The sequence below is a fragment of the Akebia trifoliata genome, chromosome 9, assembly GCF_017979445.1.
Source record: "Akebia trifoliata isolate Shusen 1 chromosome 9, ASM1797944v1, whole genome shotgun sequence".
NCBI lineage: Eukaryota > Viridiplantae > Streptophyta > Magnoliopsida > Ranunculales > Lardizabalaceae > Akebia > Akebia trifoliata.
Window position 1 is genome coordinate 16,504,075 of NC_141383.1, and position 72,089 is coordinate 16,576,163.

A 72,089-nucleotide genomic window follows, 5' to 3' on the forward strand; every position below is an offset into this window, starting at 1 on the left:
TTAATTAATTGTTAAAAAAAATTAGTATTTTTAAATATAAAAAAAAGGGTTAATCGCTGGACACTAGCGGTTTACATCTTCCAGACCAGGTAATGGGTTGAGAGCTAAGGTTGCAACGAATCAGTTCGGTACCGGATCTACCCCAAGCCACTGTGATCCAAAAAATTTTCTCATGATCCATATCTGATCGAATCAATGAATCTTGGAACCTAATCTAATCCGATTTCAATTTCATTCAACCTAGTCCGATTTGATCTTAACTCCATTTAAAAAACAAAAAACAAACAAATTGGACTCACAAGAAAATCTAAGTTTGAGAGAAATACCTAGCTTTTTTTTTCCTTTTTGATGGGAAAAGGAAGAGGGAAAAGGGGAAGAATACCTTGGATTCAGGGGTGGAGATAAAAATTGAGAATGGCAAAACCTTTTCTTCCCATTGTTTCATCTCTTTGGGAAGAAATAATTAGAGTTTAGTGGATATAGAGAAAGAATCAAGTTTGATTTGATAAACTAGTAGGGGCTTTAATGAGTACATGTATTTCCAAGATTAGAACTTTAGGATTTTGCTTTAATAGATAAAGAGCCATTATTGTAAAAAGGGAGCTTCTCTTGATATCTTTATGGAGAAAAAATAAAGAGAAGGAAATAAATGAGATATATATATATATATATATATATATATATATATATATATATATAATATAATATATATCTATATATATATATATATATATATATATATATATATATATATATAGGGAGCAGTTCGGAAGCCCTAAAGTTTGTCAAGTTTGGTGCCAAACATTTTTTGTAAATCACTTTTGATAGGGTTAGAAGTTTTGAATAGGCTGATTTTTTGTGAGAATGATCTCTACGGTGAAGAGATCATCATCACAAAAAATCAGCTCATTTTGAAACTTCTAACCCTAGTTTACAGGTTGAAGAATTGTGGACCGTCCAATTTTTGCAAATCACTTTTGATGAGGTTTATTAGTTTTGGAATGAGCTGATTTTTCATCATCACAAAAATCAGCTCATTCCAAAGCTTCTAACCCATATATTTGAAAAATGTTTGGCACCAAACTTGGCAACCTTTAGGGCTGCTGAACCGTTCCTATATATATGAGCATACCTGGAATGATAGAATGAGTTGGAGGCTTGATCGTTGATGAGTTTGAGGAAAATGGGTTTTGGGAAAGGTTCTCTTGAAGGTGATGGATTAAGGGAATATTTTTTTCTTCCTTTTTCTTTGTTAATGGAAAGATATAAGAACCCATTAAAACTATTGCAAATACATGATTTTCGAATTTGGAGTTGCTATCATTCTTGTTTTTAGAAAAATGTGTGAATAAGCACCTGAAATATGATTTTAGGAAAAATAGGTTTTGTAGTGACTCTCATACGGATTAGAATACCGATCCACCTAAGATCTAGGTAAGTGTTCAATTAAAGAGAGGGGATGATGTTAGACACCCTTCTCTCTCCACCAAAAATAATAATTTTTAGGAAATACAAAAGAAAAAAAGAAAAAGTCAAATAAACAACAATTTGTACCCTTAAATGTAAGGGGTTTAATATCAGTTTAGATCGAAAGGATCATCTCATTGAAAGGGACAATCCCCTCACAAGTCTCGCCTTAGGGACATTATTTTGAAAAGTGTTGGCTTATGATTGTGGGGCCCACTCTCATGAGTTGAGAAGGGCCTAATTACCGATAGCTTCAAAACAAGTTGAGTGGTGCGTGAGTCAATTGTATTTGAGGGTTTAAAATGATTTTTTTTAAACCTACACTTTTGATCAAACCAAAGCTCGATTTATTGGAGGTAGGGGATGATGAACATCACACCTTAGGGTTCTCTAAACAAAATTAAAGAGGTGTCGGAGAGGGTTAAAAGAGGGAGATGGAGAGGGGAGGGGGTGTAATATCTATGTTTCTAACCCACCTTGAGGCTTAAACCTTCTTTCTTCTTTTTCTTGAGTCCTTAATAGAGTTATATGAGTTTTTTTTTTTTTTTTTTAAATAATGACAAATTGATAAGAGAAAGGATGAAAGTTGAGTAGAGAGAGATCGGGAAATTTTTAGAATTTCTAATGGGCTTGAAAGCATTAGAGATAGAGAGAGATGACTTGAAGGGGGGTGTTCAAGCATTTTTTTTTTAAAATGGAGAGAAGGGTTTTTTTATAGGTTTTGAGGACGGCATTTGTGATTTGAAATGTCTAAGTAAAAGAGCGAGGGAGAATTGCATAAGGTTTAAGCATAGGGTATTTGTCATTTTGAAGTTAGGGAGGGGTAATTTGGTAAAAAATAATGGATGGAGTTACTTTTGACCCTAATGAGTTGGATCTTTCAACTTAAATGAGTTGAGTATCAGGTGAGGTTAGGGGGTGTGAGTGTTGGTTAGAAGAATGATTATGTAAAGGGGGTGATTATTGATATTTTGGGAGTGTGGAAGGGATGATGACAAGTATCAAAGAGGTATGAGGTGTGTGTGTTAGGTAAGTTAATTGAGGAAAATGGGTGTGGGGATGACTTATGGTGAAAGGTTTAGAGAGAGTGATGGGGGTAGGTTATGACATGGGTGTAGGTTGGCTAGCTTTTTGATAATGGTGATTGGATTGGGTAGATGGATTTAGGGAGGTGGGTTGTGGTGGTGACAAGTGTCCTTTTTATTTTATTTTTTATAATCATTGATTTTTGTGGTGATTGATTGTGATCATGAGTATGATCTTGGGCTTGAGTAGGGGATTTGGGCATAAGATTCGATTGCACTATGATCGATTTTTGATCTATTGGGCTTAGGAGTTAGGTTGGACTCAATTATGTTAGGGTATGTGTAGGATTTGTGGTTTAGATGGGGCTTAGAAATGGGCTCGAAACTTGATAGAAGATTTGGAGTTAGAGGAGTGAAGGGTTGAGAAGATGATGGGGTTGAGAAAGTGGTATGGTTTAGATGATAAATTAGTCTTACGGTGGGCCATTGGGCTATTTGACTTTTGATTTAAACATTTTTTATTTTTATTTTTAATATTTGGGCCGTTAAGCCTGTTGACGATTTTTTTTGTTGACAAAAATGCATTTTTATGGATTATTTTCAAGTGGGAGCCATTCAAATTGGGGTGTCTACAACTATGTTTCATAATAAAGACATCGAATCAGGTTTTGATCGGATCGAGTTTAGACTAATCCAAAACTGATCTGAAATCTTTTCAGATTTTAAAATTATAATCTGAATCTTACCCATAAATCCAAATTTCATACCCAATCCAATTTTTTCAGATCAAATTGGATAGTGGATAAAAACTAGATCATTGCCAACCTTATGCAGGCATTGTAGCACAACACTTTATTTACTAACTTATTAAGATTTCAAATCTTACTAAGGGTAGTTGAACTCAAATGGAATACTAAATTGGCAGTCAAACACCACAGATTTCTAGATTTTATGGAAATACTATTAAAAAAAAAATCTTTTTTTTTTTTACTTGATCCAAGGTTTTGAAAATGAACGGCTATCAAACTCTCAAATTTAAAATTAAAATTTTATGATAAGAAATAATTATTTTAAAATTGAATTTTTTAAAAATTCATAGAATATTATCCTTTACGTCCTTGTAGCATTGGATCATATCTTTGAATGCCATAAAGTGAGCTTAACGACAAGATTTGACATCTTCCTAATTTATAAGACTAGCCTTACTCTTTTAGTACTCGTTGCAAAGGAACCTTCAAAATGCTGGACATTCCAAAGATTTCACAAAACGTGAGAGACATGTTAATTTATTTACAGTAATTTCTATAATAAAAAAAAAAATAATTAATTAAAAATTCAATCCTTTTATTTTTAGTAATTCTCCTTTTTTTTTCTTAATTTTTTTAATTTGGAATTCGTGGAAGAGCGCTGATTTTCTAACTAAAAAGTCTTCACTCAATTGACGTGGCTCGGACACATATGCATAGATCTTTTTTCTAGGGATACACTACATCCCTGTTTCTTCGTGTTAGTCTTTTATAACCTGACTTCCTGACTGTTTGGGTGTTTCACCGAAGCAAATTCTTGAACTCAAACTCTTTGTTGTGGGCTTAGGCAAGGCACATGTCCTTATCTCAAGGTGTGACGGAAATGAGCTCCACACTAGTTCTTAGGCTTCCACTTGATGCATCAAAGGCATCTCTCCCTTTTCCTTGACTTATTCACTTAACGTTAAATTGTTTTTCCCTTATGGAAAGATTTCAACTAAAAAGAATGATGCATATGATTGTGTAGAGAAACTATTTTTCTTAATTAAATTAATTCTTTAGAAAAAAGATTATAAGAAAATAAATTTCTTCAAAAAATATTTGTTCATGATTGATGCAACTATAAAAATATCACAAAGAGAGTTTCTAGTTTTGGGCAGGGACGATTTTTGAGAGAATGGCATTATAAATTTTTTTCCTTCCTGACAATAACTGAAGAATAACCATGAGTGGAACCCCTGGAGTAAATTCATAGACCTTCTCATAAAAGATCATCATTTCAAGTGATATCTAGCTCTGGAGAAAGAACAATTTTCTTAAAATGACGTATGAAAAAAAAAAAAAAAAATCATTTCCAGTTAAACATTCCGTTACTTTTATTTTTATCTCTGAAAATATCTGGTAACTTTACTAAAAAAAAATAGATAATTTTCTTTAAATTTCAAAAAACAAAACGAAAAAAGAAAAAAAAAAGGAGTTTCATAGTCTCATGGAAGACTTCAGTCTAGGGGTATGTTATCTAATAAAAAACACGGGGCTATCTTAAATATTCACGAAAACCAAGAGGGTGTCAATTTCCACTTTCAATCTGCAGTATGTGCATTTTGGGTACCCAAGTGTTTCCTGCACACAATTCAATAAGACAACTATAAAACAACTTAATGGAAACACAGTCTTAGCCAAATCAAACTTATAGAAACACAAGGTAGTCAATCAGAAGCGTCAGAAGAACTCCCATCGTTCAGGGATGTTGTCAACGAACAGGTACTAAAAGGTTGCTTGTTTAAGTCTAATTTCAGCACTTATTGCTGAAGTGATAATTTTCAGCAGTTACGCTTAAAATAGCGTGTTTGTTAATTTCACATTTTAGCAAAAAAGCTCTGAAAATTGAGTGAAAATTATAAGCTAGACTGGCTGGCACCGATTTGAGTCTTATTCCAACTAATTGAAAAAACACACATATTCCTTGTCCGAGACTTCAGCTACAATTTTCTAGACATGAATAATAAGACATTCTACATGAAGTTCATGAATATGATTTACAAGCAATCTCCTGACAAAACAAAGCAATCAATAAAGGATAAAAAAGAAAGAAAGAGGAGAGGAGTTTGCAAAGCTAAGAGCTTGAAGTTTAGGCCTAAACCAGTTAGGTAAACCAATATAATCACCAAAATAAAGCTACAAAAGACCAGGCACCACACCAGCAAGTAAATCAAGTAACCTTCTTGGCCAGGTCCGACATAGGGTCCTGAAGAGTTCCGAACATCCAGTCCATCAATATTGTGTAGTGGCCATAGTTATGACGGTATGTTGTGTGGTGAATTGTGTGGTAACCGGCACCCATGACTGGCCACAGTTTTCCATCTATGCAGTCATGAATGTTTGCCGTCCATATGGCCTCCATGAATAAGAGAATGATATGAGTTGTGAAGTGGGTTGGCACCAGGAAGAGTGCTATCACATGAGGCACCGCCTGTAGTATCCCATCCAGTGGATGGAATGCCAGACCTAACATTAACAAATAAATAAATACTAAATTATTACAATTAGATTTTATCAGTTTGACATTCAAAACCAGTGAGCAAATGCCGAACTATTCTTTCGCTTTTAACTGAAAAATGTCATTTTTCACATAGAATGATGCTTAAACATGACACATAAATATTTTTAGTCATTTTACATCTTAAGAGTAAATGTGCTGTGTCAGATACAATTACTTCTCAAAATTTCTTGAAACCCATCAAACAGAACATGACCAAAGAAATCATCAATCAATTTCTGCATAAGCAATCTTCTGCGAAATATATGCATCAAGGGAAAAAAAAGATTCTATCGCCACACCAACTTTTGCTAATGCCACCCTAATCCCTATGTAAATCACCAAGAATTAGCACACATCATGGGGAGGCATTAGCAAAAGTTGGTGTTGCAATAGAAGTTCTCTAAAAAGAAAAGAAAAAATGCTTTCATTATTTGTCAACATCAGACTTTGGTAAATGACCTGCCGAAATGTTGGAATCAAAGCACATGAGAAATGAAATCCACCCATTATTTCTAAGTATTGTTGAGGATTACCTTCTCCCAGATACTTCGTGGTACTATTCAACTGAGATTCTTCTCATCTAAGAAACCTAATTTAATCTTTGATGTTTTGATACCGAACTGAACATACCTGGGTCCCCTAGCTGTGTTTTGCAGGGATGGTTAATGATGGAAAATGTGCTGAGGGGTCACTTCTGTTCTTGGTTTTCTTTATTTTATTTAATTGAAATGAAGTTCTATTAAAAAAATATAAACAAACAGTACTGTCAACAGGAATTAATTCAATATGATTGTCTGTCTTCGACATACACCATTGTCTTCTGGTTGCTAAGAGAATAAATTTCTCTAGAATATGCAACATACTGCCAATGTAAATCATTGAAGGGGGTCTTCAATGTTTTAAAAGAGGTAAGAAAAATACCAACTAGTGTGAGCAGGAGCTGGCACATAATCTAAGGCTGTAATTTACATGTTTCTCACCCATGCGGCACTCATGCACGCTTGCTATGCTACCCGAGTCAGCCTTCCCAACTCAAGTTGTCCTTCTTGGGAGCTCATAGCTGACTATAACACCCTAAAGCATGCATGGGACAACTACGCAGTGGAGCTTAGTGCTGTATGGTGCCATGGTCCCACCCTATTGGGTGTCTAAAATAGACACAAATTTGGCCAAGTGGAGTACAAGCAAGACCAGTGCAAGACAATTGAAGAAAAGAGGATTATCAACAGAGAATCAGAAAAAAAGGAAGACAAAATACATGTGCTGACAGATACCGAATGGTCATTCGCTATCTTGACAGAACCACTTTTAGAGGACAATCAGGAATTGTAGAACACAAATACAAACATGTGGTCCTAAATTCAGATCAGGTAATGTCAAAAGATGAAAGAAAAAAGTTCCAATGATCATCATAATCACCTATGCCTTACCAAAGAAATTATGTTTTCCATTGCAAGTGTTGCATTTTTCCATGAATATTATAAAAAATTGCAATAAAAAAATATTTTCATGATTCAGCACCAATCCCACTAATCTGAGGCAAGTCATCGTTTACACTAACATGCAACGCAAAATTGGTTCATTTTAACCTCACAAGAACTATCTGTCATAACTGAATTCAATATTAAACAGAAATTACCGGCAAATGGAGAAAGTGTATTTTGCTTGTTGTAGATGTGGTGTGTTGCATGAAGATACTTGTACAAAGGCTTTATATCATGCAACTCTCTATGCATCCAGTAAATCCCAAACTCAACAAATGCAACATAAACTGCCAAATAAGCAAGGTATGCAGGCCAACCAACATCACTTATCCTAGAAAAACACCTTGTCCAGCCATTTTCAACCATGTACTCTGAAAGTGTCGGAAGAACACAGTACCAAGGCATTGCCTTCATTGCAACAATTATTTGCAAAAGCATGGCCTTCGTTGAAGGTATAGCATCTGTAACAAGCATTCAAACAGATACCTGAAATCGTTAACTTGGAGAGGCATCAGTGCAAGCTTTAACCCCTTTATTCACTCTTCTTTATTTCAGTTCGATGAAAATTCACCTTTAAAAACACCAATCCCAGACACACTCATACAAACATGAGAGGACATTTCATAATAAAGAAATAAAAATAAATAAAGATAATCCCCAATAAAGTAAGAAAATTCCGAAATATCCACTTTAATTTGGACAGAAATAACATCAAAATGTTTCTTATGCATCATGTCAAAGGATTTAGAGCATGGGACTGCCTTTCAAGTCATTCAGCTAACAAGTTTCACACTTCAAATCCGAGTTATTTGGAGTTGTTTAAGCAGACCAGGAAGAATAGCTTATTAAACTAGCAGAGATGACAGACCACGTTCAGACTCCCAAGTCTACACAGTCAAACTAGACATATGGTCCATACATATTGGACAAATTCCACATATACCATGAGACCATACACTGGAAAACGACACTACTTTAACATGGAAAAGTCTTGCCTATAACAACAACTAAGTCTTTTCCCAAAGATTTGGGGTTTGGCTAAAAGAAAATTGTTTCTCCATCCCACCTTGTCCAGAGCCAAGAAAATCAAAATAGAGCGATCTTGCCTATTTTTCGGGACAAGTAACAAAAAAAAAACATCAAAAGAGAAGAAGGATATATGCAGTTTGGGACAAGAGATCCATGCATTAAAAAAAAAAAAAAAGAATCTTTGTATGCCTCCCTTTGTTCGAAAGTAAGCCATCTTATTTACATGCCTAGGATAGTGAGAAAAACAATAGTTGAGTTGTTGTGAAGAAAATTTTGATAAAACTACAAGCAAGGTTCAATTTCAGTGTTCTGACATTTTAAAAAAAACGAAGCTAACGTATCTATGCAAGCCAAAACATTACATTTAAATTAATAAAAACTAGTTTCTTTTCTCAAATAAATATCGAAAAAATGCTTAAAGAGATCAAGTAAAAGTTAGAATTAAATCACAACTTCCCACACTGACACACCATAAATGTCCCGAAATATTCTGAAACAACAGAGTAATCCATAATATTGCATTTTATGCATATGAGTCTGAGTGTGGATACTAGGTTGGAGAGACTGATGCACGGTTTTCTATGGCAAGGCTTGGGAAAGAAGGAAAAAAAAATCTATTTTTTTGAAGTGGACTCAAGTGTGAATCCCAAAATGAAATGTGGGGTTTGGGGTGAGGAGTACTCCAAATATGAAGAAGTGGTCCTTGGGAAATGACTCAAGAACTATGATATAGGGATATTTTTTTCTTTTGATTGGTAAAAGCAGATTTCATTAAAAGTGATCGAGGTGACCAACAAAGATTATAGAATGAAGCCAACTAAATCAAGAAAGACTACAAATCTACTCCCATCTACCCATAAAATCCTCAAAAAAGCCACCATTGAACTCATCAAAGGATTTAGACCAATGATATCGAAAGAGTCTTCATTTCCTTTAAAACTCTGAGATTCCTTTCTTTCCAAATACTCCAACAAATGGCGAAGGGAGCAAGGGACCAAAAATGTGCTTGGACAGGGAGAAGCCCACACTCAAACTTAGCCAGGCCGAGAAGGGACATTTGACCAAAGAGGAGACAAACCCTTATACTAAACAAGTCGAAGAACAGCATCCAAAGTTCATGAGCCATGGTGCAATGCACAAGCAAGTCTCACTGATTCTCCATCCCTCTTGCATATACAACAAAAGTTTGGAGTGCATAGCCCCCAACAAATAAACCCATCCAAGGTGAGAATTCTACTTAGAGTTGTTGTCCAGATGAAGAAAGCAATTTTTAACGATAATTTTGGTCCCCAAATTGCTACTGTCGGGACATCCAGCCCAACATCCTCAAGTAGGGACCTATAGAATGATCTCACCAAAAAGAAACCATCCTTAGAATCTCTCCAAACTCTGGAGTCCATTGAACCATTTGCAGGAGTGAAAGCCACCAGCAAAGTGCACAAATTAGACAACTCCTCTACTTCCTAATAATTAAATGCCCTTCTAAAACCATAGTCCCAACGCAAATCCTGCTCGGTGCACACTAAAAAGAGCTGTCCTTTAAAGTTGACTCTTCACACCAAATGTCTTCCCAGAAGCGCAGCCTCCTCCCATCACCAATTTTAAAGCGAGCCCTTCGCCTGAAAAAGAGGCAAGACCTTCAAGATTCCACGCTACACTCCACAACTGTGGGGTCCCTCCTTAACTCACTCTCCCAACCGTGGGTATCTTCCCTAGACTTTGATAGCCCGTAGAGCAAAGCATTAATGAGAAAATACGGTTATTTTCTAAAATGTTGGGAGAGCAATTTAGTTCATTCTACCAGCAGTCCTATTGGTTGGAGAGAGATTCCAACACGAGGGCATACTTCAAAGAAATTGGTTGATGGGAGGGATTGAGTTCTTTTTGGGAAAACTTATGGTGTGAGGGAAATTCCATAAGCGTGACCTTTTCTGATTTGGTTCTGTCGTCTAATAAGAAAGTTTGTAAAGGCTTCCTACTTGTGGGAGTAGGAGGCTATTATGATAGGGTTCGTAGGGGTTATAGATCGGATGAGACCTCCTATCCAAATGGATAATTGAGGGGCCAGGTCAAGTTTTGGGGTTCAATAAAGATCCAATACAATAAGATTCAGAATTGCTTGGGGATAACCATTTTCAAATTGAATACCAATCAGGACAAGATCCAACTGTTGATAACTATGTTTGGAGCAAGGTTTTGGGATCCGATTAAGATTCATTCAGATAAGGACCAAACCCGATAAGGTATCAAATCAAATTGGACTTGTAAACACTCTCTTTGGATGATCTCCAATATTTTCCACTGACGCCCACATCTTAAGGAGGTACATAAAGAACACCCAAACTGCAAACAACAAGAGTACAAAAAATAAAGCACACACAAACCTTTTAATGTTTTCATCTTCATTAAATCCAAAAGCTTTACTCTTCCTACAATTGTTCAGTCAATTTAACACTACCTTGGGTACTCAACTTGAATGTTGCATAATAAAACAAATGAGTTATATCGTATCAAAAGTAAAGATTCAACCATATTCTAGAGTTCAAAATAAATAAAACTAATATTAAAAGTTTTAAATAAAAACCACGTGAATCAAGAGGCTTACTTCGTTGTCATCATCATCATCATCAAGCCTTATCCACAAAATCTGGGTTAACGATTACACATGGTGGAATCACTTCATAAGAACTATAAGGGTGAATTATTCCAAGAGTAGAGAGCTCATGAACAGTAACAAATTTTCAAAAAGGTATGGAACGATGAAGGTGCCAGCTAGCTAACTTACTTAAAGTTTGTAAGTGTTGACACCACGACCATGGTTCAAAACCTGCCTTCACGTACTAATTACTAACCGTTAACTTGCATACTTGTAAAAAGAATAGGTATGAAGCCATGGATGAAAAAGAAAAATGTCATTGTTTACAAACTTCATTAGAGATGGCAGCTGAAATTTACATTATGGAATGTATTTGTGATAAGCAGGACCATAGGAATAGGCAGATGGTAAGGACAAGGCTTCCAACAATAAAAGTTGTACGCATGCCACGGTTGGAAGACATTTCAGTCATTAGCGCTTGGAAATAGTATAGATCATGAGCCTAGTACACTTTATAGTTTTTGGCCATTGAACATGGTACCATCCTCTGCCCTTGGAGATATTACATCCTCCCCTCTTGAAGAGAATAGTCTTGGATAGAAATACTTCCATAGAGTTTGATCATCTAAAGTAATTGGTTATCTTTCATTCTCTATTCCACAGGTAGCAAGATTGTTCTTTGACTCATACTATGACAAGGAGACCTTACAACTAAGCATGAGGGCAGCTTACAATAATAAAAATTAAACAAGACCCTCCCACACCATATGATCATTTTTATCTCATTCTGATTTTTATATTATTGCTTAAGCATTACTAGTTAGCTTGGCATCAAAGAGCTTCATTTGTTCTATTTTGCAATGTATCAAAGAAGGATCTAGGTGATAGAAAAGAAGCTATATCACAGAAAAGTCAGTCAATATTGTATTTTTCCCATATTCATTGCTAGTTGCTACTATCATAGAAAGTCATACATCCTAGAGGCAATGAAATGATCGAGGGCTACCTTTGTCCACTGCCAAATGTTTACAATGCTAGGATTCAAACACATTCTTTATTAGGCCTCAAATGTACTCATTGACAAACCTTCATACATACTCATAAAAACTTCTAGAACTGTTGTATGTGGGAATTTCATATCCAAACAAGACTGCAGGCGTCTGAAGAAGGACAATCTTTCAATTAGGGCCAAACGACAAACACCCATCATATTCAAAAACAAGCTTAAGGTAAAAGGCCCGAATAGAACTTGGAGGAAGTAAGAGTGATGTGGCCTCCTTCAAATGTTTTAAAAAGAACCATTTGATTTGAATTTCTTTTGAAGGCATTCATAATTTTCATTCTTATAGATACTCCTAGAATTGAAGGTACCAACTTAGCTTAGTTGGTAAGGCTTGATGAGCGTTGATCCCAAGCCCTAGGTTCGAATCTTGTTAAACCCACCTTCACCTCTATTGACCACTAACTCCCGGCTTGCCTAGCAAAAAAACACAAGATACTTCTATAATCATCAACTCAAACTTCCTCAAGGTATTATTGAATAATACTTGATCCTCGTATAATTACTTCTGTAAGACCTAAAACATCAAACTTCATTTTTCTACGGCAATATCCAAGGTTGAGATGCCCAAGAAATAGAAGATACCAAAGCTAACCTTGTTCAATCCCAGCCTTTGAGCACAAGGAGTTTCTCTTTGGACCCTCAATGTGTTCAAAATGCAAAATAGCTCATTGCCGAACTGAGCACCCATGGGCCTAAAGACTCTCTCCCCATACCACTCAACCTTACTGGAGAGCCTAAAGGGTTTCACTTCATAGTTCAAACCCTCCGCATCTGAGTGGGCAGGCTTAAAGTGTACACTCTCAGACCCACAAAGTTCTCATCAGATAGAAGGAAGGCAGAGACCTAAAGAACTTCACTTCAAACCCATCTACACAAGAGCCTAAATAATATCCCCTCAAAACCCTCAATGTCCTTGAAGGACTGAACTGGCTAAACTTGGACACCCTATCTTAAATGAAAGAATAGCGACTAGACTTTTTTCCAACATCCTAGTGTATATATTTGGTCACAAATTATCGGCATTCCAAACCATGTCCCCATACATCTTCTCAAGCAATCAACAATACAATACATCCATCAACACGAGATAGGGCAAAGTTTCAACCTCCCACATCTCATACCTAAAACAGAATTTTTCTTCAGGAAATTGAACAATACAGGGCTTGTTGTAATAAGATCATTTCATAGTCCCTTTAATGTTAACTCAAATATTCACCTAGTATTCCCAATGGTGTTCGATGACTTGTACATATTCTACGAGACATACAACTGATGATACCATGGACATGGGTTCAATTCTCACCATCACTGAATTACTGATCTCGCTAAAACAGACTTACCTATCCCATTAAAAAAATTGTCTTTTTTTTATTTTAACATCAGTCAATAGTGATTTTTCGCAAAATAACACTCAAACAAAAAATTAAGGAAAAAGGTGGGAATCACAAACTTGGATCAAACAAAACAAGTTCCCAAAAATTTGCTTTTTTTTTTTTTTTTTTTTTTAATTATAAATATTCCAGAAAACTTACGACAAATCCAAGATTCGAGAAAACAAGCAAACAAACAAACAAACCCAAAAATGAAATACATCCAACACAAACTAACACCAACACAAAAAGATGAACAAAAAACCAATCAAAATCATCAAGAAAGTGAAGAATCGATACCTTTAGGAAGATAAACGTTTCTTTTCAAATAATAGATGTAGAAACACCATAGAAATCCAGATATGAAATAAATTAGGGTTCCTCCTGTGTAGTTTCGAATCCAAGTTTGGAGACAGTGAGGGAGTCGAATCCATAGATTCTCCGGGTAAAGGTTTTCGAGCACAACACGGTTGTAAAAGCTCGTTTCGTCAACAAATAGTTGCAGGTAATCTTCCATTTTAGGAAATGTGTGTCAGATTCCGGCCGGTTTCGGCTGGAGAGTATCGCCGGAGATTCGAAACGAGTTGAAAGTGGCGGACAAGTAGTCCAAAGACAGCAAAGAAAATACAAAGAAAATAGACTTTTGAGACATTCATGGAATTAAAAAGAGTGAGAGATTCTAATTAAAGGCTGGAGACAGAGGAACGTGTATACGAGAGAGATGATCCTGTACTTCCGGTGGAAGGTTGAAAATCTGCTTCCATTATTCATGTGCCACATTCCATGTCAAAAAAAAAATAGAGAGATTTTCTCGGCAAACCTATTTGTTGCATTTTTATAAGAGTTGAGATCGCAAGCACCCAGGGTGGAAACAAATTCTCTTTACCAAATGGTTATTGCACAGTATCAATGGATGATTGAAAGGTATTCTAGAGAAAAAAAAATTTACATTTCAACCTCTTTTGATCATGACTTAGGTCTGATTAAAAAAATATCATAATTTTTTTTTTTTTATTTACGTAGAACCATGTCTTTAAAAATGAAGGAGTACTAAACTTTTAATATTTTAAGTGGTGCTCTCTCATCCATGAAACCATGCTAGAAGGTTGTTATAGGAGTCATGTGCTACAGAGGAACCGCTTCCCCTCAACACATGCCACATTAGAAACAATTCAAGAAAATTTAAAAAAGAGATATTTTAGGATTCAATCGCTTGGGTTAAGGCTTAAGTGGCATGTGTTGAATTATGGGAAGAGGTTTTCAATCCCCCACCCTGGGTTTATAGGATTTGATTATTTTATTTATAAAAAAAAAAAAAAAAAAAAAAAAAACCCTCTAGGAGCTCTTACAACTCCAACGAGCCTTACTTTATGAAGTTTATTCCCAACAACCTTCAAGTAGGAATCTATGTTGTATAATTTAAACTGAAGCAATTACTTTGTAATTAGCATATTGTGGAGTGGATCTTAACCGGATTGAGTGTGGCATCAAAAATCATGATTTGATGCCCAGAGTTATAAAAAACAAAATTCTAAAACTTTGAAGAAAAAAAAAAGAATAATGCTAAAGTAACCTTAAGATTGTACCTCATATCTTACTTTCCTGACAAGGAAATGTATTGGAACCATAGATGCGTTTTCAATTGTGTCTCGATAAAAAGCATCTATGGTTCCTAAACACTTCAATGTTAGGAAAATGAGATATGAGGTACAATCTTGTGGTCACTCCAGTACGAATAAAAAAAAGATTAATTGTAGTTTTAAATTTAAGTGTTCAGTAGTCATCCTTTTTCAACACCTTCAATCAAATTCAAAAAAGATTTTTTAATTCTTAATTTTAAATTTTTTTCATTTTTTTTTCATTTTTCCATGAAATGTAGAAGGGTGTCGTGTTGGATTGCCAATTTGATAATCCATATGGGCCAAAGACCTTTTGTAAGATTTAAAATCTTACTTAGTCATTCTAGTTTGATTTATAAAGTAAGGTTTTATTTTTATTTTTTTATGTACGACGATAAAGTAAGGTTTGTTGAGTAACAAGCTTGATTAAGTAAGGGAGTTGTTGTAATAAAATTGGAAGAGATGGGTCTGCCCAATAAATCTTTACAAAATAATAATAATGGTCTGATCATTATATAAGGTCTATCATATTTATTTTTTGTAATAACTGGGTATCCTTAAAGACAATGGATTGGGGCTGCATCTGGGCTTTACCCAGTCCATTGACCATGATCTTGTCCAAGGATTAGTCTTGGGCACGTGCAATGCCAGCAAATCACAAGCACCAAGTAAGTGAGGGTGTGCCCTCGTGGGTGGCCTCTGAGGAATTAATGCTCATACTGGGTATCAACTCATAACCTATGAGCATCAGTAAGGTCTATCATATTAATTGTTGAGTGAAATGTCTAGAAATTAGTGATCAAATTGGTTTTGGGGGTCTCTAGTACACTTTTACGAGTAAGCCATAAAAAAAGGTGGTAGATGGTGGATAAGAGTGTCAGGGGTATGGTTCCAACCCTACTTGGGGAGTACATAATCCTAATTCATGAAAAAAATATAACCACCCCATGTTCAACCATGGTTTTGGAATTTGTCATTGTAAGAGGGAGCCACAAAAATCGATTGTATGATCTGAGGTTGCCCAATCAATCTTGCATTTTTTTCCCCTCAATAACCTATTTCCCTTCGAAGTCGTCACAGTTGTGTTGTTGTGCAATTTGGAGTTGTGGGCCAGTTCTCATTAGATATCATGGTTAGGTTGTGATACCTCGTTTGCCCCGGGTGCCACATGTAGACCATGTCTAGGCGGCTATATCCGCCCGATTGTTCCCTCCCCTGAATGTACTGTCTGTTCTCCTTCCGAACCACGGAATTGGCTAGTACATTGCTGTAGAATAGAACAATTTGAGTTGACTTGACTCAATTGAATGATTCGACTCTAAAATTCATCAGGACCAACTCTCCGGTGAACTCTATAATTTAGATGAACCAATTAAAAAAAAAGCACAAGATAAAAAATCTGTCCAAATTATTTGGTCATATACATTAAGAAATGGAAGAGGTTAGTATGATTTTGAGAATCAAGATTGTCAACTAGAAGGATGGATTTAAGTTTTACCCAATCAAATTACATTGAGAAGATTCTCAAGAAACTTAATCACTTTGAGTGTGCTCCTGCTTGAATCTGGACAATTAAGTTCAATTAGCTTGATTGACATAGTTTGACTCTCATGTTGACTGACACTTCTGAGTACGCCACATGGGAAAGAGGAGTCCGTTATCTTCCATGTGGCATACTTAGAAGTGCCGGCCAAAGAGGGAGTCCCACTAGCATAGATGGTTTATAGTTTTTCTATATAATACTTTTTGTGGAGGCAGACGAAAAAAAAAATCTCTTTTATCAATATTAAAGTAGTAAATATTATTTTTAAAATATTTATAAATTCAATGTGGCTTATTGTTTTTCTATAGAATATTTTTGTGGAGGATAAAAAAAAAAAATCTCTTTTATTTATCTTAAGTAGTAAATATTATTTTTAAAATATTTATAAATTCAATATCTTTTTATTTGGCTCATCCTGATTAACAAGTCATCTTTCAACTTAAATTAATTGGTATTGTAGTCATGTCAATTTTTCGAGGTTTAGAACCATGCTTTCATTAATAGTTCGACTAGTCTTATTAAGTTTGTAAGGATTCCACTCTTACTAAGGATTCATTGGGCTCACCTTGCGGCATTGTTCATCGTAGACTATCACATAATTAATAATAAAAAATAATTCAAATCTTGACAAGCAAGGGGTCGATCTACGGAGATAACATGGATTCATAACTCTTAACTTAAAAAGATTAGAGATAAGGTAGCCAATTTAAAATTGATTTATTAAAGATTAACCTAATTGAAAATATTAAAACAACATAACTTGAAGTTGCAAATATAAGTAGATTTAGATCAATCAAATCCACCAAGAGCAACCAGTTTTTTTCGACTATCTGTGTTTGATTTTTATGTCAATCCAACAATAAATCTAATGTTGTTGGATCAGAAGATTAATTCCCTTTTTTAGAACAAATAATGGTTTGAAAGATGTGATTAATTTTAAATAAACAAAATCATGAAAAGCCACCTAAAGCATTCTTAACAAAACATGATCTAACTTGAACCGATCTAACTTTAGATCATTAAAATCAGAATAACCTAAGATAAATCTACTGATTAGTTACTAGAATATCATTACATGTAAATATTTGAAGCATATAACAAACACAAATCTACCAAATAAGAATATCTTGCTCTAGCTTCATTGACCTCTTTAATGGAGTTTCTAACCATATATCCATTACAAGGAACATAAAAGAAGATATTAAAATAGAAAATAAAAGAGAGGATGAGAGAAAAGAGAAGATGCTTCTTTTATTGATCTTGTTCTAAAATTGACAATTACTTCTTCTAATTACGAAGCTTAAAAAAAAAAAAAACTAAAAATTGAAAATTAAAAATAAAAATAAGAAGGGGGAGAGAAGAGATAGTTTTTGACTCTAGTCCTTGGTCTCTATATATAGAGATTAATAGGTTATCTCTAATCCGAAACCCTCGAAATATCTCACAATAACAAAATTGAGCCAATTGCGTAATCTTTTGCGTAACGAACCAATCCATGCAAGTTTTTCGTTTATGTCATGGACTTTACTGCAACACGTGGGTTTTTCACCGCGTCGCGGTGGTTGTGGGCCAAATGGGCTTGGATCTTGGGTTGGATCCTTGTCCTGGACTCTAAAGTACAATGGACTCTCACAAATCCTTTGACTTCTTTTCTTTATTACTTGTACCTTTGATCTGTCATGAATAAATAACCAAAATTAAGTAAAAAAATCACATAAAATATATATATAAAAAAAAAAAAAATATGAACGTATAATTTATCATTAAAGTCTATGTAAACCAAAATTAAGTAAAAAAATCACATAAAATATAAAAAAAAATAAACAAATATGAACGTATAGTTTATCATTAAAGTCTATGTAAATTAGGCCTTAAAAACCACTTTCTAAACCCTAATTAAGCCTTCAAAAACATGATCCGATGTTTCAGGGTTAGAGGACAAAACCTTGGATGGAGCCCATTTTATTTATTTATTTAGGATATGAGTTTATTCATGAAATCTAGAGGGTTGTGGTGTTGGATTGCCAATGTGATAATCCATTTTAGCAATTCGACTCTTAGGTGCTATTTGTTAAACTGAAAAAAATAAGTGCTAAATAGCATTAAGAATTGAAACTTATAAGCGCTGAATTTAAGTGCTAAAAAAGTTGTTTGTTTAGATGCTGAATCATATTTATTACACATTGCTAAACTGGTAAATTGTCTTTGTTACCCTTACAATCATTTTTTACATTGTTTACATGTTTCAAATGCCCATTTCTTATCAAACACAATAAAATATATTATTTCTTATAAAATTAAAATACAATTCATTTTTAAATAATAAATAATACTCAAATCCTCAATTTATAAATAATAATTTTTATTTATAAAAGCCCACAAATTTCAAATTAAAAATAATAATGTCTTACAAGTCACCAAAATTTGAAATCAACATTAAAATAACTTAATTTTGGATGAATAATGTTCAATGGAAATGAAGGATGTGTAATTATAAAAGCACCCTATTAATTAATAAGGGCAACCCACACTATGGCCTTTTTTATTTTTTTATATGGATTAAAGTTTTTTGAATGAGCAAATTTTTAGTGAGGATGGTCTATATGGTCTAGAGATTATCCTCACCAAAAAATCAGTTCATTTTGAAACTTCTAACTCGTCAAAAATAATTTAAAAAAAAAAAAGGACGATTTACGGTTCTTGAACTTGTTTGATAGGGTTGGTTAGAAGTTTTAGGATGTGCTGATTTTTGGTGAGGATGATCTCCTCATTGTAGAGATCATCCTCATCAAAAATTAACTTATTCCAAAACTTTTAACCCATATAAGACAAAATAATTTAGCTATGGTGTGGGTTTATTAATTTGTGGGGTGCTTATATACTAATGAGAAGATCATCCTCACCAAAAATCAACTTATTCCAAAACTTTTAACTCATATAAGACAAAATAATTTAGCCATGGTGTGAGGTATTTAATTTGTGAGGTGCTTATATACTTATCCATGAGATATAAGAGGTAATATCTTTTCAAGAATAAGGGCATAATTGTCCATGCTCAAAAAACGAAGGGCATACTTGTCCGTGTCGAAAAAAGCGAAGTGTTTACCGCTTCAGCACTTTTTTTCAGTATCAAAATAATGCTTAATTTTTTTCACTTATTTTCAGTAATAAGCGCTGAAAATATAGAGTAAACAAACGCGTTATTTTGACAAAAAGTGTTGAATTTAATTTTTTTTTAGCAATAAGCGCTGAAAAATAACGCAAACAAACACTGCCTTAGTAAGACTTAAAATCTTATTTAGTAAGAAAAGTATTTTTCTTAAAAAGAGAAAAAAAAATGGATTACTCCATACCAAATTCTTCCATTAGGCGACAATATTAACTACACAACATTTTTATATTGTGGGCCACAATTAGGAGATTATCTTTTCAAAAATCAGTCCATGATCTTAATCGTTCAAATATTTATATTATACTTTATAATAGCACCATTGGATTATCTTAACCGCCCAATTTATTATATTTTACATTAGAAAAGAAGAGTATCATAAAGAAAGATGATATATCTAAAGAGTCCATGGTTTATGTGGCTATTAAGTGCACTGAACCATATATCTTTTTTCTTTGGGTACACTAGGAAAAAAGATCTACAATTCTATGCACTTGCCACATCAATCGCATCATCACCACATATATTTTGGCATGTTAATTTATGTTAAGGTTTTTCTTTTCTTTTTAAGTAAAAAATAATAAAACTAAAATTTGTTGGACCACCTAATTAGTTGGCACCACCATATGTACGATAATACAAGGATGTCTAATTATTTCTGACCTTAATCAATCAAATTCTTGATTCCCTCTTTCTACATTTTAAGACTAGATTGTTCGTAGTTACATTCAATGCCCTTGGTAGTCGACTATATCAATTTTTATGACCAATTTACCCTCATGTATGGAAAGAGAGTAAGAAAGACTTCTATGTAAATTTAAAAAAAAAAATATATAAAAAGTGGGGAAGGTAGAGAGATTTTTTTTTTTAGCATCTCCAATGGCCTCTCCTTCCCTATCCTAAAAAATAGGGAAGAAAGAATATATGAGAAAGTCATAAAATGTGAGTGTTGTAACAATCTCCTCTTCTTCATTTGCAAAAATTACTTTTAAAAAATTAGAGTGGTAAAATGATAATTATATTGGATTTGAAAAGACTTGTAATATCATATTTTTTGATACATAATATCATTAGCTGGATAAGTGAAAAATTGTAAATAATGATTGTGGCAAAATGGTAATATTATGTGATTTTGAGGTTTGAAATACTTATAGCGCTTATGCAAAAACTACCTCATATTTGGGATAGAAAATAGGCGAAATTGTGATGCAAAAGAATTTGAAAAGGCTATTGGAAGACTCTTTTCTTTGTCTTTTCCTCTCCAAATACGGGTAAAGGAGTCGAATGAGGAGACCTATCCAGATACTCTTAGTTTCCATCCATATTGATTTAATTAATGTAAATTTTAGTTGATAATTAAAATCAAAATAAAAATAATAATTAACGAAGAAAATATAATTTGTCATGTAAGTCTTTTCATACACTGGTCAACTAAAAAAAGTCTTTCCATGCACAAATGCCTTTGAAGGCTGTCGACAATAAATTTCTAAGGATCTACTTCGAGATTCGTGAAATATAATTGTAAATGATTTTATTGATTTTTGATGAAAAGTAGATACAGATCTCAGTGTTTCCTCTGATTAACAGTCAAGTACAAAATAAAATAGTGACGATGTATGTAGTTTTTATTCTCTTCGAGCTTCGCGCTTTATCGGCTGAGAAGGTTGCTTTGCTTTGTGCTTGATGGAGGGCTTGAGAACTTCTTCTTCTCTAGAGGAAGAGCTTCTGTCTTCTGAGAGAAAGTGATCCAAATCCCCTCTCAATGAGAGAGGCTCTTGTATTTATAGACCTAAAGGTAATTTAGCTTTCCAATTATACCCCAACTTAAAGAGGTTTAATTGATTTGTTTAAAATGCTAAATTTGTCCAAATCCCATTTTAAGGATTCTATGGATCATTATTGGGCCAAACTTATTTATTTGGGTATAGGGCCCAATACTTAATATGTAGATCACTTGATTTTGTTTAAGTCATGGACTTTATCTGCAAAAGCCCAAAACCTAGGCTTGTAAGAGGCACGTTCCCATTTAATGGACTCAATTTAGATTTGAGGCCCATTATAAAATTAGGGATTTTTATTTGTAAATTTGTAAAAGCCTCTTCAAAATTTTGGTGCCTACAAATAGGCCTGTCAACGGATATGTATCCGATCGGATACTACTATATCCGAATTCGAATCCGAAAAAAAACAATACTATCCGAATTCGAATTCGAATCCGATCGGATATCCTTAACAAACATTCGAATTCGAATCCGAAAAATATATCGGATATCCGATAATATCCGATTCGAAAAAAAAATCCTGCAAAATACCGTCGTCTTCGATCTGTCGGAGTTCGCACAGTCGAAACCCCCGAAAAATCACTCCGATCGGATATCCCTAATAAACATTCGAATTTGAATCCGAAACATATATCGGATATCCGATAAAAAAATCCTACAGATCGAACAGTCGGAGTTCGCACAGTCGAAAGACTCGAAACCCACATATTTCCTCCGACTGGTTCGGATCGGAGAGAGAGAGAGAGAGAGAGAATATATACCTGCATGCTCGCCGACCGGAGAATACGTATCGGAGTTCGTACAGTCGACATTCGAAACCCACACATTTCCTCCGAAAAAGCAGTCCAACTGATTCGAACTTCGAAGAGAGAGAGAGAGAGAGAGAGAGAGAGAGAGAGAGAGAGAGAGAGAGAGAGAGAGAGAGAATATATATTTGACGCTCGCCGACCGGAGAAGACGGTGGTTACGGGAGTTCGATCGAAGACCACAGTCGACTGGTTTTCGTTTTAGCCATTAACGTGGTTGAGAGACAGAGAAGAGAAGATAAGTTTAAAAAATAAAATTTTGTTATATAAAACGAATACACAATAACATATATAACATAAATAAAAGTTTTGTTATAAAACATAAATACATAATACATATTCTATATCGGAGCGGATATTATCGAATCGGATATCGCGATATCCGAATTCGTATCCGAAATTCATTCGAATTTTAAAATGGTATCCGAATCCGAATCCGATATCCGAAAATTTCGGATAATATCCGATTTTTCGAATTCGAATTCGAATTCGAATTCGGATTTCGGCTATCCATTGACACCCCTACCTACAAATACCCCCTCAAGGATGCGCTCTCGAACGTGTACTTGACGATAGCGTGTCCTTGATGTTTTAAAGTCAAGTTTGAGTGACTTTTACATGTTTGAGTTTAAGAATTGTGAAAATCCTTGAATTTGGAAGAGACTATTCACATTCGAATTTGCCTTGTAATCTTACAACAAGAACAAACAAACAATATACATGATTATGAAAAAAATGTTTTGATCATTTATTCATAACATACATACATTGCAAAATATTTTTTAATTGGTCTGAAGAGCCCACATTTTCACTCTTGTTTAGAGAGAAAAATTTCACACCAAGTCAGTGCTATTGGATATGGAGTTTTACTTGAATAGGGCTTGGGTAATGGAGTTGGCTGATTAGAAGCCCAATAGAAAGTGATTAAGAAAGTGGCTTGTGACACATAGCACATGTAACATGCATGTTTCTGTGATGCAGTTCAACTTCCAAGTCATAAGCTAAATAGTAAATTAGCTTATTTAGAAATTTGAGTACTTAAGATGCGTAGAATTAAATCCATATACAAAGCTTTCCCATTTCAACGTCATTCACAAACCTTTTAGGATGAGGAAACACTTCCATTACTAACTTAGTAAGATCTTGACTCTTAGTAAGGGTAGTTGAGATCAAATGGATTACCAATTGGAAATCCAACACCATAGTCCTCAGATTTCATGGGAGCTTATGTCCAGCCCCAAAATGGAATAAGAAAATTGAATTTCTCTTGCAAATGCTTTCTCAAATTTTTTATTTTAACGCACAAACAAATGGCCTTCTGTTGGTTGTGAAGTCATTACAGGCTGAACCATGCCTAATTGCTGGGATTGGATAAGAATTATAAAGGTCCATTGGACCCAAATACTTAGACCCATAACTTGATGCACACCAGGTGCATGGGATCAAACCCAAACACATTGTTTTTTTTTTTTTTAAACAATCTGAAATTTATCTTTTACCAGCATATGACGCCAGATCATGAATGCTTGTAAGTGAGCCAACATTCCTTAGTAAGATTGGCCTCTTATTAAGTTAGTAAGCTTAGCCTTACTATACATTTTTTCACGTCTCCACTACACAGCAATACTGTTATTCTTCTTCATGTTTCTACTACGGCTGAGAGTCCCACTCCTCTTTCAACTCTAATTTTTTTTTTAAGTCCTCCTATACGAACATTTCTTCCTTCCTCTATTTATTTCACACTTTTGTTGGAGCAACGTTTGCAAAACATGCATCTAGCTACGTCCCAAGCACAACCACCTACAGGTATTCTTCTACTCTCTCTCTTTCTTCTTAATTTTTTTTTTCTTTTGATGGACTGCCCACGCACTATGTGAAAAATGCCCATATTTGACGGTCTTAGCTCGTCAAATTTTGAGAAATTTAACGGACCCTCCCGTCAAATATGCCCGTCAAATATTTTCTTGTAGAATTTTTGTTTTTTTGATGGCCCTGGACTATCAAATTATTGGAGAATGGGCTTTAAAAAAAAAAAAAAAAAAAAAAATCCATAGAGTATGACCGTCGAATTTTGAGGTTTAACAAACAATAGTATGGTCCTCTAATTCACCAATCACAATGAATGAAATAATAATAAAAAAAACAAAAGAAAAATCATAAAACAAGCTCCAAATTAAATTAAATAACCCAAAATTAATATACATGTAAATCTCTTTGTTAAGATCGAAAATTCTGCCGAAGCTAAAGATAACTGACAATAATGCAGTATATGATATATATATCTTACTGTTTTTTCATGTTGGGTAACTATGGTGACATCGTTTCCTTTGATTTATGTTACTTCTCCATCTATCCACGCAACCTTTGAATCCTCATCCCACACGTGTGAGCCGACAGCGATGTTAACAGGAGCTCCTTGAATCAAGCAAAGATCCAAAGTACTTTAATTTTATTATTTCATATTCATACATAAAAAAGATCGATCCATGAATCAAAAATGGTGTACAGAATTCAAAAACAGAATCCAACAATAATCTAAATGCAACTTACCATGATTGAAAAGCTATACGAAGATCATCGAAATTGGAATTCAAGCAAGGTAGAAGAAGATATGGGTATTGATTTTAGAAGAAAAGGAGTGTTGTTATGAGATGAGAAGTGATTTTGAGGAATGATGGTGTGGTGGATTGCTGGGAATGTAAAATGAAAAAGAATGTTTTAAGAGGAATTTGAAAAGTAAGGGAAAATGCAGGTGAAGGTAACTCAAAAGCAAAAGACATAGATATATAGGATTCATGTTGCTGATCCCAATAATTGGGATGAGGGGTAGATGATGATGTGTGTATGTCTTTTGGAGTAAAAATATATATACATAGAAAACAAATAATTATTGAGCATACCTCCTCTGCATTAAATGGATGAAGTGTTGAGGAGAAACAAAAGCACGTTCCATATCAACTAGTGCAACCACCATCTTCTTTGTTTCGTTCTTAAACACGTCCAATGCAGCACTTGCAATTGTCATAACTTGGAATAAATAACCGAGTGCAGATCATTGAGACAAAGCATGTGTTATTCTAAGTGCAAATATGAACCCCACAGAAAAATAAGAAGCATTGATGGGGAAAGGAAACATAATCAACTTGAATTCAAAATACAATAGTTGAGGACCTCTTCAAAGAAGGAAGAATATCTAATTCATGTATGATGCTCTAAACTCTCTTCTACCCAATTATTGACAGGAAAATTTCTCTAGGAATTCCTGGGGCCAATGTTTTTGTTGAAGAATTTCAAATAGTTGGATCCATCTATGAGACTTTTTACATAAGATAAGTATCAAACATCAGTCAGTAGTACAATTCTGTACCTGAGTTGCTATAACCAAAGTAAACTGAGCGAAAAATGATGCATTTGTCTCAATTAATGCCTCCGGGGACTCCTCCACAAACTTGGCTTTAATAGCATCATTTAATTCTTGCAGAAAGGCACATACGCATTTTGCTTTTGATCGCCCAACACTTGATTCATCTACTGTCCATGTCACAAGTAACTCAAATACAGAAAGCATAAAATTAAAAGCAAATTTCGAGTAACATCCAATGACATAAATAGAGAACTTACACATAAAATTGTTTCCGAGGTCACCTAGTTCAACTTTAGATCCATCAATGACAGTGATACTTCCAACTCCACCAAGAACAAGATTTTTCAATGTTTCAAAAACAGTACTATACAAACTAGTTTTAAAACTCAGAAATTCAACTCAGTAAGTTGAAAACTCAGAATTGGTACAGACAAGTCCAACAAAATAGTCGTAAACTACGGTATATAAGGATGGACAACTAGACACTCAAGATAACAATTCACTCACAGACCCAGAAGAGTACAATATCATATGTGTGCCATCTTGGAAACAATATGATCTCGAAATTTAGAACAACTACTACTATATTTTTCCTTCTTGAAGGTCTTCCATGATAAACAGGACTCCACTCTTGAAAACAGATCTTTGATCATCATCGTTACCATTACATCTTTATCCTAGCCAAAGCGGAAATAGAAGTTAGACAAGAAGGTTTGTAAAACGTTGTAATTACAGAATTTAGCATTTTATAGCATGTTATGGCATACCAAGCGGGCGACCTAGCTAGAGGGGGTTGATTTGTGTCATTACAACAGATAAAATAGCTCCTTTTTTTTTCCATTAAAGAGTTACACTTGCTGCAAATAATAAAAGGCAATCACGATAATTTTTTATTTTTTATTCTAAATTAAAATGAAAGGATAGAAGCATCAACTACTGTGCCTTACTGGAAATAAGAAAATATACTCACCTCTACATCTAATAACGTAGAGTAGACGTAATTCTATAAGTAGGAGTACATTTAAATCAAATATCATGTGGAAAAGGAACCAATTACCATTACCTCTTGATGTGCATCTGTTAGTCGCAAGCTTTCATTGGATCTTGTAGTCAATGCTAATCTCGGGGATGTAGGATATGATGCTCCAGGTCATCTCCTACCTCCTTTCGGCAACACTCTCCCAAAATACAGCACCAACTAATTGACTATCTTTGAAGCTAAGTGAGATGTTGCAGCTCCTTAGGCATGCCCAATGAGTAGTTGACACGAGCAGACACCCTTTTTAAACTAATCTGTCTACCCATGGGAAATTAAGAGCCTGGACCTCAAAATTTTCCATGTTAGACATCTCCTTACTCTTTGTCTTTGCCATTCATCCCACCTATTTGACCTTGTGCAAGTCAACTATATGGTTTTGTGTCTCCACCTCTACCTGTTTTCTATCGTTCACTCCTGCCTAGGTTGCTTTGGTTCGATCGGATTGGCACCTTGAAGTATGAATCTTCCTCCATCAACAGGGAATGCACCCCGCTCTGTATTAGACCAATCATTTGAAATGTACCCCTTCAATTGTGATACTAGATACTTACAACTTACCAATGCTATACCAAATTCCTAGTTACTGCTTTCAAGGTGGCATTTGCCTCTTGTACTAGTGATCCATCCACTAGCTGAAGCTCCTCATGGGGTTAGTAGCACTATGATACTGGAGGTCTTATATGTTATTTTAGTTCATTTCATGATTGTGTAATTGTCTTTTTTTTTTGTCCAGGAGAAACTTTCCATTGTAAATTTTGGACCAAGTGGTATAATTCAATGTGGAAGATGTCATGCATATGTGAATCCCTATGTCACATTTACAGATGGGGGGCAAAAATGGTGCTGCAACTTCTGTTCTTTGCTCAATGACAGTAGATTCCCATCCTAGTATTATATGTATCCCTCAGATTTTTTCTGTATGCATCTATCTCAAGTTCTGTGTGTGGTTTTGGCAGTGTTAAGACATTAAATTAAACATGTGTCAATTATTGTGATTGAAATATATCGATTTCAACAGCCACATGCATGAAATGTATAAATCAATGTTTATTTGTCAATATTCTGCTCGAAGTTATTGTTCATCTACATTTCTGTTGAAATGAACAGAGGATTACGCCTAAATAATAAAAAATGGAAGGAAAATGTCAATATCAATTAGTGAAAATGTCTTTTGATTGAAACTTGTTAATATGAAAGTGCCAAAAACATGAAGTGTGGAGACCATGGATCTAATACAATAAGAAATTTCAAGGCATTTAACTCTGTCATAGTTCTTTTCATATTGTAACGACCGAAAACTTGTGGATCACTAAAGTTTGTAAGCAGGGGCGGATTTACAGTGGGGGCTGTGGAGGCACTTTCTTCCACAAGAATTTTCAAAGTATATCGATTAGTGAACTATTGCTATAGGACACACCCAGCCATGATGACCAGGCAATTGATAGTATTAAACAACCAATATACTTTCAATTACCAGTAGAAGATGTCCAATGGATCAAGGTCTGAACAAGTATCAATGCTGTTTATACATGATTGACAAAATGCATAGAACTTGCACACCTACGGATGGGTTTACTTTATGGTTGTTGATATTAGAATAACCATACGGAGAAATTCTTTATCGCATTTATAAAATAGGTAGGAGAGATGAACACTCTCTAAAAATATGAAACAGTAAAAACTTCAGCATAACGAATATTAAATGTAAGAGTGGCATAAGTTCATGCATTATGAGAAAACTCAATTGCTATTAGCCAAGCATGATTCACGTATGTTTTTAAGCATTATTGACTATAACCTCTCACCATATTGCAGAAAGGACATTGGGCATATTAGCAGACCTATTCCATCTTAGCTTTAAAGTTTATACAAAGGATTACGTATGGATTGGGTCCCTATTAGTTAATTATAAGTACTCAACATGGACAAAGTGGGATAAGGAATCAATGGAATATACGTAATTGGACTTTGAAGATAAAATAACATGCAACGTTTACAAATCAAAAACACATTTTAATATTTATTTTCCTATAAACATAATTCCTTTTGGTTTTTGTAATCATTATGGAATTTTAATTCTTTTCATGGATCCATTATGAAGTTCTTTCATTAACTCGGTTCTTCTAGAAACAGATAAATTAATAATAAATTTAAATTAAGACCAAATCAGAAATAGAATAGCCCCACACTTCCTACCACCAACCTCGAATTTGAAGATCCAAAAACACATTTGTGAATCTAACTTATAATACTGAAAAATCTACAAAACAAAATATTGGCACTTCAAGTTCAAGCAATCCAGAATTACATGCTTCAAAATATAAGAACCTATCGATATCGAGATTGATACGAAATATAACAGATAAAAAACCTAAATCTTCAATCCAAATTTAAATGTATCGGATAAAAAACCTTAATACACTATATATAAAGAAAAAAGGGAATAAAGGGAGTACCTAGCCTGAAGTCGCAATGATTCCTAGCTTGTTGCGTGAGGTGATGCAGCTTTAATCACCAAAAAAAGAATCAAATCAAGTTGAAACTAGTAAGCGATCACCCATAAAGTAATACAATTTTATTCTCATGTAATTGTGAGGGCAATAATTTAGTGTTTCAATGAGACACATCAACATAGTAATATTACACATATGTAACTGAAGGGGATCCAAGTATTATTATTTATTTATGTTAGTTAAAACATTGCTTTAATGAAGAGAAGTACCTCAAACTGATAGAAGTAGTGATTACATAAGCAATACCAGTTCCAAACATGCTAAGATATTGAAGCAAACCACACACCCATGTCTACTTTTTACCTGAACTACCATTAAACCAAATCACAAAGCTACTCTAAAAGAACTGAACCTGATTTGATGAACTCATCCTTAAAGGTTAGTACCTAAATTTACTCTAACAACATCTATATAAGTGTAGTTTCTTGTTCCAGTTACAGAATTAGGAGATCTGTAACAAACCGAGAGGAGGAAAACAGAAACATATGTAACAATAGCAAAACAAGTTTCCGTAAAACACATCTTCATCTTATATTTCTGTTATAAGTTCTCCAACACCTACGGATGCAAGCACAACTTATTTAGCTATAAAATATTGATATGTTAATATTTCACCCAAACCACACCTTAGTGGCAGCTTTTAAGTTCGTACCTTATCATCTATGGTATCAAATTTCATGAGAAGGATTCCATCGATCAACCTGGCACTTGGTGAGGTCTAGAGGTCCGCCAGTTTCTACAGACATAAATAGGAAACAACAGAAGGTGACAGCAGTTCGGTATGTTGAGGCAAACAAGGTCTTGAAGAAAGTTCAATCAACAGGGAAAAAAGCTGAGATTTGGCCTTATGTCCCATACAACCTTGTGGCTCATCCTTACATTGCGGAAGTTTATGACAAGAAAGCACCACCTGATTATGTCAGGAATGTTGAGACCATTACAACAAGTACTTTGACCAGACAAGAATACCAAGACCAGTATCAATACATTACCATGTTTAGTGATGAAAATCCAAATTCTTGCTCTATCATGTAAATTAGGAAAAACAAAAGATACAAAATTGTGAGTCTCAATGTAGAGTTCAACATTGTGAGTCTTTATAGTGGCTCTCCATGTAGAGTTCAAAATTGTGAATATTGGTAGCATGATTACATTCCGTTACCATCTTGAATTTTTTAATATGGTGGTGATGGACTTGTTTAATTAGATGCCAATAATCATGGGTGATTACAATTTGTGCCTCAACAATTATGCTATTGTTTCGGTAGTGGTTCTCAATATAATTTTGTTTATCTGGCAATGTATTTCCATTTAAACCAAGTTACAAAAATAATGTTGAACCTGTCCATTTTTTTATGGGTATAAGCTGGACTTAAACCCACGACCTCAGAGTTACTTTGCAATGTGTCAAACCAACTGAGCAAGGGTGGAGATAGTAAGGAGCTGGTGGGGGCAATTGCCCCCACATAACTTTGAGACACCCCTATATTTTCAACTAATTACATGTCCCATTTGTCCCCACTCCCTCACCTCTCTCCCCATTTGCCCTCACACCCTCACCTCCCTCCAATTCCCCCCCTCCCCTCTTTCCATTTTTTGTTGATGACATTGCCTCTTAACCGGGCCTTCTCATATACTAATAGGAAATGACCTAAATATCATTTTCTTCAACTTCTAACCAAAAATCTCTGAATTTCTCTCTAAAACCATCATCTTTAAGTTCTTCAACTATACAACTAACCATAGTTTGCCCCCACTACATGAAAATCCTGGCTCCATGCCTGCAATTGAGCTATGGCGCCCATGTCGAACCTACCATGTATAACATTGAATATAGCAATCTATAGAAATAGACCCAGTTTTGAAATGGCTATTGCTCATTAAAACACCCAAGTCAATTCCAATGGTTATACACTTAGATGACCCCATTAATCCATTATAATATTTTCAATTATCAAGTAAGTTTCTGGTTGTCTGTTTTCCTAAATTTTTGTCCATTGTGTCCACCACTAACCTATAAGAAAAGATATCTAACTTACCCCATGGTTTTAACTTTCAAGACTGTTAGCACCACTTGTATAAGGCTATGATAATTCAATTTGCACATGAAATAGTAATTTATCTCCTCCATGCTACATTTTAAGTAAGCAATGGATGTGTAGAGAAACTTCCACTGCTACCATTTCAAATTGGATTTTTTTTAATTCACTTCCTTAGTACTTTTACATTAAATCTCTGCTTTTCTCTATATTGTAAAATATTTTTGTTTCCCATGCAACATAATCTACTTGCATTGCTTTAAAGTTACAAGACATGCTAGGAAGAATACCAATCAACCCTCAAGGCATGACATATGACATTCAACCAATTAAGTTCATCTGTTTTAGAAGTGCATCAAAAAATATTTTAGTGGTAGAAAGAGAAAATGGATACATGTTAAGTACTAATATCACCCTTATCACTTCAAACTTTAGAGTACATCTACAGCAAAAATATTCAAAATGTTTATATAGATTGAAAAAATGTGTAAGAGAAACACACCTTGCCTACCAAACCCCCAATGCATAGGAAATCATCAATTGGTGTAACCATGTGTTTGCTATGAACAATTTCCCCCAAGATTCGTTCAACTGTTGCACCATGATTTGAAAATCAAATAATCAAATGAAGAACAAGCAGTCTGTTTATAGTTCACTATACATGTATGTAATACCAATCTTTGATGATAGGTTAACTCCACTCACCTTTGGAACACCAAAAGATCTGAACTCAACAGATCGGATACCTTGAACAAAATCAATAATTGTATTAGGAATTGGGCATGATTTACTGAAAATCGTTGGATTTTACTTAATTTTTTTGGAAGAAAATTAATATATACATATCTTTTAGAACAAAAACAACTAGAAATGTTTGATTGTCATACAAAAAAAACAGAAAAATAGAGAATAAATGGAAAAATGCTTGAAATTAGGATTATATATCGAAAATCGATAGGAATCCTTCTGAGAGCTTGAATTTTGTAACAATTTATTGAATTCGGCTCAGATTCAACTTTTCCCTGCCAATGAACGAGCAAGAACAACAACTAGGACTTGAAATTCAATAAAAAAAACATTGAAAATTTAAAAATAAAATAAAAATAAAAATAAAAATAAAAAAGAAATCGAATAACAAAATTACCTTTCAACTTGAAGAATCTGAAAACAACTCTTCGGTAAATACATCAAATTTTTATTTGTTCTTAGGTTTAGTTTCATGCAAAATTAACACATTTGAGAAATAGGAAACCAAAATTAATATATTTTGTGGAATCAGAAATCCTAGCTCTCATCTTCAACTACCTGAATAGCGGTATGGATCCATCAACCTGAGAGAAAGGAGAAAGAGAGACTCACCTTAAAATATAACTGAGAACTTCTTCTTCACTCCATCGTTTCCAATGTTGAGAGATCGAAAGATCACTTCAAGAGATCAGAGATTGAACGATCAGATAGAAAAAGATCGAGAGGTCAAATAGAGGGAGAGATGAGATCGGAGACATGGAGGAACACTGGAGAGAAATCAGAGAGTGAGTGAGAGAGAGATCAGAGAGAGAGAGAGAGACATTCGAGAGAGTGAGTCAGTGAGTGAGAGAGACGGAGAGTGGAATTGCAGAATATTTTTTATGGACCCGATATTTGGGGTCTATAGGCCGTGGAATTTGGGTAAAAAAATTTGACGGGCCAGGCCCAACAAATTTTTTCGTTGAAATTTATGATTTTCACGTAGTGACGTTAGCCAACAACAAGGTCTGGGATAGAGTTGCTTCCTCACCATAATGAACATAAATCATGGAAGCTTTAAATGGGTTAATCCACTTTAATCACAGCAGAGATGAGATATATTGGCATGCTAATCCTTGCAACTGGGGTACTCATTGTCTTCAACAGAAGTTACTACAACATGTGTGGCTGCACCAATAGGTTTTGTCATTGTATTTCATGGACAACCTCTTGAGTGTTATTCTTTTCTCTTTCTCTTTCTCTTTTTTTTTTTTTTTCCTTTTTTTTAATATGTTGATGCAATTATCCAACATTCCAACAACCAACTCTCTTGGTTTTTTTTTTCTTGCCACTACCTTGCTGGCGGCAATAAGGTTTGTGAGGGAGGATAAAGCTCTTGGAAACATCACAGTGGTCATCAACAGTAGCAGCTACAACAAATTTCTCATCTGCTTTGAGTTTATTGCATTAATTTGATGGCTCCAATTTTCTATTGCAACAACGTGACAACTCCAATCTTCAACTAGGTGATGCTTTGTTGTGCTTGCAGGCTTCAATGGAGCATATTGTACTAACATACACTTAAGAAGATTGTGCCAGGTCATGTTTCCACTTTTATCTAGGGGCGATAACTTGATTAAATAAAATAACTTTGTTCTTTAAAAAAACAATGGGTGAGGTCTTTTTCTTTCTTTTCTAATTTTTTTTTATTATAGTGAGTTTATTGAATACTTGTCAGGTGATCCATTCATGATGTGGGCAACTCTTCACAGTTGGCCAATCCTTTAGAAGCACCCACTTTATCTGATTTATCGATGGCATCCCAAAGAGGCTCAGACTGTTGTGCTTGAGCGGTGATACCATCACCCATGCTCAACGTCTTCTTGGAGGCACAAATAGCAGACTAGACTCTATGCCAACATTCTCACCATTAAGGGAGCCTTCTTAGAGACCATTGTGTAAGGAGGCGCAAGATCATGCTTATCGACTTGAAGACTCAAACACATAGGCTCTCCACTTTGTGCATCAGCAACACAACCATCTCCAGTCTCCTCACCAACATCAAATGGGGACGCCTCATTGATGCATTCCTCAGACAATTGTTTGCTAGGAATACGATTTGCTTCAAGACAAGAATGATCAATGCATGCATTCTTACTTAAAACTTAGTAAGAAGATCGAATTTCACCATTCTCCTTAGCATCAAAGTTTACACGTTGGGCAATAGTTTCATTTAGAACAACACAAACATTTACCAATATTAGAGGCTCCGAAGTATCTTTAACAGCAGCAGAAATAATAGCTCCCGCATCGGAGCTGAATCTTTCTTGATTATGGAATAATTTTGTTTCTTTTGACAGGTTTGGAGGATTATCAATCTCCAAAGAACAATATTTTTTTTTGACGATGGAAGCTTCTCTAAGGGTTGTGCATGCAAATCAGATTGGCATTCATAGAGTTGTAGTGGATGGTGATAAAATTGGTGATCAACAACACAAACTATTGGTATCGATTGTGATGTAAGGAGATTACCAACTTTGATCTTGACAACTAATAGTCTCGGTCTTCCTTATTGACGACTAATAGTTACAGTCTTCTTTTTCACATCTCAACAACTAACATCTTTGATTCTTGTTATTGCTTATCGACATCTTAAAGCTTAACTCTTTATTATTGCTAAAGGGTAATTTCTCAAACTTACATTTTTTTTTTACCCTTTTGTTCTTGTATACAATGATTTGCAACAGGGTGCTTTGATCAAGAAATTAGGAAGCCATGCTAGTCCGTTAATTTTTATAATGACTATATTTGTCAATCATGTGTGAGGCGAACATTGTTGACTTGTCAGGAAAGTTGCATGATGAGAAATATGTACGAGCAGAAGAACCATGTGACGAACCATTTGTCCAGCTAGTTGGCCAATCTCTAGCGCAACTATTAATCAGTAGTGCTTAGGAGGTGACAACGTCAACTGGTTGACAAACGTCAACTGGCTAAAATAATCGTGTTACACAAGCTTTATGCACGTAGAAGATCCATGCGATGAACTTTTTGTCCAACTAGTTGGCTAACCTCTAAATCAACTGTTTATCAGTAATGTTTAGGAGTGGATGACGTCAACTGGCTGACAAACGTCAACTGGTTAAAAGAATCGCGGTACGCAAGCTTTATGCACGTAGAAGATCCATGCGATGAACTATTTGTCCAGCTAGTTGGCTAACCTCTAAAGCAATTGTTTATTAGTAATACTTAGGAGTGGATGATGTCAACTGGCTGTCAAACGTCAACTGACTAAATGAATCGCGGTACGCAAGCTTTATGTATGTAAAAGATCCATGCGACGAACTATTTGTCCAGCTAGTTGGCTAACCTCTAAAGCAACTGTTTATCAATAGTGCTAAGGAGTGGAAAACATCAATTAGCTGACAAACGTCAACTGGTTAGCAGCATCACAACGTCAATTAGCTGACAAATGTCAACTGGTTAGAAAAATCATGCGACGAATCCTTTGTCCAACCGGTTGGCCAATCTTTAAGGCAGTTGTTCATCAGTAATGCTTAAGAGTGCATAACATCAATTGGCTAGCAGCATCATAACATCAATTGGTTGACAAACATCAACTGGTTAGAAAAAAACTATGCGACGAATCATTTGTCCAGCTAGTTAACCAATCTTTAAAACAATTATTCATCAGTAGTGTTTAAGAGTGCACAACGTCAATTGGCTGACAAACGTCAACTGGCTAAAAGAACCATGCAACGAACTATTTGTACAGTCAGTTGGCCAAACTCTAGCGCTAGAGCATTATTGAGCATAATAATTTTTTTTAATTCTTTTTTTTTTTTACTTTTTTTTTATGTGGTTGAACCTGAAGTAACTTTACAGGCTGCCTACGTACCCAAAATGGGATCAAACCATAATGTAGTTCAAATGGATAATAAGTTTTGCCTAGATCGCCCTCTCAAATTTTCAATCTAGCGAGCTCAAATCATTTTTTTTGGACCGTTCACAATTTTAACTCATGCGGGTCAGGAGTATCATGTAGTTTAAGCTCGTATAATAATGAGCATTGCTAAGCAGTTTAGGCTCGTGCTGGGGAGTATTGTCAAATAGTTTAGGCTCGTGTAGGGGAGCATTGTCAAATAGTTTAGGCTCGTATTGGGGAGCAATTTTTTTAAGCATAGTATCTTTTGAGGAATTTACCATTGTCTGGACCAAGACGTAATCCTTCTGGTGTTACAAGAAGGTATGCACCATTAGTTTATACTTCTTTTACTACATGAAGTCCATCCCATTTTGGATCAAACTTCTTTCCAGAACGGTGTGGAAGAATGATTGGTCGTTGTACAGCGATAACTAAATCACCAACTTGAAAAGAACGTGGTCAAACTTTCTTATTGAATGCACATGATAGAAGGGCTTGATAACACTTTAGTCGTTGTTGTGCTTCCAATATCTTTTCGTCCAATGCTTCAAGTTTAACCAGACGTAGCTTGGCATTCTCATCGCAAGTTAGACCTTCTTGGATTGCAATCTTTAATAAATGTATTTGACATTCCAAAGGGAGAACAACTTCAACTCCGTAAACTAATGAGTAAGGTGTGGCTTGTGTGGAGGTGCGGTATGAGGTTCTGTATGCCCACAATGCTTCCCCAATTCGTTCATGCCAATCCTTTTTTTTATTTTAAAACTACCTTTTCAGGAAGCTTACAAAGAGTTTTGTTGAATACTTCGTCGAGTCCATATGCTGCGGCGTTATACATTGTAGAACATCTCTGTTTAATGTTAAACTTCATGCAGAATTAATCTATCAGCGTATTGCTAAAAGATTTCCCATTATCTGTCATGATATATCATGGAATGCAGTAACGGAAGATGATATTATTTTTGATGAAGTCGACTATCGTTTCTTTCTTGACTTCTCGAAGGGGAACTACTTCAGTCCATTTAGAAAAGTAATCAGTTGCAGCAAGGATATAAAGATGTTGTCTTGAAGATTTTGGGAGTGGTCTAACTATATCAAGTCCCCGGCCAAGATGCGATTGTAGGATGCAATGGCTCCGGCGGTTGACGAATGTAATCTCTATGAAATTGGCAAGTTTTACACCTCTTTGCATGGTTTAAAGAATCTTTCACCATAGTAGGCCAGTAAAATCGTACCTTTTCAGACTGTGATGGAGTTTTGGTCCTGACTGATGTGAACCACACACTCCAGAGTATGCTTATTCTAAAGCATCTCGAATTTCATCATCTCCGAGACATCTCATTAAGATATCGTTGAAAGAGCGACGATATAATTTATCGTTGAAATATAAAAATCGAGGTGTCCTACGATGTATTTCTATTTTGTGCTTTAGGTCGTTTAGCAGCTTCCCATGATGTAGATAGTTAATAAGTAGCTGTCTCTAATATTTGACTTCGGCTATTTCGACAATGTTTGCTTCGTCAGACTCATAATTTTCATCTATCAAAGGAGGTAATACCCGCCTATGTCAGATAGGGATACTTATTGTCTCTCCTTCTGGCATAGTCAAACTTGCAGCAAGATTAGCTAAAGCGTCAGCCTGCTTATTTTCAACTCTTGGTATATGCCTAATGATGACGTCTTCGAATTGTTTTACCAGTTGTACAGCATAGCAATGATAAGGCATTAACTCATACTTTCGAACGTCATACTCTGTCGAGAGTTGATTAATGACAAGTTGTGAGTCCCCATACACATAGAGTTGGTGTAACTTCATCTCTAGCCCGAGTTCTAAACTAATGATCAGAGATTGGTATTCTGCAACATTGTTTGAATATAACTTTGTCAAGGCAAACGAGAATGGCAATATTTTATTTTGTAGGGTGATAAAAATTACACCTGCCCCCGTTCCATCTCTTCTAGCTGCGCCATCAAAGAATATTCTCCAAGCTGGAAGCACATCAATAGAGAATACTTCTTCTCGAACAAGTCGTGAGACAATTCCCATTTAGCCGGAATAGGATGATCAACAAGAAAATTGGCTAACGCCTGTCTTTTTACAGCCTTTTGAGGGATGTAAATAATATCAAATTTTGATAAGAGAAGGGCCCATTAGTTAGTCTTCCCGACAAGACTGGCCTTGTCATGATATATTTGAGTGGATCAGCTCACACAGTGAGTCGAATTGTGTGCGACAACATATAATGCCGAAATTTCTTTGTGGCGAAAATGAGCGCTAAACATGTCTTTTCGATGGGTAAATAGTTTACTTCTGCTCCAACAAGAGTTCGACTCAAGTAGTAGAGTGCACCTTCTTTTCCTTCGTTATTTTCTTGAGCCAACAATGCTCCTAGTGACATTTCTTGTGCACTAATATAGAGAATCAGTGACTTTTCAAGAATTGGTGCAGAGAGAATAGGAGGCTTGAGAAGATACTCCTTGATGTTTTTCAGACCATTCTCACAAGCTTCACCCATTCAAATGATGTATCTTTCTTCATTAATTGACTAAAGGGATGATAACGCCTAGCTAAGTTTGAAATGAACTTACGAATGTAAGCAAGTTGGCTTTATAGACTTTTGAGTTCATGAATGTTCTTTGGTGGCGACATCTTTTGAATGGCTTCAATCTTGTTTCGATCGATTTCAATACCGCGATGTTAAACCACGAATCTCAAAAATTTATCCGAGGTGATTCCAAAAATATATTTTAATGAATTCATCTTGAGTTGGTATCATCGTAATCTGTCGAAGGTATCACGTAGATGTTGTAAGTGATCTGCTCTTTTCCTAAACTTTACTACTAGGTCATCAACGTAACATTCCACCTTGTCATGTAGCATGTCATCAAAGATTTTCTGCATAGCTCGTTGGTAAGTGGCACCAGCATTCTTAAGTCTCAAAAGAATAATTTTGTAACAATATATACCTTTTGGGGTATGAAAAGCTGTAAGCTCATCGTCTTTTAGCGACATTCGAATTTGATTGTTACCAGAAGATCCATCTATGAAAGACAATACTTTATGTCCTGTAGTCGCATCAACCATAAGTTCTATGATTGGAAGTGAAAAATCGTCTTTTGGACATGTATTATTCAAGTCGTGAAAATTGACACATACTCGAATTTGTCTATTCTTCTTTCTTACCGGAACTATGTTAGAAATCCAGGTTGGATACTTTACTTCTCGGATGAAGCTAGCTTCTATCAACTTGTTGACCTCTGTCTCAATCTGTGGTATCAACTCTGGTCCAAAACGACGTTATACCTATTTTATTAAGCAAACTCCGTGTTTAACTGCGAGCTGATGAACAACGATCTTCGGGTCAAGTCCTGGCATTTCTTTGTAAGTCCAAGCAAATACATCTTTATACTCTTGTAGCAACTTGAGGTATTCGGATTCTCGGATTCTTCATGCTGGTTTAGAAGAGTGCTGACGAACGTGAGTCGTGACTCTTCAATTGTCCTAAGATTTATTTCTTTCAAGTCATCGACAGTGGCTTGTTCGCCTTCTTCAAAGATCGGTGGAACATTTTCGAGTTCTTCATCTGACGACGTAGAATCTTCTTCAAGGAATTCCTCATTGGTAATATGATTTACCGAAACGACATCTTCAAAATTATCTATTTCAACAGTTGAAGCTCTACTGTTGCTCATTTGGTATGTGAGGATGATGGTGCGTCACTTCACAACCAATGCATCTGATATCGAGACCTTTAAAGTCGTTTGTCGTTTCATGTGAGATGGAATAGTGCTATGCAAGCCACTACTATCTTTATGCTTCACATATTTATTTCTTTGCTTAAGTTGATGTCGGGATTCTCTTCGTAGTTTTACTCCAACATTCTAACCAAGTCTAGATAGAGCAAACGCACGAGATTTATGAATTTGTACATCATGATGATCATCTAAAGTACCCAATCGATCAAATACCAACGTGGTCGAGACATAACCACCAATTCGATCAAAGATCGATGTCCGTGGAACTAGTATTTTTATAGACTTATCAATGATTTCTACTGTAGTATGTTGTGAAGCAGCCGTCTTCGTCTTAAAAATTTTGATTGGAGCTTCTGGCGTATATCCTAGCCCCGCTCGTGTGAATGAAACTTTTTCTTCAGCTCGAACGAGTTTGACTTGTGTTGCAGTTAAACCATGAATTTGATCAGTTGGTAGTAGTTCACCTAATCGTATGGGTTCACCTTTTTCATAACCAACAATTTTGAATAACTTTGAAGTTTTAGGACCGAACCAACTTTTAGACTCAACCTTCACGATGTTGTTCATGATTAATGTAGTTGGGATAATACTTTTCACGGGTGTCTTTACGACGTAAGATTTTCGAAGTGGTATAACTGGTAGGGTTAACTCTTCTTTCAGTATCTCCAATTCGACTTTAGAGACAAAAGGCTTGGTCTTCGAATAAATCTCTTCGAAAGGTGATTGTCCCGGCTTTCGTCGCGATTGTGGCACGTAGCGAAGTAATGGTGTTGGCAATACAATTGTGGATGACGCGTCTACCATTGATTGACCCACCTTGATCTGTCGATGTAGACACCCCATTTTTGCATCCGCCTGATTAATCAACTCGTCAACCCGATTGTAATGATTCCCAATGATGGATGTGTATTCCATTGCTTTATTTTGTTACCAGATTTGTTTCAGAAATCCGGATGAGGTATCTCGAATTGACAAAATCTTAGAAACCACGCTACGCTAGGAAAATACGACTCCAGAAACATAAAAACCATCATCTTGCAACTCAAAAAGAAGCTTAACGATAAAAATCACTAAAAATTGATCAAATTACCAAAATACCCTTAACCTCAAAACAACCCTAGAGCCTACGTTACGCTTAGGAAAACTCTCTCGAACACATAAAATAACAAATCGGAACCAAATAAATCATTTCACCAATTTTAACAGGATTTGACAAAATTATGAAAATGCCTCTCATAAAGTTCACAATCATTTCACACAAAAAATTTCATAAATAACACAAACCAACATTCTCATTGAATTCCTTACGAAAAACTGATTCTAAAACATCCTAGAACATAAAAAACTGACTTAAAACGTGAAAAGTCCTCTCTGGGGGCAAAACGATAATTTCACAATTTTCATGATAAAAAATTCTGAAATTAATAAATAAAATATTAAATAATTAAATTTAAACATTAATGAAATTAATTTAAAATTTTGAATCTAAAAAATCGATTAATCGGACTTTCAGGCAAAATTGTTGAGGGTTCGTGGGATATTTCTTTAAGGACCCCTCCATTTGGGGGTCCAAAGAATTAAAGAAATAATGGAAGGGGTTCTCCAAAAATTTAAAGTAAATCAAGCAAGACTGAAGTCAAGGTATTAAAGTCAATCAAGTGAAACTGAAGTCAAAATTAAAGTCAATTAAGCAAGACTAAAGTCAAGATATTGAAAGTCAATCAATTAAGACTAAAGTCAAAACATTAAAAGTCAATCAAATAAGACCAAAAGTCATAATAGAGATCTAATTAAATAATAACTCTATCTAATAGAGTTCTAACTTAAAAATAATTCTACCTAAAACAATTTGAATTAAAACACAATTCTACCTAAAACAATTCTAATTAAAACACAATTCTACCTAAAACAAGTCAAACTAAAACACAACCCTAATTAAAAGATCTCTAATTAAACACTAACTCTATCCAAATCAACCCCTAAAAACATCTATAAATAGAGGTGCTCACACCCTATTTTCGTATCAAATCATAAACCCTAGGAGAAGTAGGTCTAGAAGTTCTCTTAGCCCCCCATAAACCCTAGTTTTGGAGCCCCAACTCCTTACCTAACATCCCCCCTTCAATTTTAGTGTAGAAAACACCTAAAAGCCCTCCAAAAACACCCCCAAATCCGCAACGAACTTGAAGAGTTCAGATTCAGAAACAAGGAGATACCTTGATCTAGGAGATCCGAAGTCAAATCCGGAGACAGAACGAAGCAAGGGAGCACGGTACTGAAATCGTATCGACCCATTTTCCATCAAATTGTAGGTAGGAGTCCAATTGGTATATTGGGGACTTTTAGGGAATAAGGAGTCGCCACCTAGTTTAGGTCTAGGAACCATAAATGACTCTGAAATGGATCAGATCGGTCTATGGATCAGAGAAATGGGTAAGGGGTCAGATTACAGGTTTCGAAAGGTGTTAGGCACCGAACCCGCCCGATCAAGATGATCGGTCTCTACTACGATCCAAGCTATTCTACGGTCAACAAGTAGAGACTAAAGTCAAGATTATGGTCCAATCATCATCACCATCATCATCAAATTATACCGCATGTGCTAAACGAATCTCAAGGCCAATATTCTCCAAATATCACATAATTCTCGAATTTCGCACTAAATGGAAATATTTGAAAAAGCCTTGATCCCGATCTATGCTTCAAGGTCCACGTGGCAACATTTCCATCACAAATCCAAATATACAATGATTTTCTGATTAAACTAAAATAGGAATTTGTGAAAACTTCCTAACGTAGAAAACTGAGAATATGAAACTTCTAATTTGGGAATTCACGAAATTTCTAAATTAGAAATTACAAATTTCCTAAATTGAGAGATCAAAATTAGAAATTTGAAAAAGGGGTTTTCCAAATTAGAAAATTATCAAAATTGGATTTTCCAAGTTAGCAACTTACAAATGTCAACTTTTCAAAAATAGAAAATCATGATCTTAGGAAAATCACCAAATCCACTGAAAAATTCATAAATCCCCAAGATTAGCAAGTTGTGAATTTTCAATAATCCATTTTTGTCATGTGAACATAAATCGGCGAGTCGACTCATTGACAACATTTTGAAAAGTAAAATAAGTTTTCACACCCCAATGTCCACAAAAATCAGTGAGTCAACTCATATGTCCATTTCATAAAAAAAAATCCGATTTTGAAATTCCTATGTACACAAAAAATCAGTGAATTGGCTCACGTATCAATTTTATCAAAAATCGATTTTAGTTTCCTTATGCATATATACAAGTCCATGAGTTAACTCGGTGTCTATTTTGTTAATAAATCAATTTTGGTATTCCAATGTACATAGAAATCAATGAGTCAATCCACTGCTTGTTATTAAAAAGAAAATCGATTTTAGGCCCATATGTGCACACAAATCGGTGAGTTGGCCCATGCCCATTTTGTCAAAAAAAATGATTTTACATTTCCATGTATATAAAAAAAATAGTGAGTCGACTCAGTTGCAACTTCATCAAAAATTCAATTTTGAAATTTCCATACTCATACAAATCAGTGAGTCGATTCACGTGGCCACTTCATTAATGAATCACTTTTGAAGTTCCTATGCACACCCCAAATCAGTGAGTTGACCCATATAACAAAATAAATTGTTGAATAATAAAAATTAGGAATGCGTTGCAAATCATCGAATCCACCATTCCCATGTACGTGCAAATCTCTCGAATAAAAAAAAAAAAACATTGCCAATCATCGAATCAACTATTCATACACACAAACACACACACACACACACACACACACACACACACACACATATATATAAATCAGGACCACATGATAAATTATCGAATTAGAATATATATGAATGCATGGTGAATCATCGAATTAGGAAAAATCATGAACACGTAGTAAATCTTTGAACCAGCCATTTGCACATAATGCAATATTTTTTTTTTTATCCGAAAATTGTAGGACACCCGACAGACGTTAAAACATGCTAATGAAATTGAGTGATCATTCACGACAAAAATTGAGAAAAGAGAGAGGAATAACCATAAGAATAAAAATAATAATAATAATAATAAAAAATACTTACCCCTATGAACACACAGTAGCTGCAATATATTCCTTCAGGCACAACTTCAAAAGCAAGAGAGAATATTCCGATGAGAGAAAATCCGGTCGGGGACGTGTCAATGCTTTCGTGTAAGTGACGAAATAGGCGATGGTGATGCTGGCAATGGGTTGAGGCTGCTGTGTGGTTTGAGAAGAATGAAGAAGATGATAATGGAGAAGGAGATAGGGGCTGTTAATGGCTGCAATGGAGTTGTTTTTGGACGGTGAGGTTGCTGGTTTTTGGGACAGCAAGGGAGAAGAAAGGGAGGGTGATTGGGGTTGCTGAAAAGAGAGGAAGAAGAAGATAATGGGCTGGAGAGGTGGCTAAAGTGGAAGTGATGTTACTTGCTGTGTGGGCTGAACGTGAGAAAGAAAAGAGGAAGGCTGAGGGTGCGCTATGGGTACTGTAATTGAGATGGGGCGGCAATGGCATTAGAGATAAGGGATGTGATTGGTAATGACGCAGAAGAAAGGGCTGGGGAGGGAAATATGAGGGATGGGAAGGTTGGCTGGGTAGAGGGACGTTGTAGGTGCTGGAATGGGGAAGAAGAAGGCTGAGAGGCTGTTGACTGCTCCAAGGAGAGAAGGCCGTCAGAAGAAGAAGACAGGAGGATGAAGAACAGCTTATGAGTTATCCAATTAAAAAAGAACAGCTCTTTCCTTTTGGCTGTTATTTTGCTATTTTTATGCCAAAATGTCTGCCTTTCTTTTTACGGTTCAAAAACATCTCTCTTTTATCCGTCCAAAAATGTCCATCTCTCCTCTTTTTATGGGTTCAAAGGATCTCCCCCCCTATGAGAGAAAGCTCTCTCTCTTTTATAGCAATCTCTTACTATTTTTTATTCTTTCTCTTTCTTTGTTTCATTTATTTTTTTTCCTTTTTTGTTTCTTTTTTATTTTATTTTATTTGATTTGATTTTTTATTCTTGCTAACTTTGTTGACCGAACCTAGGAAAGTAGAGATTTTACTTCTAATTTTTTGGGCTTCTTAGAGGAGGTGATCCCACGCATCGCATAGGTTTGTAGTTTAAGTTTATCGATTGGATTGATTCATTGGCTAGTTTGTTTTAATTTCAATTTGAACGTTGATTGGTTGATTTGGATTTTAATTTCAAGTTGATTGATTGATTTGAATGTCGATTAGTTGATTTTATTTTTTTGTTGGTTGATTGCTTTTAATTTGCATGTTGATTGGTCAATTTGATTTAAATATTATCGATTGCTTGGATTTTTATTTATGTTGATGGGTTGATTAAATTTTGGTTTAAAATTTTCAAATTAATTGTTTAAATTTGAAATCTGATTTTAATTGTTTAATTTTGAATTAAATTTTTTTTAATTTTGAATTGGATCTTAATTGTTTAATTTTAAGTTTTAATTTTTAATTTTTGAATAATATTTTAATTGTTTAATTTTAAATTAAATTTTAAGTTTTAATTGTTTAATTTTAATTTAATTTTAATTTTTATTATATTTTCCTGAGGATCGAGATCTCTAAGTTGGGTTTGGAGGTCGAGGGGCATTTTGGTCATTTTTTGATTTTTTCCTAAATTTCTCTGATTTCATCAATTTGGGTCTCGTTATACTCGAAATCCTATTCTGAGTACAATGAAAGTACTTTTGAGACTTTTCGGAGGTTCGAAATTCATAAGGGGTATTTTCGTCATTTTTTCAATTTTGTCCATTTGGGTGAGTTTTGGCGTGAAGTTTCTTTCAATCGCAACGTGATTATTTCTAAGTCTAGAAATCATGTTTTCCTAGCGTAGCGAGGTCTCTAAGTTGTTCTAATGTGTAGCGAGCCTAAGCGTACGTGCTTGCTAAGTTGAGTGTATGATGTAGCGATCCTAAGCGTGCGTAATTCTATGTCGCGTGACAAAGAGAAAGAATAGAATAAAATTAGAAGGCAGAAGGAATTGGAAGGAGACTTCTCATGAACTTTCAAGTTCTTTGCGCTCATCATTAGGAATCCACAGCAACCGGGTGACGGATCGCCAAGTCAGGCGGATGCAAAAATGGGGTGTCTACAGGTACAATGAGCTCTTTTTGTCAGATCTGAGGGAACAAAGTCCTTACTATCGGAAAGGTAAATTTTTATTTTTGTTTATTTTTATCTAGGTTTTTAGCAATGTGATATATTTGGGAAGTTAGTAGAGACCGGCTTCGGTCGGGCGGGGTTGGTGCCTAACACCTTCCAACCCCGTAACGTGATCCCCAGACTCTTTTTCTCTTTCGTAGATTAGTTCGCCTTTTTTAGAGTCAGTTTGGTTCCTAGACCTTAACAACTAGGTGGCGACTCCCAAACCTCAAGGGTTAAAAGCGGATCCGCGTACCCCGCGGATCGAGGGCGCTTTCAGTGGCGACTCTGCTGGGGACATTGAGGATCAAACTTGAAAAACCCCAAGTATGAGAACAGTGCCAATAACCTAGTTTTTATTTGATTCCATTTAGTTTTTAGTTAGTTTTTTTTTTTGTTTGTTGTCTTTGTTTTTGTTTGTTTATTGTTGTCCAATCATTAACTTCGATTTAATTTTGGATATGTTAATCCGGCGTATTATTATTCTTATATATGGTTCAATCGAGAGTCGCTTAGGGTGACTTTAAATAATACCAAGTTTTAACGGATATTTTGTTAAGGGTGGAATAACGAATAATGATGATGGAATAATGAAATAAAAAAAAAGGGTTTTTTTTTTCTCTTCATGTTTCTTCTTTTCTTTAAGGCATGTCGATCCATTTTTGGATAACAAACGATGGTAGAGAAACATAATTGATGTTATTCGATAATGTGTTTTAAAAAAACAAAAACAAAGAAAGAGGGAAAATTTTTGTTTTATCGTTTCTTTGGCAAGATGTGCTGCCCATTGACAGCACACAGATTTAAAAAAAAAAAAAAAAATTTTTTTTTTCCCCTTTGAGTTTCTGCCAACAGCAGCTCCTGTTGGTGTGCCCCGAATATAAAATAATGTAAGCTTTTTAAGTTCAACGTTTTCAAATGGGGTGTCAATAGAAAAAAAATACTTTTACTTTTTTTAATCGATTTTTTCTGTTGAAGAACACATCGTCTTCTTCATTCAGCTCTACTGTCTCAACAGAGACTCGAAAACCTTGCTCCTCAAAGGTTCCTAACCCACCTCTTGGCTCATTAATCTCGGCCGATTTAAGGATCAATCGGTTGAGTTTTGCATTCATCCTGATTATTGGTTGATCAACGATGGATTAACGGACTGGTATGGGGCGCTGTTCCCTGAATTACTTCACATCTTCTTCGCTCAAAGATCGTCCCATGTCTCGAATTTAATGGCTGTTCTTGCCCGATCAGCTGTTCTTGTAAGGAAGATACTTCTTATCTCGATCGAACGTGGAGATCTTTTTGAAGATTGGTTGAATCACGGTTTCTCACTCTTCTTCTTTCAAGTAAAAGTCTCTAATCCCCATTAGAGAAGTTCATAAATAGATTTCTCTCGTCACAGAACTGAAATGGCGAACAATTCGTCGAAAAATCCCATGTTACAGGCTGATCTCGACGCTGATCTGCTGTTATAGGCTGATCTCGACGATTAACCTGCTGTTCTAGGCTGATCTCGACGACTAACCTGCTATTATAGGCTGATCTCGACGATAACTTGCTGATCTCGACGATTAACCTGCTGATCTCGACGATTAAGCTGCTGTTATAGGTTGATCTCGACGTTAAGCTGCCGTTGATCTCGACGTTAAGCTGTTGTTGATCTCGACGTTGAGCTGCTGTTATGAGTTGAGCTCGACGTTATCCTGCTGTTTTAAAATAGCAAGGCCGATCTCGACATGTGCCGGATGAGCTCAATTATTGGCAGCGGCATATAATCTGTTTCACAAAATTATCTTGGTTTTTTAAGATCAATTTGTTTTCTAAAAAAAAGGGAAAATCAAAATAAAAAAATAAAGAGTAGAAAGTTTTTTTTAAAAAAAAAGGAAGTTTAAAAAATAATGAAATCAAATTTTTTAAATGTTGCTAATGGCAACATATGCTCAAGTTGTTTTGTTTTTTGAATTTCCTTGATTGGGCTCAATTTATTTTAAAAAAAAATAAAAAATAAAAAATAAAAAAAAAATGAACAAAACTATCCTCTTTGTTTCATTGATCATTATTATACCCTTAATTCGAAATTCTTAGAAATTTTGAATTATTTTTGGTCGCCCCAAAATAATCTTGATTGAACTATATAAACTTAGGTGAGACTTGGAATCATGAGCTTATTTCCATGGTTCGGACCATATTATTAATTCATGATAATTGCCTATTTAATATGCAATAGTGTCATTGGGAATGCATGTTTGATGTTGGTCATAATGTTGATCATGATTAAATGTTTATGTGATTGGAATTGTGTTCATGTTAAATATCCATATAATTCATGTTACAATGATTGGTTTGATTAGGCCATGGGCCCATTTGTTTGAAAAGGCCCCGGGCACACCCCACCCTACTTTGCACACACCACATGCACGTTTACCGCTTTACTCACTTACACGTCCCATTTAGCCAACGTGGCACTAGTGCGTGGCTCGGTTTCTTCGGAGATGCGACGTCATTCACGAAACCCACAACTCCAGTCACGTACCTTAGGGTATATCGAACTGGGGCATCAATACCGTCTGATCAGGTGATTCTGAGAAACATATTGATGCACCCAGGCTGGAGCGACCTGAGCCTTTGACCTATTGTAAGCCACACAGTCACATGTCCCGATTGCCAACGTAGTACTAGTACGTGGTCGGTCCCCTCGTGGGATGCCAAACCATTTATGAAAGCTACAACTCTTGACTCGTACCCGTAGGTATAAAAGATAGTCTAAGTATATCAATTGCACTTCTTGGTCAAAACCGGTGCCTAAGCAAGATCTTGCCCCGCTGTACCCTACTGTACGAGGGGGATAGACTACGTCTATTCTAGACGAGAGGTATTTAAGTGGGCCCTTGCTCTGCATTGTGCGCCACATCTCAACTGGAGATCGAACTGGCTGTTTTTGGCTTCAGAGAAGTGAATTGAGGTTTTAGATTATCACCTATACGGTATATCAAACCAAGTCACCACGTATCGAAAGGTATATAGGTGTGCTTGGGCAAGGGTGGCCAGATAAAAATGCATTGCACGTAGTAAGCTTAGAGTCTAGAAACCTTCCCAGTAGGTCACGACTCGAACTTATCGTGGGTGTTCCCGGGTTGTTCATTGAATGGAATCTTATGAGACTTTGTGATTGATATGAATGTATGTGGATGATGAGATCAGAATGGATGTGAATGATGAAATAGATGTACGTGAATGATGAGATCAGAGTGTATGATTGTCCTCAAGGATAAAAAATGTTGTTTTTGAAAATCAAAATGGGTGCACCGACCCAATAAGGAATCCATTCTTTTGCAATGATGACCCAGTCCATCCCGATCCAACAATCATGATGGACCGGGCCATTTAAATCAAAATGGAAATCAATTTTCAAAGAAGAAAAAGAAAATATTTTTTTCAAAAAAAGATTATTTCCCAAAAGAAGTTTTCTTTAGAAGAAGCATTTTCCAGAAAATATTTTTCAAAAGAAAATAAATTGATCTTTTACATGGACCATTGGAAGAGTACTAAAATACCCTTTTGTGCCAAACCAGGATGTTAGCCGCCAGCGATAACCCAATCAATCAGTTAGTCAAAACAACCGTCATAGGAATGCACCCTGTAGAGAAGATCAATTTTGGGAGATTCATGTTGAGGAGTGCTCTTTTCTTCTATGAGTTTAAGATAGACTGGAACCTCTTACATGCTATGGCTAAGCGATGGAACCCCTATCTTCACATATTCCATATGGGGTACATGCATTTATGCCCTACTCACGAGGATTATTGTTGCATCATGAGGATATCCACTTCAGGTCCCTTAGTCAGGCCCTCATTGAAGACCGGATATTCTGGTGAACTCGCCACAGGGCTAAACATTTCCAAGGAAGAAGCCAAAGTCTTAGTCAATGACGGGAGATTGAACTTAGTACCGTTACTGGGCCCGTATCGTTCCCGCAGTCACCCTATCAATGTAAAACCCGAAGCTTGGCGAGCCACTAGAGACTATCGGTTGTGCTTCTGAATCCTAGCTCAATACATACTGACCTCCAATAGCGATGGCCAAACTATCCCTGAGTCCTTCATAGATATAGCCTCTCAGCTCTCAAGGAAAGCCAACCCAGTACCTCTCATCCTAGCTGAAACCTTCTCAGGTTTAGATGCCTTAAAAAATGGTGAGCGGGAAAGCTTCAAGGGAAGTCCCTACTTACTCTATATGTGGCTTTGTGATCGTCTCAAAATCGTAGAGGTTCCTTCAAACCTCGAATATGGCCCAGAACATTTTTCCAGAAGAAACCTGTTAGTGCGTCACAATTCAGTCAAAGCTTGGAGTAAATGATTAGACTCTCGCCTCGCCTGTCATATTGATTTTAGGTGCCCTTGGTGGATGACTGATCCCCCTGTTCTAGGAACCAAAGGATCATACTATGTCCGTCTGATTGGTTTAGAAGAAACATCTTTCTACCATCCTAATCTAATCCCAGAACAGTATGATGTACCTACAGAGTTATCCTTACCTCAACACAAAGCTTTCTTTTCTCCCGAGCCTTTAACTGAAAAGTTAGTACACCTCATTGAGAAAGCTTGGAACAAGCGCATCTTAGGGTACCCAGACGGACCAGCAGAATTCAGGGAGCCAGTTGTTAGAGCCAAGAGGGTCAAGCCTGGCAACAACCCTGATGACCATCAAGACAAAGCCAAGCGTCCATGTAAAAATAGTTCAAAACAAATTTGTTGAAAGATGTTTTGAAAAGAACATATTGTTTATTATTTTCAATAAAACTATCTTTCTTTTCGAATAAATATTTATTTTCTTATCAAATACTCATTGTGTGAATGGATTAATTAATGGATTGGTGCACAAACCTCAATAAAATGATTCTTAAAAATGTTATCAAGGGGGTAATACCGAAATTGACTAAATTTACCTTTGATGGGGTCATATAGGATTATCATTGCGCCCAAACTCAAGCGTCTACCTCCTAGTTGGAGTCGTAAGTCCAGTCGGTTAGAAAGAACCACAGTACCAGGTCAACAAGCAGAGATGGCTTCAGAATTTGAGCTCACAGAGATCCGTAAGATCTTGGCTGCCTTTGCCAATGATATCAGCAATATAAAAGACAAAGTGGAAATGTTAGAATAGACCTCAGAATCAACGGGAATTCCCTTAGATGATCCGAAGGAAAAAAAGGTTGAAAAGAAACGTCCACGTGAAGTCTTCGAGCTCGAGGGAGATGAAGAGTATGTTGATGAAAATCCGGCGTTATTGAAATCGTCTCGACCCGTTTTCCACCAAATTGTGGATAGGGGTCTGATTGGTAAATTGGGGACTTTTAGGGAATAAGGAGTCGCCACCTAGTTTAGGTCTAGGAACCGCAAATAACTCCAAAACGGATCGGGTCGGTCCACGGATCAGATAAATGGGTAAGAGGTCAGATTACGGGTTTCGGAAGGTATTAGGCACCGAACCCGCCCGATCGAGATGATCGGTCTCTACTACGATCCAAACTATCCTACGGTCAACGGGTAGAGACTAAAGTCAAGATTATGGTCCAATCATCATCACCATCATCATCAAATCATATCAAATGTGCTAAACGAATCTCAAGGCAAATATTGTCACAAATCTCATGCGATTTCTCGAATTACGCACACCAATAAAAATATTTGAAAAAGTCTTAATTTCCTTATGCTCCAAAGTCCATGTGGCACCATTTCAATTACAAATCCAAATATGTGAAGATTTTCCAAATCAACCAAACTAGGAATTTGTGAAAACTTTCTAAAGTGGAAAACCAAGAATATGAAACTTCTAATTTGGGAATTCGCGAAACTTCTAAATTAGAATTAGAGATTTCCCAAATTAAGAGATCAAAATTAGAAATTTGAAAAAGGGTTTTCCAAATTAGAAAATTATCAAAATTAGATTTTCCAAATTAGCAATTTACAAATATCAATTTTCTAAAAATAGAAAATCATGATTTTAGGAAAATCACCAAATCAATGAAAAACCCATAAATCTTCAAAAAATTAGCAAGTTGTGAATTTCCAAGAATCTATTTTTGCCACATGAATTTTTCGTATTTGCATAGCCATGGTCCACAAGATCAATGAGTCAACTCGAATCCTTTTGTATAAACAAAATTCGGCTTTAAACACCCAATGTACACAAAAAATCAGTAAATTGGCTCGATGCCCATTTCATCAAAAATCTGATTTTGAAAATCCCATGTACACAAAAAATCAGTAAATTGGCTCGATGCCCATTTCATCAAAAATCTGATTTTGAAAATCCCATGTACCCCAAAAATCAGTAAATTGGCTCACGTGTCAATTTTATCAAAAAATCGATTTTAGTTTCCTATGCACATATACAAATCAGCAAGTGAGTTCAATGTCTATTTTATTGAAAAATTTGATTCTAAACTCTCAACGTGCGTCGAAATCAATGAGCTGGCCACATTACGAGTTAGTGAACCAACTATTTTTTTTTTTTTTTTTTTTTGATAAGTAGCATTCTATTCAATAAACAAGACCAAGCCAGTCGAGATGACCAACTTGGGAAAAGCTTACAACGCAAAACTACTCGCGAATAGAGCAACAAATGCTATCCCACTTGTACAAGAAATCCTCAAAAAATAGACCCCTAAGTTCCTTATATACTTTTGACCAACAAAATATAAAACCTAAGATAGACATAATCACGTTTGGTCTATCCTTATGTTTTCCTTCGAAGATGCGTCTATTCCTTTCAAACCATACCCCCCAACAAATTGCAAAAGGTGTAATAGTCCATAGTATCCTTTTTGAGCCCCCAAACGGTTGGCCAATTGTCGGCCATCCCATGAATATTTCCTTCACTGACTTTGGTAAGCAAGTTGAAACCCCATAAAGCTTAAAGAAGTGAGTCCAAATGCCATGCGAAAATTTGCAATGGAGAAGAAGGTGATCCGATGATTCTCCATTGTCCATGCATAACATACAACAACTCGCCCCATACCATCCACGTCTCATTAACAGGTCCGTCGTTTGAATCCTTCCTAGAGCCGCCGTCCATGTAAAGAAAGCGACTTTGCTCGGCACTTTTGGTCCCCAAATTGATGCATGAGGAAAGGATGAGTCCCCATTATCACACAATGATTGATAGAAAGAACGAACCGTAAATCTACCATCCTTGCTTGCCGTCCACATCCTCTCATCTTCCCTTCCCGTACGTAATTCGGTGCTAGAAGAGTCTCCTACTAGCCTACCAACTTCTTGAAGATCCAACTCATTAATATCCCTTCGAAATCCAAGATCCCAAGCACATTCTCCTCCCATAACTCGCCGAACAGACATGATTGGTTGCCCTTTCTTCGAGGATATGGAATACAAAGTTGGGTATACCTCCATTAAGGGTCGATTGCCACACCATGTGTCTTCCCAAAACCTTACACGGTTGCCTTGACCCACTCTAAATTTTATTCTCATCTTGAACAATGGGATAATCCTCATGATGCCCTTCCACAACCCGCACCCATATGGTTGTCTTGTTGATCCACTTTCCCACCCCGTCTGGCTCAACTTATATTTGCTTTCTAGTACTTGTTTCCATAAACTGTTCCCATCGTTCCCAAACTTCCACAGCCACTTGCCCCTCAAGGCCACATTCATCTCCCCAAGTCTCTTAACACCAAGGCCCCCTTGCTTCGTATTTGAACAAATCTGTTTCCAATTCACAAGATGGTGTTTTCTATTCCCAAGTCTATCATGCCAAAGAAAATTACGAAACAGCTTGTCTAGCCTTAGTTCTACACTACGAGGCATTGAGAGAAGAGAGAGAAAGTAAATTGGAATGTTAGAAAGGACACTTTTAATTAGAGTCAATTTACCTCCCTTCGAAAGATAATTGGCTTGCCACATAGCTAGTTTCCTTCCTATTCTTTCCACAATCGGGTCCCAAATCGCCACCCTCCTATAGGGGGCCCCCAGAGGCATCCCCAAGTAAGACGAAGGAAGACTGGCCACCTGCCAACCCAACGAAGCAGCTAGAAGACTCACACATCTAACCTTACCGACCGGGAGCACTTTACTTTTCCTCATGTTGACTGGAATACCGGACATCGCTTCGAAGCAGCAAAGCATTCCACCTAACCTCCTTGTCTGATCTATGGAGTCATCCACGAAGACTAGGGTATCATCTGCAAATTGGAGGTGTGAGATAGTAACCGGGCCTGCCCCTGCGGAGAAACCTGAGAAATAGCCGTTTGCAACTCCTCTTTCCATCATCTTACCAAAAGCTTCTGCCACTATGATGAATAAGAAGGGTGATAAAGGATCCCCTTGTCTGAGGCCTCTCGAACTCCTAAAGAATCCTTTGGGCGTTCCATTCACCAAAACCGAGTAAGAGGGGGTTGTCACACACGCCATAACCCAATTGGTCCATTTCCTACCAAAACCCATCCTCCCTAACATATATTCCAAGAATTGCCAGCTGACGTGGTCATAGGCCTTCTCGAAGTCCACTTTGCACACCACCCCTGCTTTCCCAGATTTCAATCTAGAGTCAATGCACTCGTTTGCTATCAGTACTCCATCCAAAATCTGTCTCCCTTTGATAAAAGCACTCTGATTGCACCTTATTAGCCCTTGGATGACCCCTTTCAATCTTTTGGCAAGGATGCTCGTGATGATTTTGTAACTAGTATTCACCAAACTAATGGGCCTCAGATCCTTAATGTCCTCTGTACCTGTCACCTTTGGGATTAAAGCGATAAAAGTACAATTAGAATCGCGGTCCAATATACCTTCTCTAAAGAATTCATCAATCAAGGCAATGAAATCACACTTGATGACCTCCCAGCAAAATTTGTAAAACTCAACAGGAAACCCATCTGGACCCGGAGACTTGTCACTCCTCATGCTTGAGATGACTTCCCAAATCTCATCTTCCTCAACGGGTCTTTCCAACCATTCGCCTTGTAACTCAGAGATTCTATCAAACTGTAGCAAACCAGGTTTCGGTCTCTCAACCCCTCCATCGGTATACAACTTCGAGTAGAATTCTACGATCCCCTTAGCAACCACCTCTTCCCCTTCCAAGCACTCCCCATTCACATTCAACCTCGTAATGTGATTGCTTCTATCTCGAGCATTGGCCATGCTATGGAAAAATTTTGTGTTGCCATCCCCTTCTTTAAGCCATCTGATTCTGGATTTCTGCTTCCAACTGATTTCTTCCAAAAGTGTCAACCGCTGGTACTTCTCACGGAGGTTAAGTCTCGTTGTCCTATCGTTTACTGAAATCGGATTCATCTCTTCCTTACGATCCAAGTCTTCGATTTTCGAAAGGATATCCTTACACTGCGCATCCACCCTACCGAAGGATTCCTTGTTCCATTCTTTTAATGCCTTCTTTAGGGCCTTCAGCTTCTTTCTAAATACCTCCCCTGCTGTTCCTACAAAAGAAAAACTCCTCCACCATTCAGATATCAGCTCCTTGAAATTGTGGTGCTTCAACCACATCAATTCAAAACGAAATGGGATGGGCCCCCTGTTGAATGGCCCTACTACCAATTGAATGGGGCAATGATCAGAAATCGGATTCGGAACAGCTGTCTGGGAGACTTGACAAAAAAGTGCAGTCCAATCATCAGAAATCAAGAACCTATCCAATTTGTTAAGAGTGGGTACCGCTTGTTGGTTGGACCAAGTGAAGCTCCTACCTTGGAGTGGAATGTCCACTAGGTTGTTGCGATCCACAAAGTCTCCAAATTTCCTCATCCTAGATGTAACCCTCGATCCTCCTTGTCTCTCGCAAGCAAACCTAATGACGTTGAAATCACCTCCCAAACACCAAGGACGATTCCAATAATTGCTCACGTCATCCAGTTCTTCCCAAAGTTGCTTTCTCTCCCAATCTTTAGTAGGTCCGTACACTCCCGAGAACACCCAACTATCTTCTTTTCCTATACACCGACACAGAATAGAAACAGAGAAGGCTCCCACTAAGCAGTCATCTACCTCGATCAACCTTTTATCCCATACCACCCATACACCCCCTGCTGTCCCATTTGCTGTGATATGTTCCCATCCCAAATTCCTCCCTCCCCAAATGTCGCTCACTAACTCCCTATCCACTTGGTTCAACTTGGTTTCTTGAAGTGTTAGAATGTGTGGTTTTTGTGCCTCAACCATTGCTTTTACCGAAGCCCTTTTGGCCCTGTTGTTGAGACCGCGCACGTTCCACGAGAGGAATCTAATCGTCATTAGCAACCTTGAGTTTTCTCCCGCTTCTTAGTATTAATGACGGACCTGCCTTGACCATATCCCCTGACTTGTGTAGTTCCTGAGCTTCTTTAGCCAATCTGGCTTTTAACTTCTTCGCCTTATTTTTATCTGCCATCACGACTTGTTTCCCTTTACTCATACACCCTTGCTGTCTTATCTCTTCATGTTCTGCCTCTGTTCTAAGGATCAGTTCCACTTCATCCCGTAAACCAGCTTGCTCTTCATCTAACAAATCGTTCTCCCTGATTACTGTATCATAGCATGCGCCAATCTCTTTCCGTTTCTTGAGTGCTAGTTCAAGCAGAATCCCTGCACCTTCTGCGTGTCCTTCATTAGATAACCCAGCAGCCCAACTGATCTCACTCAAATTGCGAATAATCCACTCAGCTAGAAGGTCCACTGACTGATTCTTCGATTTATTCCTTCCCCACCAACTTGAGTTTTCCGCACCCTCAACTATAGCCAAGGTGGTGTTACCCGTTTCAGTTTCAATTTCCGATTGTACTGTATCTCCTGTGACCGGGCTAAGATGTACTCCTTCGAGTTCCCCCTCCCCACTACCTCCCACATCTCTCCTAGGATTTGATCCTTCGACGGCCTGAAGTAATTGAAGAAAACCTCCCTGAGCCAAGACACTCTGTTCTCCCCACCTCCAAGTGTCTACCAGATCTTGTTGCAGCACTTCAGACCTTTCTGATTGAGCTCTATCTCTAGATATCCGATTACACACTGTTGTCTCCTCTTGTATCAACGCCATAGCTCCCTCAGAGTTTGGCAATATCTCTGTAGTTTCTTCATACCAAACCACCCTATCCAGATCACCAACCCCGACATCATACACCTTCATCATGCCCTGAATGAGTTCTCCTTCTAGGAAAATTCGGCTCAAAGGATCACTGTCATTCCTGCTTACCAGAAACCTTTCTGTTGTGTCTACCCCATTTCCTCCTGAAATCAAACATTTAACTGGGCCTTCTACTTGGGCTAATTCAAAGATGGGCTGAGAACTTACCTGTGGTACTGCTGTTCCAACTAGAGTGGGTAAAAGACCAGACTCACAATAGGGCCTAGAGATCCCTATTTCATCTGTTGGGCCTTCGTCAATGGGCATTTTGCCTATTCCGTGAACGGGCTGGAGTTGCTGGAGATTACCCACTGAGGGTGCTGGGCCGTGTGGGCTACCCATCACATATTCGGCCTGTGCATCAGTCCCAACCGTTGTTGGGCTGCCAAACGCTACTGGGCTGTCAGGCCCAAGTGAGTGTTCCTCTACCCTTACATCCTGTACACTCCTCAAATGATCACGTGGTAAATCATTGAATCAGCCATCCACACATGAATGCAACCTTTTTTATCCGAAAAATGTAGGACACGCGGCAAACGTTAGAAACATGTTAATGAAGGTCGAACGATCATTCACGACATAAAAATTTGAGAAAAGAAAGATAAATAACAATAAGGAGAAACAAAAAAATAAAAAATAAAAGTAAAAATTTCACTTACCTATGAATGAACAGTGGCTGCGATGGTTCCTTCAAACATACTCGATTACCTCTGCGAAACGAATGAAGGCATTGGGCTGCATGTTATGACGTGTCAAAGAGAGGATGAGGGGGGTAATGGCTGCTGTTAGGAAGTTAGAGAGAAAGGAGTGATGGTCGCTACTGTCAAAGGGAGTTGAAAGAGAATGGTTGAGGCCGTTGTAGGGGCTGCTAACTAAAGGTAAATGGAGTGCATGAAGGGGACAGCAAAGGGCTGCTGTTTAGGGCTGTTAATGGTAAAGAAGGGTTGTAGTTTGAGGTTGCCAATAGTCTAGGAAAGGGAGGTCATGAATGGGATAGCAAGGGGGTGTTGTTTGGGGTCGTTAATGGTGAAGAAGGGCTGTGGTTTGGGGCTGTTAATGGTGCAGGAAGAGGAGGACGTGAATGGGACAGTAATGGGGTGCTGCTTGGGACTGTTAATGGTGAAGAAGGACTATGGTTTGGGGCTGCCAATCGTCCAAGAGAGGGAGGACATGAAAGAGACAACAAGGGGGCTGTAATGGTTGAAGAAGATGAACCAGGTACACTCCTTCTTCCTTTCCTTTTTCTTTGTCTCCTCTTTCCTTCTTTTTTCTTCTTTTTGATTGCTGTCCAAGAGGACGTGAGTGAGAGAAATGGCGATGTGCAGTGGACGTTTGGGAGAGGATTAATGGAGGCTGCCAATGGACTGGTCTTAAGGGCTGAGAGTGCTGTTAATGGAGGTTGTTAATGGGCTGGTTCTAGTGGCTAAGAAGGGGCTGCTGTAAGAGAGGTGTTGTAGTGGAGAGATGAGAACAAGAAGGGTGGTTAATGGTGGTGGTATTGAAGAGAGAATGAAGGAGACCAGAGAGAGAGGTCATGGAGGAAGAGACATTGAAGAAGAAGAGCAGCCCACAGCCCACGTGAGAGAGAGAGATCTCTTTCTTTTTCCAACGTTTTCTCCTTAAATAGAAGCAATGTTTCTATTTTGAAAATATTCTTATTTTCCTTTCTTTTTCACACGTTTCTTAACTTCCTTTTTTTTCTTTTCTTTTTTTTATTTTATTTACTTCTTCTTTGACCGAACCAATAGAGAGAATATCTCTCTTTTAAAGTTTAGAAAGAATGGGACCATGATCCCACGCTTCGCAATACGTGGCACATTGGTGGATCAAATTTCGATTTTCAATTTTGGTTGATGGTTTGGGTTAATTTTTAATTTTGGTTTGATTTTGATGGGTTAATTAACTTCTGGATTGAATGTTGATTTAAATTTTAATTGTTTAATTTTAAATATTTAATCTTAATTGTTTAATTTTTAATTTGAGTTTTACTTTTTTAATTGTTCAAATTTGAATTGTTGATTTGGATTTTAATTTCAAGTTGATTAGTTGATTTGAATGTCGATTAGTCAATTTTATCTTTGGTTGGTTGATCGCTTTTAATTTATATGTTGATTGGCCAATTAGAGTTTGATTTAAGTATTATCGATTACTTGGATTTTTATTTAAACGTTAATGGGTTGATTAAATTTCGGTTTAAAGTTTTCAAATTAATTGTTTAAATTGTGAATTAGATTTTAATTGTTTAATTTTGAATTAAATTTTAATTGTTTAATTTTAAATTAAAATTTAAGTTTTAATTGTTTAATTTTAATTTTTATTATATTTTCCTAAGGATCGAGATCTCTAAGTTGGCTTTGGAGGTCGAGGGGCATTTTGGCCATTTTTTCGATTTTTGTCCATTTGGGTGAATTTTATCGTAAAGTTTCTTTCAATCGCAACGTGATTATTTCTAAGTTTCGAGGTCATGTTTTCCTAGCGTAGCGAGGTCTCTAAGTTGTCCAAATGTGTAGCGAGCCTAAGCGTACGTGCTTGCTAAGTTGAGTGTATAGTGTAGCGATCCTAAGCGTGCGTAATTCTATGTTGCGTGGCAAAGAGAAAGAAATGCATAAAATTAGAAGAAAAAGGGAATTAGAAGGATGCTTCTCTCAAGCTTTCGAGTTCTTTATGCTCATCATTAGGAATCCACAGCAACCGGGTGACGGATCGTCAAATCAGGCGGATGCAAAAATGGGGTGTCTACAGTTATCTAATAGAATGTCTCAATTGGAGTCAGCAATGAAGAGTATAAAGGGTATTGATGAAATCGCAGCAGGCATTGAAGCTTTGAATCGCATCCCTAGAATCCATTTGCCAGAAAAGTTTGTGATGCCTGAAATGGATAAGTTCAGTGGGACAGGGTGTGCGAAAACACATCTTAAGGTGTATGTTACCAACATGCGCACTATGGGGCTCAACGACGAACAGATGACATTGTTGTTCCAAAGAACGTTATCAGGATCAGCACTACGTTGGTTAATGTCTCAAGATCCAGTTACTGTGGGTACATGGGAAAACATGTCAAAAGCCTTCTGGCATCAGTATAAGTACAGTACCGAGATTGAGACTTCAAGAAGGGATTTAGAAGCAACTAAACAGAAAAATGGGGAGACATTCACTGATTTCATTGGTCGCTGGAGGGCCAAGGCTTCTCAAATGTGGGATAGACCTTCGGAGAAGGAACAAGTAGCAATTATCCTAAAGAACCTCTCCCAAGGATATGCTCAACACCTAGTAGCCCAATACCTCCCTACTTTTGAATCCTTGTTGCAAGCAGGGAGCCAACTTGATGATGCATTTGCCTCTGGGATCCTTTCTAACCCCTCAGATAACAAGCCTAAGAAACCATATGTTCCCAAACCCAACATCAACCATACTTACATCGCCAATACCTCAGTTACCCCAGCTCAACCCCCAGCCCGGAATAATAACCAGGCTCACCCGAGTCAACCTCGAACTCCGCATCAATTTATCAATCTAGGGATGACCCTTACCGTAGCTTTGCACAAACTGTTGAAGAAAGGGTTACTTACCCCAATTCAACCCCGACCTTTACCAAATCCCCTGCCAGCCGGACACAACCCCAACTTATTCTGTGAATTTCATCAAAATCCTGACCATCACACGGATCGTTGTATCACCCTGCGCCATGCCATTCAAAATCTTATTGATAACAGAAAGATCACGATCCCCAGCCCACCAAATGTCACCACTAATCCACTACCTGCTTATCAACCTCCACCGACCCTGAACATGGTTTCTCACACCCCATTACCATTCGACCCTGTTTCTCTCATCCATCCAATCCAAGTTAAACCGCCTAGTTACCCCCTTGCCAGGATAGCCTTCACTGATGAGGTTTTCACCACAAACTATGAACCATTTGATTTAACCTCGGATGATACCTATTGTTTATCCCCGCCTCGTTACGATAGTCCCACATTCACTAGTTATTTGTTGGCCCAAATGAATCTAAAAAACCCTGAACTTTTGACAGCCGAAGATCCATACTTGTTGACTGAGGAAGATGAGCCTTTCTCCCTTTCCTGTGATGAAGTTAGATATATGACTCGAGGTGGAAGAGTTTTTAAGCCACAAGAACTCTGTGTTGATAATCCTGCAGTCCTAGCAAGAAAGGAAGAGATGATCCCACCAAGGAAAGCATCGAAGAAGATAACTCTGTGATCAAACAGTTAAAAAAATCAGGGGCCAATATCTCAGTATGGGGTTTACTCATGGCTTCCACTGCTCATAGGGAGGCTGTTCTCAAAGCACTAAACACAGCCCAAGTCTCCCTTGATACTTCTCCATATCAGCTAGCTAGTATAGTGGGGACAACTTACGTGGAGAATGTTCTATCCTTCTCGGACTCAGATCTCCCAAAAGAAGGGGCAAGCCATACTAAGCCGCTGCACATTACAGTTGACTGTAACGGAATGAGGGTACCTTTAGTTTTGATTGATAACGGGAGTGCACTGAACGTTTGCCCGCTGAAAACGGCTACTTGTCTCGGATTTAAGGCTGAAGATCTCAAACCTACTAATCAAGGTGTTAGAGCTTATGATAACACCAAGAGAGATGTACTGGGAATTTTGCGCCTTCGGCTGTCCACAGGCATAGCTGAATTTCCTGTGAAATTTCAGGTTATTGATATCCAGTCCTCTTTCAATCTACTGTTAGGGAGACCATGGTTACACCAGATTAAAACCATCCCTTCTACGCTACACCAGAAGGTCAAATTTATCAAGGATGGGCTGGTAATTACTATTCATGGAGATGCTGAAATTGTAGGGATCATAAATAATACTGAGGCTAAGGATAAGCCGTTGCTTGAGATTCAACCAGAACAACAGGGAGTAGAGCTCAGTGGGTTCGAATTTGAAAAGATATGCTCAGTCCAATGGGATCAAGCCATGAAGGAGTATTTTCCAATGGAAAATACCTATAATTGTTGCATGGCCAATATATTCAAGAAAATGAGATTCTTCCCTGGTATGGGCTTAGGTCGCAAACAGCAAGGTATTAAAGAGGCACCATTAATTAAAGAGGCCATCGGCACATTCGGACTAGGAATAAGCCTACTAAGGAAGATTGGGCCCAATATTGGAAGACAAAACGGGATAAGGCCATTGCTAAAAGGCAAAGGTGTACCACAGATCTCATTAAAATGAAGCCCTATCGAAAGACCCTCAAGGGTTACTTTGTGAAAGAAGGAGAAGACTTCCGCTACTGTGCGTTCCCAGAACCATTTATTTATCACATCACAGGTACTCGTCTGCCGGGGTTTGAAATCTTTTTTGGCATGGAATGGCCCGAAAAGGAAGCAAGCATAGGAGTTAAGGAGAAGAAAGTTGAAGACTGGCAGCTCGATCTAGACTCCCTCAACATAGATCAGCTATTCATTGAAGATCATGGTATCTTAGTGTTATCAGTTGGGAAAGGAATCCCAAATCCTCAGTCTGTAATCAAACCCGCTGTTGGGTCTCTATCAAATTATCATGTAGTCAGTCCTGTGTTGCATGTCAAGGCTGGGTCTGTCGGTCCCATTAGTCCTGTTCAGTCTGACATGCCAGTTGAGTCATTTATTTCTGTTGAGTCGAGTAAGTTAGTTGTTTCTGCTGAGTCTGTTATTTCTAGGGAGTCTGTTTTTCCTGCTGAGTCGAGTGAGTCTGTCAAGTCTGCAATGAGTCTTGTTACCCCATCTCTTTTCAATGAAATGAAAGAAATTTTTGATTACCCCGAGCGCAATAATAATTCAACTAATAATCTGACTTCGGAGGGAGAGTCTTCTGACGAAAAACCTCCCCCTGAAATAATCAAATTACTTAAACAAGAAGAGGAACGTCAAGCTCAACCTCTAATAGAGAAAGTAGAGGTTATCAACCTCGGAACAAAAGAAAGTCCTCAAGAAATTCGTATAGGGGTCACTTTATCTCCTGATGAACGCAAAGGGATAGTAGATTTGCTCAGAAAGTTCAAAGATGTATTCGCGTGGTCTTACGAGGATATGCCGGGGGTAAGCACAGATATTGTCCAACATCGGATTCCGTTGTATCCTGATGCTCGACCAATCAAACAGAAACTTAGACGTATGAAGTCGGAATGGGCTTTGAAAATCAAAGAAGAAATTACGAAGCAGATTAACGCTGGATTTTTGAAAGTAGTAGAATACCCTGAATGGATTGCCAATGTCGTCCCGGTGCCGAAAAAGGATGGAAAAGTTAGAATGTGTGTGGATTTTAGAGACTTAAACAAAGCAAGCCCAAAGGATAGTTTCCCTTTACCACACATAGATGTTCTAGTAGACAGTACAGCAGGACACGCGTTGTTGTCCTTCATGGATGGATTTTCAGGGTACAATCAGATAAAGATGGATCCTCGAGATATGCAAAGACGTCGTTCATCACACAGTGGGGGACCTTCTGCTACAAGGTCATGCCTTTGGTTTGAAGAACGCTGGAGCTACCTATCAAAGAGCAGCCACGACTTTACTACATGACATGATACACAAAGAGGTCGAAGTCTATGTAGATGATATGATAGTCAAATCCAAAGAACGATTAGGGCATGTTACAGCGTTGGAAAAATTTCTCACAAGGATTCAAAAGTATCAACTCCGCCTCAATCCACCGAAATGCGTATTCGGAGTAACTTCTGGAAAGCTGTTGGGATTTGTAGTCAGTCAGAGAGGGATCGAAGTAGACCCTGTAAAGATTAAAGCTATCCAAGAGATGCCACTGCCCGAGACTGAAAAGTAGATTCGAGGTTTTCTGGGCAGAATCCAGTATGTTAGCAGGTTCATCGCTCAACTCACCAATGTCTGCGAACCTATTTTCAAGCTTCTCAAGAAGAATGAGCCAACAGTTTGGAATGAGCAATGTCAAAAGGCTTTCGACCAAATCAAGGGATATCTCTTAAATCCACCTATTTTGGTCCCACCTACACCGAGTGAGCCACTTCTTCTTTATCTGTCAGTCACAGAAGAAACTATGGGGTGCATGCTTGCACAGTATGACAAAGATACTCGCAAAGAAAGGGCCATCTACTACATCAGTAAGAAAATGTTAGAATATGAACGAAAATATTCATCCTTGGAGAAAACCTGCTTAGCATTGGTATGGGCTACTCAGAAACTCCGGCATTATATGCTGTCTCATTTAATTATCCTGTTATCTCGGATGGATCCTCTCAAGTATCTTTTCGAGAAACCGGCATTGACAGGGAGAACCGCACGATGGTTATTGTTGTTATCAGAGTTTGACATCACGCATGTTACTCAGAAATCCATCAAGGGGAGAGCTGTAGCAGAATACTTGGCAGATCACCCTGTAGTAGAAGGAATAAGGCCTGTCGATGAATTTCCAGATGAGAACATCTTGCACGTTAAAGAAGAACCGCAGAACCAAACATGGTAGTTATATTTTGATGGAGCGGCCAATCAAAATGGGTGTGGAATAGGGGCAGTCTTGTTATCTCCAGAAGGGTGCCATTTTCCTATCACTATTAAGTTAGTCTTTTCGAACACTAATAACACGGCTGAATATGAGGCGTGCATCGCAGGGCTCGAAGCTGCTTTGAACTTAGGTATTATAGAAATTGAGGTTTTCGGGGATTCAGCCTTGGTCATACATCAGTCATTAGAAGAATGGAAGACTAGGGATGAAAAGTTGAAACCCTATCATGAGTATTTGCTAAACTTAGTCAGTAAGTTTAAAGCTATCCTATTCCAGCACCTGTCAAGGGAAGATAACAGATTTGCTGACTCCTTAGCAACTTTATCTTCAATGATCCATTTGCCTCCTGGCATGGAATTAAGGCCAATCACGGTTGAAGTCAAAAATAAACCCGCGTACTGCCATCAAATCAACATTGATACTCGACTACCCGATGGAAACCCATGGTACACAGATATAAAGAAAGTGTTGGAAAAACAAGAATTCCCGGAAAAAGCATCGAGGAAAGAACGACAGACCCTACTAAGATTAGCATCTCAATTTATCCTGTGCGCGGGAAGCTTATACAAAAGGTCTTTTGATGGGATTCACTTGTCGTGTGTTGATGAAGATCAAGCTGAACAGATAATGATTGAACTACATTCAGGAGAATGTGACCCTCACATGAGTGGGAAAATGTTAGCCAAGAAGATTATGAGACAAGGATACTACTGGCCCACGATGGAAACAGATTGTCATCACATGGTCAAAACTTGTCATAAGTGCCAAATACATGCGAACCTGATACATGTGCCACCATCTCAATTAGTGGGTCTGACTTCACCATGACCATTCTCAGTCTGGAGAATTGACATTATTGGTAAAATATCGCCTAAGGCATCCAACGGGCACGAATACATCCTGGTTGCCATCGATTATTTTACCAAATGGGTTGAAGCTGCCTCTTATGCTGTCCTTACTGTGTCTCGAGTTGCAAAGTTTATTCAAATGAACATCATCAGTCGATACGGGGTACCTTCAGAGTTGATCTCTGATAACGGGTCGCATTTCAAAGCTAATGTTATCAAATTGTGTTCAAAATTTAAAATCTCACACCATAAATCATCTCCTTACCGACCTCAGACTAATGGAGCAGTTGAGACAGCTAATAAGAATATTAAGACTATCCTCAGAAAAATGTGTCAATCACATCGAGATTGGTCAGAAAAACTGCTATTTGCATTATGGGCATATCGAACCTTAGTTCGATCCTCCACCGGAGCTACTCCCTATTCTTTAGTGTATGGCATGGAAGCAGTCTTGCCAGTTGAAATGGAGATTCCATCTCTCAGGGTTCTGTTAGAAAGTTAGTTGTCAGAAGCAGATTGGGTTCGCCAACAGTATGAAGAGTTGAATTTGATCGAGGAAAAACAATTAAGAGCGTTGTATCACGTGCAAGCTTATCAAAGAAGAGTCGCTCGTGCGTTTGACAAGAAAATCAAGGCCCGTCACTTACAAATCGGGGATTTAGTACTCAAAGAGAATAGGGCACCTATTTTTAATCCTAGGGGGAAGTTCAAACCAAATTGGGGAGGTCCGTTCATCGTCAAAGAAATATTACTAGGAAAAGCTGTCAGACTTCAAGATCATGATGGAATCGAATTACCAGAACCAACCAACCTTGACCAAGTCAAACGGTACTACATTTAAGGAGGCCATCTTTGACCGAATCAATTTCCTTGCTACCCAGTTCATTATCTCCTTTCTCAACCCTTTTGCAGCCTTTTCAAAAAAAAAAAAAATTATGCCTTTTTCTTTCTCAGCCCGATCACCTAACGTAGGGGAGGGAAATTCGAACTACGTTTTGGTCTGATCCCAAAATTCTGGGGTACGTAGGCAACCTGAGAAATTACTTCAGGCCCGACCATACCAAAATAAAAAAAATAGATTCCCCGATGAAGAAAAAATCTAAAAAGGAAAAATTCAAAAGAATGGGGAAGAAAATTCAAGAAAAAGTTTAAATGAAATGCCACACAAGGGGCATTTGGGTTTTTGAGCCTCAAAATCCCTTTCATGCCTAGTCCCAAGCCTACCTATAAAAGTCCTCCTAAGTACCGTGTGAGAAGTCAAGGAAGATATCAAAGCATGATCAGACAGTAACTTCAGAAGTGTAGAGGAGGAAAAGAAGATAAAAAATGATGAAGCCCGCTAAGTTGAAAACCCGAAAAGGGCGACTTAGGCAAAAATTAAGGCAAGCTCGCAAGGTTGAAAATCTGAAAGGACAACTTTGGTAACAATCAGAGCAAAGAGAAAAAAAAAGAGCTCGCTAGATTGAAAACCTGAAAAGGCGATCTAGGCAAAAACTAGAGCAAGCTCGCTAGATTGAAAACCTGAAAAGGCGATCTAAGCAAAAGTTAGAGCAACAAAGAAAAAATAGAAAAAAATCCCAAGCTGGTAGCGGTCCGAGCTGAAACATCAGAAGTCCAAATAACCAAGTTCAATACTTAGCTTAAATCAGGCATAGACTCAGAACTCACAAGTATCTTGTCTACGATCTATCTGAAAATGTTTACTTCCCCAAGTGAACCAAGGGGTATAAGGGTGAATTCTATGATGAATCTCGAAAGGAAATAATTTTGTACTCTTGAGCCTGACTCAAAACCTTCAATAAAATTAACCAAAATTAAAAGTTGAGTCTTTATTGCGCTTGTGGTAATCAATTATTTCAAACCTTCATACAAGGGGCATTTTCTTTTTTTTTAATGTAACTTTTCCCCCTTATACTAGGGGCATTTTTTTTTTTATGATGTGTTCAATTATTTTCAAGGCCATGGTCATTGTCAAACTAGAGGCATTTTGCTTTTGAGTAATGTTAATCCTAAAAGATAATGAGAACCCCAAATTTAAGGTTACCCTCTTGATAACAGTTTTTTTTTTGAAAAACTTTTGAGGTTCAAGAGAAATAAAAACTCAGGTTTTAAATTCATAAAACTTTTTGATAAATCCTTGAGGTTCAAACAAAAGCATTTTGGATCTCACATAGGAGATATAACATTCTTTCGATCTCCAGATTCTTTTCTAGATTCAATCATTCTTGGAATCAATCATTTCTCTTCCAGATTTATTCATTCTCTGGTTCGTTCTAATCAGTTTTCTCCAAAATTCATTCATTTCTCTACCAGTTTTGCTCAGTTGCCGCCAAGGGTTATCTTGGATTTTGCTCAGATGCCGCCAAGGGTTAAATTGGATTTTGCTCAGTTTCCGCCAAGGGTTAACTTGGATTTTGCTCAGTTGCCGCCAAGGGTTATCTTGGATTTTGCTCAGTTTCCGCCAAGGGTTATCTTGGATTTTGCTCAGTTGCCGCCAAGGGTTATCTTGGATTTTGCTCAGATGCCGCCAAGGGTTAACTTGGATTTTGCTCAGTTTCCGCCAAGGGTTAACTTGGATTTTACTCAGTTGCCGCCAAGGGTTATCTTGGATTTTGCTCAGTTTCCGCCAAGGGTTATCTTGGATTTTGCTCAGTCTCCGCCAAGGGTTATCTTGGATTTTGCTCAGTTGCCGCCAAGGGTTATCTTGGATTTTGCTCAGTTTCCGCCAAGGGTTATCTTGGATTTTGCCCAGTTGCCGCCAAGGGTTAACTTGGATTTTGCTCAGTTGCTGCCAAGGGTTATCTTGGATTTTGCTCAGTTTCTGCCAAGGGTTATCTTGGATTTTGCTCAGTTGCCGCCAAGGGTTATCTTGGATTTTGCTCAGTTATCTTGGATTTTGCTCAGTTGCCGCCAAGGGTTATCTTGGATTTTGCTCAGCTACCGTCGAGGGTTTTCTCGAAGTTATGCTCAGTTTTACTCAATTATGCTCAGTTTATACTCAAATTATGCTAAAATTATACTCAGATTTTACTCAGTTTCACACAGTGCACACAGTTGCACATTTGTTCTTTTAGTTAGGGAGAATTCTCTAAAATTCAAGGATCTGACACCGTCAGTGAGAGTTTGCGCTCAAGGACCTGACAACCTTTTGATTTGGGGAGAGCTTTAACCTCAAGGATCCGAACACCCTGACGAATTGCTGAATTAGGCTGCAAAATGAACTGTCACTAGCTTTGACATTCGGATATCGCACTATCTACCAAAATAGATTTGCTATCTAGTTTGCTTCAACCCTCTGCCAAAGAGGGGCATCTGTAGAGACCCCATTTTTGCATCCGCCTGATTAATCAACTCGTCAACCCGATTGCAATGATTCCCAATGATGGATGTGTATTCCATTACTTTATTTTGTTACCAGATTTGTTTCAGAAATCCGGATGAGGTATCTCGAATTGACAAAATCTTAGAAACCACGCTACGCTAGGAAAATACGACTCCAGAAACATAGAAACCATCATCTTGCAACTCAAAATGAAGCTTAACGATAAAAATCACTAAAAATTGACCAAATTACCAAAATACCCTTAACCTCAAAATAACCCTAGAGCCTACGTTACGCTTAGGAAAACTCTCTCGAACACATAAAATAACAAATCGGAACCAAATAAATTATTTCACCAATTTTAACAGAATTTGACAAAATTACGAAAATGCCCCTCATAAATTCACAATCATTTCACACAAAAAATTTCATAAATGACAGAAACCAACATTCTCATTGAATTCTTTACGAAAAAATGATTCTAAAACATCCTAGAACATCAAAAACTGACTTAAAACGTGAAAAGTCCTCTCTGGGGGCAAAACGGTAATTTCATAATTTTCATGATAAAAAATTCTGAAATTAATAAATAAAATATTAAATAATTAAATTTAAACATTAATAAAATTAATTTAAAATTTTGAATCTAAAAAATCGATTAATCGGACTCTCAAGCAAAATTGTTGAGGGTTCGTGGGATATTTCTTTAAGGACCCCTCCATTTGGGGGTCCAAAGAATTAAAGAAATAATGGAAGGGGTTCTCCAAAAATTTAAAGTAAATCAAGCAAGACTGAAGTCAAGGTATTAAAGTCAATCAAGTGAAACTGAAGTCAAAATTAAAGTCAATTAAGCAAGACTAAAGTCAAGATATTGAAAGTCAATCAATTAAGACTAAAGTCAAAACATTAAAAGTCAATCAAATAAGACCAAAAGTCATAATAGAGATCTAATTAAATAATAACTCTATCTAATAGAGTTCTAACTTAAAAATAATTCTACCTAAAACAATTTGAATTAAAACACAATTCTACCTAAAATAATTCTAATTAAAACACAATTCTACTTAAAACAAGTCAAACTAAAACACAACTCTAATTAAAAGATCTCTAATTAAACACTAACTCTATCCAAATCAACCCCTAAAAATATCTATAAATAGAGGTGCTCACACCCTATTTTCGTATCAAATCATAAACCCTAGGAGAAGTAGGTCTAGAAGCTCCCCTAGCCCCCCATAAACCCTAGTTTTGGAGTCCCAACTCCTTACCTAACATCCCCCCTTCAATTTTAGTGTAGAAAACACCTAAAAGTCCTCCAAAAACACCTCCAAATCTGCAACGAACTTGAAGAGTTCAGATTCAGAAACAAGGAGATATCTTGATCTAGGAGATCCGAAGTCAAATCCGGAGACAGAACGAAGCAAGGGAGCATGGTACAAGGAGCTCTTTTTGTCAGATCTGAGGGAACAAAGTCCTTGCTATCGGAAAGGTAAATTTTTATTTTTGTTTATTTTTATCTAGGTTTTTAGCAATGTGATATATTTGGAAAGTTAGTAGAGACCGGCTTCGGCCGGGCGGGATTGGTGCCTAACACCTTCCAACCCCGTAACGTGATCCCCGGACTCTTTTTCTCTTTCGTAGATTAGTTCGCCTTTTTTAGAGTCAGTTTGGTTCCTAGACCTTAACAACTAGGTGGCGACTCCCAAACCTCAAGGGTCAAAAGCGGATCCGCGTACCCCGCGGATCGAGGACGCTTTCAGTCGAGTTTCTGGTTCTTGTTTCTTACTACGTTCTTTTTGAAACGAAGGACCAGGAGAAGTTTTCTTGGCATCCTTCGTAGTATGTTTTCCTTTGTCGAGTTTTTACTTAATAGAAGGAGGTACCGAAACTGGAAGTGCTTCTTGAATGATATCCCCTTCAAAATAAAAATTTACATCTGTAAAATACGTTTCTGCCTTGTCAAATGGTTGATCATCGACTATTACACGCTTCTACACACCATCTTGGTAATACTTGAAGCATTGATGTAACGTGGATAGTACTACCCCAGTTTCATGCAACCACGATCGACCGAGAAGTAAGTGATATGAAGTTTTACAATCAATCACATGGAATATCATTGTTGACTCCAAATCTACAATAGAGAGCTTGAATCTTATCATACCAATCGCTCTTTGACCTCCTAAGTTGAAGTCCTGAATCATCAACTTACTACGAGGAAGTTGATCCGATGAGATGCCAACTTGTTTCATAGTACGAATTGGCATGATGTTGACCGTAGAACTACAATCCAGGAGGATTCTTTGAATTTTAGTTTTCCTCACATAACCTGTAACATAAAGAGGCCTATTGTGAGGTTGAGACCCCAATTGGAGATCCTCGTCGGTGAAGGTGATTGTGGCCATACACATACTATCTTGTTGTGGATCTATGTCAGGTTGAACTTCCTGTTTTGAATCAGTTGAGCTTTACTTTGAAGTAAGCTAAACTTTTTGGAATCCATTAGACAAATCCACGTCGACTTGCGAATCTTCTATTTCTGAGGTGCTATTGTCTTTCTCAAGTCGTTGATCTCCCTCACTGGAAGTAGTAGGATGTTCTTTGGCCCTATCATCGACATCGTCTTCTAGTATTTCTACTTCCACTTGATGACATGAAATCGTGCAGACTTCCTTTAAGAACTTCTTGGGTAAGAATTCTAGAAGTGTGATCGGTAGCCGAGGAGGTTACTGAAGGATGTCTTCGGGGTTTGCGGGCGGAACTCGGAAAGCCTTCTTCTTTGTTGCTCTCTTTCTTTTCTTTAACCCTGTACTTGATTTTGACTTTCTTTTCTTTCTTTTTGACTTCGAAATAGAAGGACTTGGCACATATGTAGGGTGTCTTTTTCAACGAGTGACAACTGTCCACCCTTCGTCTTCAACTGAAGTAGACTGTGAGATACTTGACTTTGAATTTGAAATCGGATGAGATTGTGGTCCTTGTTGAAGTGAAGTGCGAAAGGTGATGATTTTTTTTTGATGTGGCCTTGCCCTTAGCGTGGGATGGGCCTTTTCAACATCAAAATGTACGTATATGAGTTGTGATGATTTAGGTAAAATTTTGATGATTTAAGGAGATGGAATCTGCGTAGCATACTGACTTGTCAAGAGTGTTGGATCAAAAGATCTAAAAGTGATAGAGGTCATGTTGGAAGTAGCAACATTTTTGACACAGTCAAGTTCAATTTTCCCTTGACGTGCCAAATCCATAATCTTCTCCTTGAAAACGAAGCATTTTTCAATTGGGTGACTAATCACCCTGTGATAGCGACAATATTTTGGATTATCATCGCAACCTGCTTCCTCAGGTCATTTGGGCACTGGAAGTTCAATGAGTTTTAATTTCAACAACTGTTCGAACATGCCCAAGACATCAGCATCAGGAAAAGGGTACCCTTTTGCCTCAAGCTCTTTGAGAGTTTTCCAAGCTTTTCCTTTTTCTTGTGTTGAATCAGCTTTT

At 37.1% G+C, this 72,089-nt stretch overlaps 1 protein-coding gene and 1 long non-coding RNA gene across 2 annotated transcripts; both read right to left on the reverse strand.

The window, feature by feature from the left end:
- Positions 1-5,153: 5,153 nt before the first annotated feature.
- Positions 5,154-14,057, reverse strand: LOC147394418 (delta(7)-sterol-C5(6)-desaturase-like). The gene is made up of 3 exons (XM_086453448.1): positions 13,623-14,057; positions 7,420-7,725; positions 5,154-5,746 (listed from the first exon to the last, which is right to left on the reverse strand). The coding sequence occupies exons 1-3, from the start codon at positions 13,837-13,839 to the stop codon at positions 5,451-5,453; spliced, it is 819 nt and encodes a 272-aa protein (XP_086309574.1). The 5' UTR covers positions 13,840-14,057; the 3' UTR covers positions 5,154-5,450.
- Positions 14,058-29,806: 15,749 nt separating this feature from the next.
- LOC147394419 (uncharacterized) lies at positions 29,807-32,693 on the reverse strand. The gene is made up of 3 exons (XR_015181541.1): positions 32,555-32,693; positions 31,901-31,941; positions 29,807-29,892 (listed from the first exon to the last, which is right to left on the reverse strand). It is a non-coding gene; the product is annotated as an uncharacterized LOC147394419 (long non-coding RNA).
- Positions 32,694-72,089: the final 39,396 nt, after the last annotated feature.

Coding starts and splice junctions, on each gene's coding strand:
- LOC147394418 (XM_086453448.1), bottom strand. CDS start 13,839: ATGGAAGATTACCTGCAACTATTTGTTGACGAAACGAGCTTTTACAAC. Junction 7,726..13,622: donor AAACGTTTATCTTCCTAAAG/GTATCGATTCTT, acceptor TGCTTGTTACAG/ATGCTATACCTTCAACGAAG. Junction 5,747..7,419: donor TACACTTTCTCCATTTGCCG/GTAATTTCTGTT, acceptor TGTTAATGTTAG/GTCTGGCATTCCATCCACTG.